Raw genomic sequence first — 64,364 nt, forward strand, 5'->3', positions numbered from 1 at the left:
TGCTCACAGTATTTTACTTTGGGGAATTGGTTTCCTAGGACACAGTGCACCATTGCAAATCTCTGCCTGTTGCATTTTGGGAGTTGTAGTCTCCTAAGGAATATAAGAATATGGGGACAGTTATATAAAAAGTAGCAATTTCAAAGAAATGGTATAGCCTCTCAGTTTCCTGGTTTGTAAAAACAAGACAAAACAAAATAAAACAAAAACTATTGCTTTAGCCAGGAGCCATGCAATTAAAGAAGAATTTAGTTTCTTTCCATCTTTCAAATGGGAAGAATTGCTTGATTTCCTGAGACAAAGCAATACAGTGTAAGTAAAGTACTGATAACTTTTCTCCGTTAATGGTAATTTCACCCTGGTTCTAATGAAAACTTTCTAACATTTTCAATGTTATGTGTTTTCACAATTTCACCATTTATTTTTTGGTTCTCACAGGTATGTTTTCTTAAAAATATGCTAAGCTATGTTATAAGTCATTACCCAGATGCTTTTCTAGCCCTAATGTTAGAAATTATAAAGTAGAGGCTAGTAAACATGTTAGAAATGCTAAAGAAAAAAAAATCCTGCATCCAGTTCCTAGATTGAATTAGGTAACATTTAATTTTTCTTCCAATTTTATATCCTGTTGGCAGTAAATACATCTGATATTGATTCAAAGAAAGCATATTTTACAAATATAAAAACTTTGTCTTACATTTATTTCTTGCTTAGAGTTCACAAATTGCCTGCACACTTGACAGAAACTGCTAATTGCTTACCCAAATATCAGAATTGTGATTTTGTTGGGAAATGCAATGTGCCCACCTTAAAAACTACATTACCCAGCCCCCCACACAGTTAGAGCTTTTGCCCTCCTATTGGATAGAGAAGCCATGCTGGTTATGGCTGGGCTGTCCCTTGTATAAGAAGAACATGAGGCCTCTGGAGACCTGCTTGCTCTTCTGCCATGTCTGAGCTGTCCTGGACAAATGAAAGCCATTGATTTCTCCTGCAATTCATAGATTGAGAAACGGCAGTTTTATGCCTTCCCTGATACACAAGTTTACCCTTGTGCCTCAGTAACATGAGGGATTGGCAATTTCTGGGTGACTGTATGAGACTGTCGGACTCATTTCTTTAGACCCATCTTATGCACACTTTTACAGCTCTTGGGTTGACTATTGAAATGCTGAAATTTTAATACCCCTCTCAGTTTTGCAGGTAAAGTCTGCTCCCAGATTGGCAACCCATGTGAGTTTTTATTAACCTGTAACCTCATAAGTGTCAGTCTAGGTGCAAGGGGTCAGAGCTCAGCCTCTTCATTGAGATCCACCAATAAATAAGCTCACTTTGCTCCATTTCTAATTTTTTTTCTTTCTCCAAGACCATAGAATCTTTCTCTGGGCTTGGTAGGAGTGCCAAGCAGGATAGAGAAGTCAGGGGAAATGAGACACTTTTTCTTACTCATTCTAAATTTCTTTTCTATACCAAGAACCTCCTTTTTGTTTCGCTGCAATATATTATATCTGTTCTCCAAATAAGTTAGGATATAATAGATTAGCTATTCTGAATAAAAGAATGGGTCATGAGATTATATAAACTACTGGAAATGAAAAAATGCACTAGAATATCAAAAGCCTATCTTATTCCAAGTGTATTAGTCAGAGTTCTTAGGTGCAAGCAACAGAGACCCTTCCTAGCTAATTTAAGCAGAAAGGAACTTATTTAAAAAGCTGCAAGCAGACTTGGGAAAGAAGAAAGATTTTGTATACAGAATCCCAGGCAAAATCATTCCAACTGAAATAGCTTTTGCTGTAAAATGAATCATTCCAAAATTTAGTGGCAACCATTTGTTTTGCTTACAATTTTGCGGTTTGACAATTTGAATTGGGTTCTCTCGTGGGTCTGTGATCAGATGCCAATGACCTGGGTGGCTCTGTGTCTGTTTGGCTAGGGACTGACTGACTGACACAAGAGGTCTATGTGATTCTCATCAACCAGTACATTAAGCCAGGCTCATCTACATAGCTGCTCAACATGGTTCCAGAGAATGAGAAGTGTACCATTCTTTCAACCTTACAAAAGACAGATAGAATTTTCACCCAACTTGACTCTTGTAATGTATCAGATCCCACGATACAATCTAGAATTTAATATGATGAATCTAAACAGTTGGCTTCGATTAGTTAGGATCATTTTAACTTCATGGGGTGATGTGCTGTTCAAATTCATAACTGTAAATGTAATCACTTTTAACCATTAAAAACTATTAATCCATTTGTGTGTAATAATTCTCATGTCCATTTCTCTGTTCATTTGTTTTATATTTTAAATACTCTGAGTGGCATTGAAAATTGATTTGGCACAAACATGTAAGTTTTTACTTGAAGTTAATGGGCAAACTCTAAAAATAAATAATTTCTAATTTTATAGAATTCCTTTTACTGTACTATATTATTTAAAATTCACTTGATAAGGACACCTGGGTGGCTCAGTTAGTTAAGCCTCTGACTCTTGATTTCGGCTCAGGTCATGATCTCAAGGTTTGTGAGCTCAAGCCCCGCATCATGTTCTGTGCTGACAGTGCAGAGCCTGCTTGGGATCCTCTCTCTACCTCTCTCTCTCTGCCCCTCCCCTGTTGTCTCACTCTCCCTCTCTCAAAATAAATAAACTTAAAAAAATTTTTTAAATAAAAAATAAAATTGTTTTGATAGACAAAGTGCTTCTAATTAAATGAATAAGGTATAGTTTGGTCATTTGCTATGTCTTGATGATTATATTTTGATAAACTCATAAGAAATTGAGAAAACAAATAACTCTAATGTCTAGTTAACAAATAATTTTCAAGATAGGCAAAATTCTTTTCATATAAATTGTAGAATCAAATTGTCAAGTTCCTTTAAGAAATATTTTGGAATTGTTATTGGGACTGCCTTAAGTTTATAAGCAGCTTCAGAGAGAAGTGACAATTTTGTAATATTGAGTGTCCTGCTCCATAAACATTGCATAGCTCTCCATTTATTTAGGACTTTAATTTCTCTCATTAAAGCATTTTAGCTTTTAATGTAGAGATCTTGAAAAACTCTAGTTTAATTCCTATAAAAACTTGATAACTTTTTATTCCATTGTAAATTAATACAGCTACGTCAGTTTCTTTGGGCAAGTTTTTATGTGGTGTTCTCTTTCTTGTCTTTACCTTTTCAAATTTTCAAAATCTTCTGTAAATAGGACATAATTAATTTTTAAATCCGATGTACCAGTCCTCATATTTAAAATAAATAACAGTCAACTTGAAGGCCTTCAATTATGTATAAGTAATTATGTAGTATATACATTATACATTGTATGTTATGTACTTTTATCTTCAATTTTCATATGTTGTTTTTATTTGTTCTACCTCGTATACTTTTCTTCACCTGATACATTGTTCTTTCCTCTTTTTACCCTCCTTCAATACAATGAAAGAACGTTAGAACATGAGAGACATATTTGATGCTTTCTTGACTTTCATGCTATTTTAATCATGTTTCTTTATCCATCCTTATACTTTCATAAGGGTCTAATCTGCTGTTAAACCTATCTGTATAATTTTTCAATTATATAACTTTCAGATAGTTCCTCTTCAAATCTGCACACTTAAATCCCTTGAAGAAAATTTAAGTTTGACTTTTATCTCCATAAGCAGAATAAGTGTCTTTACCCAAGGATGTGTCTGAGAAATCCAATATTTGGAGTTTTTTGGGGTCTATCTATTGCTTCTGCTGATTCCGGCTCATGCAAACTTATTATATGTATTGACATTTCAAATTATTTGATGGTCAATTTTATTGGAACAAAAACATCTTTTAGACAAAGTTTGCCACTTTGTGTGATATCATCTTCTTCAGAAAGGATTTTATCTCCTTGTTCAATTACCTATGGACACTTGAAATACAGGATCAATGTTTGAGGAATCTCTATGCTGTCTCTGGGGTCCCTAGAGCAATCTTTACATCCTGCTTCCAGAATTCAGCTCTCTGAGGTGTTTGCTCATAACAGGGATAGGTTATTGCCAACTTTGGCAGTTGCTGAGCTCAGGCTCAATTTCCCATCTTTGAAAATCTGCCCCAAATCACAGCTTGCCTCCCAGATGTGTTATTGGGTGTTCCCACCCAGTCACCCTAGTCCTCTTCACTGAAGGCTGAGTTGCCTCCTCTCCGTGAGCAAATGCCCCCAGTGTCAACAACTCTAGTTCACCTTTCTGTGGCGTTCACCCTCACTAGTCCAAGATTGGTCATTTTTCACTAACTTCTTGCATGTTCAATGCTATTAGGAGGATATTTTCTGTATTTTGTATAGCTCTTTTGCTTATTCTCAGCAAGTGTTAGTCAAGTCACCTAAGTAAACATTACCAAAACCATCTTTTTTTCACTTATATTATAAATGAATGACGGTAGATATCAAATCACAATGGCATTTAGATTCCACTGGACACATGTTCTAATAGATTTATCTAATACTATCAATATTTACAATATGCCAAAGTTTTATCATTTGTACTAATTTAAACATACCTTAAAATTTAAGATACTAATATAAAATGGACAACGAAAAGCTTTTTTTCATATTATTTTAAGAAGCATGTGAGAAAAAATTGTGTAGACTAGTGTCTGTTTTCTAAGTATTTGATTTCACATAACTTCCCTTAGTATAGTGTAAACTTGTTTAGGACAAAACTGTGCTCATTTATCTCTATGCCTTCAGTACCTGGTACAGTACCATATATAGAATAGCCCTTCAATAAGTATTTCTTGAATTGTTACATTTAAATTTTTTCCCAAATTTTAAAATTGAGTTGTGTATGATGTCAATGAGCAGCTGATCAGCAATAGAAAACAACATTATTTTCATTAAATCTAGTAAGTTTTCTTTCTAATCAATACAACAGTTGGTTTCAGTATTCAAATGGCATTAAGACCAAGGTTCCATCTGCTTTTTCTGAAATATTGGTTAATTTACTCTAATTTGCATGCTATTTTAAATAACCTTGAAAGAACCCAGCACAGATTGAACAAATTAAAGATATTTGTATAATGTGGCTTTTGCCATTTTATGACATTTGAAGGTTTAAAATTTCCTCTGAATAGTATTTACAAAGGCAAATGGATGTCTAAAATTTAAATATTACATTAAAATTCTCTCTACTGTATTTTATGGCATATTAAGGAATATTTTTATTTATTTTTTTTTATTTTTTTTTCAACGTTTATTTATTTTTGGGACAGAGAGAGACAGAGCATGAACGGGGGAGGGACAGGGAGAGAGGGAGACACAGAATCAGAAACGGGCTCCAGGCTCTGAGCCATCAGCCCAGAGCCTGACGCGGGGCTCGAACTCACGGACTGCAAGATCGTGACCTGGCTGAAGTCGGACGCTTAACCGACTGCGCCACCCAGGCGCCCCAAGGAATATTTTTAATTTCTGTCAAATCTTCTGTGAAAAATAAACTATACATCGTTCTGTCTGCATTATTCCTGTGTATATGAAGTCATGTCACAAATTCACTGTGCTCTGTGAATTCACATCCACAGATATGACATTAAAGAGTCAAGACTAGATATTTCAGTGGGATAGAGGGTTGTTTAAGAACTCTGCCATGAGAGCGATTGGTGAGAAATGGTATATGCCGGAAAATGTCACTGTTTATTCTGGAGACAGTAAGATCAACCACGTGGGTTCAGAGTAAATTCAAACTAAAATTTAGAATTAGTGAGAATTAGGATAGATGGCGTGAAGGGAAATTCTGAAAGCTGTTGAATATCAGGGGTCAGCACTGCATTCCATTAAGAACCCAAGAGAATATTTTACATTTTGTGAGCTACATAATCTTGTGTCACAGCTACTCGACTCTGCCACTGCAATATCAAAACAGGCATAGACAACACAGAAAGGCTGTGTGTGGTTGTGTTTCAGTAACACTATTTATATTATTTTTTTAAGTTTATTTATTTATTTATTTATTTGGAGACAGCATGAGTTGGGGAGGGGCAGAGAGACAAGGAGAGAGAATCCCAAGCAGGCTCCACACTGTCAGCACAGAGCCTGATACGGACCTCCAACCCACGAATCAAGTAACACTATTTACAAAACCAGGCTGGATTTGGCCTGTGAGATGGTGGCTCACCAATTCCTGCTGAAGAGGGTTCCAGGACCCCAGGAGCTAACTTGTTGTTTGAAGGAACAATGCTGGAAGACAGAGAACCAAAAGCCTTACCTTTCTCTGTGGCATCCTGGCTCCGTTTGCTGCCAGATCTTGGTTCTCCACAATCCCATGCAAGTTAGCCCCAGGCCTATGAGATTCTCATGGTGACTTGGAATCCTGCACAGTCTGCAGCATTGCCCACTTGGAGACTAAGCAAGAGTTTTCTCATTTCACAATCCTACACACATCCACTGTTCTCAAAGCACAGCACCATGCCAGGGCCAAGTCCAGAGGGACTTCCAAACTTAGTTACATATCCCTCCAGAACTAGCTCTTCCTTAACAATTCTTGGGTCATATCATTCTAGATTCGGGTCATGAAACCAGAAATACTTTTCCTTCTGGCGAGTTCCTCTTGAGAGTCTTTATGTCTCCTCCTGCCAGAAGATCTCTTGTTTAGGGACACCATAGGTCACCTTGAGAGTTGCCCTTAATTTTGATTTTTTTTTCACCCTTAATTGTTAAATTGGGGTCAGAGTCTGGGTCTTTTCTTCCACAAAGACCCTAGCTTTTTATAAAACTGATTCATCTGTCAACATATCAAAGAAAACAGAAAAGTAGTCCCCTGGCAACAAAAGTATGATACCCTTCCCTAAGGATAGTGAGTCCTATTCAATTTACATTTCCCTATGCCAACCCTTTTCAAAGCAGAGATCTGCTCCAAGGTGACTTCTTTCTTCTCCTATAGAATAAATATGCAGTTTTGCTTTACAAAAGGAAAATTTAGCTCTGTTTAAAAGAAGCTCTTATTCAGGTGTGAGATCATTTTCTTGGGATGCAAGAAGCTTTTCCTGGAAGAGCTAGACTTTCTAAATTGAATGGAAGCTAAGTTATCTAAAATGCAAATTAGACCAATACTGCATATCTCGATTCTTGTAAATTGTCAGTACCCCATACTTTATTCTATCATCATCTCACATGTGCTGGTCCATCACATGATCTGAAGTTCACGAATCAATATTTGTCAATCCCAGTTAACCCCAGTGAGTCGTGTACATAGACAAGATGTGCATAGTTGCAAGTAGTGAAGCTCCACAATCACTGTATATGAGGGGTTCATGGACACCTTTGTCATCACTTCTTCCTGAAAATTGTGGGTGGCAGCAAATTATGCAGTGGTAAACAACTTGTGTTGAGGTTTAATTTGTAGTATATTAGGATACATTTCAGGATGATGGCATGGTAGGATTATGGCTGGAAATCAGTTAGACACTGACTAGTAACACCTCATACTTTATTCCCAGAGAAATGCTCTTACAATATCATTAGTATCAATCTTACAGAGTGTGTATTACACAGAAACTTTGGGTTATAAGTGACAGGAACTCAAAGAAAAGCAACAGGCACAAGTGGCTTGGAAAGGAGGTGATTATCAACTCACATAGCTGAATCTCAGAGAAGCTTGTGTTGCAACTGTCTTTGTGGCCATTGAGTTCAAGAACTCAAAACTCTCAGGAATCTGTATCCTTTGTATCTTCTTCTCCCTTCATGTCAACTTTATTCTCTTCTACTACTAGGAGACTTTCTTCATTTGGCAGAAGGAACAGGACCATGGGCAGCTTGGGACTTACACTGTCACAGCCTTGCTACCAAAAAGGGGTGAAAGGGAACATTTCCCTCTGACTCTAGTTAGAAAGCCCCTGGGAGGGTACTCTGATAGGCTCCTGTTGGTTTTATGATCATCTCTGGGCAAATATCCACTGGCAGACCATAGGGTATCATACATGATAGGACTCACTTCAGTCATGTGCTTACTCCATAACCAATATGTGGTGAATTCTGTGACAGTAAATGCCTCCATGCCTCAGGACAACATATTGGCTTGTATTTGGAGAAGAGGTCCTACCTCAGAGGAAGGGATGGATGTAAACCAAAGAACCAGATGTTTCCAAAGCCTGAGATCTACAAAAGACAAACAATTGATGAAATAATAGTTTACTCAATTACAAATCAATAACTTATATAATTCAATCTAAAGGGTGAACCGGGGGCGCCTGGGTGGCGCAGTCGGTTAAGCGTCCGACTTCAGCCAGGTCACGATCTCGCGGTCCGAGAGTTTGAGCCCCGCGTCGGGCTCTGGGCTGATGGCTCAGAGCCTGGAGCCTGTTTCCGATTCTGTGTCTCCCTCTCTCTCTGCCCCTCCCCTGTTCATGCACTGTCTCTCTCTGTCCCAAAAATAAATAAACGTTGAAAAAAAAAATTAAAAAAATAAATAAATAAATAAAGGGTGAACCAATGAATCTAAGGATTCTAGAGTTTATGAGAACCATCTCCACATTTGCAAAGATCTGTCACTTGTGACTCCATACCTGTGTGAAATCAACTTTGCATTAATTTTGTACACCAGAACAAAGTCCAGAATTAATATACCTATTTTCCAATTACTAATGAACAAATTTTTATCAAAGATGTAATTAACTAAAGGGGTAAAAATTATTTTAAGTATATAATTTTCATGTAGTTTATATATTACTTTGAAATTAAACTGTAATTCTATTTGTTTTAGTTTAAAGTTATGCAACATCGGGGCGCCTGGGTGGCGCAGTCGGTTAAGCGTCCGACTTCAGCCAGGTCACGATCTCGCGGTCCGGGCTTTCGAGCCCCACGTCAGGCTCTGGGCTGACGGCTCAGAGCCTGGAGCCTGTTTCCGATTCTGTGTCTCCCTCTCTCTCTGCCCCTCGCCCATTCATGCTCTGTCTCTCTCTGTCCCAAAAATAAATAAACGTTGAGAAAAAAAAAATATTAAAAAATAAATAAATAAATAAATAAATAAATAAAGTTATGCAACATCTTAATTTTAAGAACTCTATTGCTTTAGCTCTTTTCATAAGTGTTCGAGAGCACACTGTAAGGATAAAAGGGGTGTGAGTGGCAGCAAAAGTTAAGAACCACTGCTTTACATCATCTTACATTGGTTCCCATGTCTTTTAATAATTTTTTCTAAAATCTTTTGAACTCCTGTCCTAATTTTTCTTATAATTGTTTATAAAACATAAGTGTGGTGACTGTAGTTAATAATACTGGATGGAATATTTGAAATATTGCATATTTGAAAGTTGCTAAGGAGTAGATTTTAAGATTCTTCATCAAGAAAAAAATTAATTATGTATAGGGATGGATGTTAATTAGAATTATTGCAGTGATTGCTTTGGAACGCATATGAATATCGAATCATTACATTGTATACCTGAAACTAATCTAATGTTATATGTCAATTACACCTCAATAAAAAAAAACCATAATGATTATATCATGACTTCAAATTAAGAGGGAACAGAGAAAACTTTTAGTTTCTTATGACAAATAAAATGAAATTCCCAGTCCACAGAGGAGTTGAATAGCCAAGGAAACCAAGATAGATGGAAAGATACATTCAAGAGGCACTTAAGTGCACAGGTGCTCAGAGAAAAAAAAAGACCACTAACATTTGGATTCTAGAAAATTTTTGGAGCTGCTAAAGCTTAGAGACAAGGCTAGAAAACTTCACAGGGAAAGTGAGTCTTCAGTAGAATTTAGGAGAATTTCAGATGCAGTATTTACAAGAGCACATGGTTGGCTACACACTGGGAAGAAATCAGAGGATGCAGATCTGCTTGATTGGAGCACATTTCTCCATAGCTCCAGAGGGAGGCTCAAAATTTTGATGTTGGACTAATTACTATAAAAATGTATGCAATCAAAGGGTAATTACAGAAGGATTGAGAAAACAGGAGTCATTCTGGACTAATTAAAATAGATTCTTATTTGTGTGTCAGACACTTTTCACACTTCTTGTGAAAATTGCCAATGTGCTGAAAGTGTTGAGAGAGAAGAGAAAGGAGAGAGAGAGTGTGTGTGCTTATCCCAGCAGGATCATAAATCATAAAAGCCTAAATTAATGAAAGCACTTACTCAGAATCTTTATTGTTCCAGGGTTATACCAATCACTGTAGGGGAGAATAAAAATTATGGAATTCACTTATTCAAAAAGTATTCACTGAAGTCTTGAAATGTACAAAACACTATACCAAGGATTGTATGTTGGGTCTACCCAGGGGACAGTGGAGGCTTAGACAGAAAGATTGGTGGAGGCCAGACCAAAGAAGCCCTTAAATGCCAGCCAAGAGACTGGAAGAACATTGGAGTGTTTTTAAGCAAATAAGTGACATGATCAAAATTGTACTTTGGGAGAAATAAAATTAAAATCAAAATTAAAGAGTTGATCATAGGGGCTCCTGGGTGGCTTAGCCAGTTAAGCATCCAACTCTTGGTTTCGGTTCAGATCATGATCTCATGGATCGTGGGTTCAAGTCTGGTATTGGGCTCAATGCTGACAGTGCAAAGCCTGCTTGGGATTCACCCTCTCCCTCTCCCTTGGCACCCTCCCTGTTTGCTCTCTATCTCTATCTCTCTCTCAAAATAAATAAATAAACGTTTTATTAATTTAAAAAAATGAATAGTTGATTATAAAATGAAGATACAAAGCCAGGGAAATTGACCCAGAAGCTATTATAACATCATAGAAATAATTCTTCATTAAGAATTGAACAAAATAGTGAGAGCAGAAATGTAATGGAGAGGATGGATAGAAGAAAAATGACATATGTCATTCCCCCAATATTAGATTAAATATTAATCTACAGGTGGGAATACAATATTAGATTAAAATATATCAAATAAAATAATCATGGTCATAATCAAGTGCTACATTGTGCAGTACAAAATAAGGTCCACTGTTGTTCAGACAGAGGTCTAGAAGAGCATGTGAGATGTATGTGTATTCCAGGAGATGGGAACAGCATGTGAGAGGGTTCAGAGGCAGAGTGAACATGGTCCAAGTATGGCTCAAACAAGTTCATCAGAAGAGAGGACACAGTCTGCAGAGGGGGAAATGAGGCTGTTCAACAAAGATAAAAAGTGTCTGGTAGATCATTTATTTAGAGGGGTGTTGTATGGCAAAAAGAGCTTGGGGGACACAGCAAACTTTTGCAGGAAACCAGGCATTAATTGATGCCAATGGAAATAGGGAAGACACAAATATGAAAGAACAAATTTTCACTGGAAATTCAAAAGGATTTGGAGACTAAATGTAAGGGATGAAAGGCATGAATAAATCCAAGATGATGGCAAGATTTTTATATTGAGTTGTTGGCTCTATCTTATACTTTAATTAGTTGTTGCTTGTTACTTACCAGTAAGATAGTAGAAAACCTTTTACCCAGTGTGACACTGAAAGAAAAGGAATAGTCAATTTATGTTCATGTATTTCTCAACCTTTTCATACATAAAATAATGTATTAATACAGCACAGTATGGTAAAGTAAAAGAAAATTAAGGGCAGCTATAGAAAACTTAGTGGGAAAAATTAATTATATTTTTACAGTGTGTAACCATGAAGACAAATCAAATTTTAGGGGAATACATTAAATATAAAACTTCCAAATAAAATCTATTCAATTTTTTTAATGAGAAACTTGAGCTTACTTCCAAAAATATGATTTTTGTAACAGGGAATGGATACATACATTTTCTGATCAAAATTTTTAATTTTGATCTAACTTTGTGATAGTTACCACTGAAGAAAATCTTTGCACAAGTAGCTGTTACAAATCTAAAATCATTGCTTTACAAGCATTGAAAATATAACAACCTTTGAAATTAGATTGGACAAATCCAACAACTCTGCTTTCATTGACCAAAGTAATGTCTAAACTATTTGTGGTCACTTTTTTAAAGCTTATTTATTTATTTTTGAGAGAGAGCGTGAACACAAGTGGGGAAGGGGCAGAGAAAGGGGGAGAGACAGAATCCTAAGCAGGCTCTGTGCTGTCAGCACTGACTCTGAAGAGGGGCTTGATCTCACGAACCATGAGATCACAACCTGAGCTGAAATCAAGGGTAGGATGCTTAACTAACTGAGCCACCCAGGCACCTTTCTTGTGATCACTTGGATATTTTAAATCCAATTAAAATGTTTATATCAAATATGTCAAAACAAAAATGGTGCTCTTATTTCCAAAATGTGTATGTGTGTGTTTAGGGCATTTTCACCCCATGAAAGTTACGTTGGGGTGAGAAAGTCTGTGGCTCACATGCTCTGCCACTGACTGTCTGGATGGCATGTCCAGTTGGTTTCCAGTTCTTGGCCATGTTCAGTGCATTGGGGTGGAACATCGATTTCTGATGGCTTGCAGCTCTCTGAGCATGCTGTTATATGATGCTCCACCCTAACCAGAATGCTTACAAACAGAAGCAACGTGCACTGAAGGACTTGCACAGACCCTGCCATACCCCTAAAATATAAGTATTTTGGGGGGTAGTTGTAACCCATTCTCAACACATCAGTATGTCAATGCACACCCATAGCAAAGCTCCACAATGCAACTTTTTGTTTGGTTCCTGCTGTCACCACTATGGGATATCTTGGGATTACCACTACTCTCAGAGCAAATGTATATTCCTGTGGAATGGGACTCACTAGAACTGGGTAAGTCACCTTTTATCATGCCCTCGTAGGGAACCACGAGGGACCATGGTGGGCAAAAGTCATTGATAGTAGAAAATGTAAAACCCAATTACAAATTATCTCCTGCCAGAGAATACTGTTAGGTGTTATTTTTTAAGTTCTTAAGTTAATCCTTAAGTTAATAAGTGTCTTGTGATCCCTTTGTCTTATTTAGGGGTTTTTCGTTGCAGCCACAGACGTAGACTCTGGCTAAATTTATGAAAGAAAGAGAGAGGGGATGAGGGAGAGAGACAGAGGCAAGACTTTATTTTAAAGGATATGGGAAATTTTCAAAGAAACAGAGGAAAGAAGAAAGTCATACTTCTCAAAGGAAAAGAACATGTCACTTCTGAGAATTGAAAGACCAAAAGAAATTGCTGTTCTCTCTGCAGCTGCCATGAATCAACATCAAGAGTTTTCCATCTTGCAATCACTCCCTTCAAAATTCCAATTATTAGGGAATTTATTCCATTTGTTTTCACTTGGCGCCCCATCCCCACTCCCCTAGTTGACCTGGAGAGGACTGAACACCTAAATTACAGCTTTGACTGCAGGAGTGGACAGTTCTTCATGAAAATTCAAGATACTATCACAAGAAGGAACAATGGGTCTTGGACAAATAAGATGTTTGTTAGATGTTCATTTTACCATTCTGACTCTCTCTTTAGGTGAGGAAACCAAGTCCCTGAGGTAAGATGTTCTCTTCAATCAATGATGAGGCCAGAATTAGAACATCACTTTCCCATCTGTCAGAACTTTCCTCATTTTGCTTCTTTTTCTCCTTCATACATTCAGTTCTTTTAACCTTCTCTCTTTTAGAAAAATGAAATAATATCTTACATTGTCTCCTGAAAATGCTATGAAGTGGGCTGGTGTCTGAGAAATACATTACTAAATAAAATATACTTTTTTTCAACCTTAAAGATAAATGTCAGACAAATATCCCAAGGATGAATACTCGCCAAAGAGCTGAAAAGGAGTTTGTATTTGGCTGTGAGCACCCAAAACCAACACACAGGAAAACTACTTCTTTCTTATCTCAGGAGTCTGACAGTTTTAATAATCATGTCAAATGCATTTTCAGGCATATTTTTTTCCAGGTTATTTGTGCCGTGAAGTACTCTGTCTTGTGAAATGTCAGAGCGCTGCATGTTCAATGGGTGCCGTTTTTCATCTGAATGCACTGAAATAGGATTTCCAATGAAAAATATTCAAGTTCTGTGAGGCATGTTAAATTGTTTTTAATGCCGCCATTATCATGAAGACTTACAACTAGCAACATTCAACACACAAGTTCTGCACTTGGCCCAAATATGGACGTACATGGTGAATGTGGAATAGAGCATTCTTTAGTTCAGGATTGTCCTCTAGTAGCTGGAGGTCCGACCACCTCTAGTAGCCTTAATACTGGAAGTGGCTCCAAGGTCCACTCTTCCCAAAGCGTTCCTTGGCCACCACACTTAAGAAGTTTCTCCATAGTAATTACAACCGCACCCTAATTGTTTCTTCAGTAGTGTACATCACAAGAGGTAATTATATGCTTGTTACCAGAGGCAGAGTGTGTGGCCCTTAAGATCACAGAGCTTGGGGCAATCTACTGGGTTCAAAAACTCAGCTAATTTCAGTCATTGCTCTTAAATATAATAGCTAACCTCTCTGAGTCTCAGGTCTTATAACCGAAAAATATGACACAATGGTATGCAGTTCTTAAAGATGTTGTAAGCTTTAAATGAGGTAAAAGGTGCAAAGCATTTTTAACAGTGACTTGTCTGTAGTGAGCATCATGTAAGTGCTTTCTATTGTTTTGGCGAATTTATTATCCTGTGTCTTCTCCCTTTTCACGTGCACTAGACTCTGGTTTCTGTGAGGGCAGGAACCGTATTCTATTTTTTTATCCAGTGGGTATCCAGGAAGAAAAGTGCCTCTTGCATAGTGGTGGGGAGAGGTCAATCAATATTTGTAGGTTGAATGGATGGACAGATGAATGGATGGACCAGTTTGATAACATCCCAAGTGCTCTCACATATATTGTCACATTTGAGCTCCCAAGTGCTGCTGTCAGGTGGCACCAACACATCTCTCATTTTATGTATTAGGAAACTGAAACTTGGAGTGACTTGCTTGAGAGCAGACTTCAACTATAAATCCTGGACTTGAGCTCAGGTCTCTGACTCCAAATCTCATTTTCTTCTGGTTCGACCTTTTACTACTTAATGTTTTCCATCTCTGAATCCTCTCTACAAGATTATTCTATAAAAGAATTTGCCTTGTTCATTGCATTGTTTTCAACATCAAAGTTAAAGTACGTAAAAGACATTTAAAAAAAATACATCACACTCTTACTTCAATGTAAAATTATTATTGTGTTTAGTATTTGAGGGATTGTATGAGGTAGCTGGATTGTTTTGTGAAATGATTTTAGAGGGGAAAGAAAATATTTTAAAAGAAGTGGGATAGAAGAAAAGAGCATCTGGTCAAGGGAGGGATAAAGGATTTACAATAGGAATTGGCTTTGAATTCTGAAGCATTTCCTGATCCTGTACCATGTGGTCAGATCAAGCTGGTCTGACCACCTAGAGGAGAAGGAAAGTGCCTTCCTAATGTTTCAATAATTTATTGAATTATTGAGGTGTGGTCAGCCTGCATCTCTGATATTTTCTCACACGCTTTCAGTTCTTGGCTAATAAAAATAGGGGGCTATTGTTTTAGCCTTCTGTTTTACCTCCTCTTTATATAGAAGAGCTGAGTTTCCAGGATGATAGATTAAAAAATCTTCCAACTTATTTATTTAAAAAAAAAATTTTTTTTAACGTTTTTATTTATTTTTGAGACAGAGAGAGACAGAGCATGAACAGAGAGAGAAGGAGACACAGAATCAGAAGCAGGCTCCAGGCTCTGAGCCATCAGCCCAGAGCCCGACGCGGGGCTCGAACTCATGGACCGTGAGATCGTGACCTGAGCTGAAGTCGGACGCTCAACCGACTGAGCCACCCAGGCGCCCCTTCCAACTTATTTTTTTACCGCCATCACAAATTGCAAATTCTGTTGAGGTACTAAGAAAGTTGAAAAGAGAAAACACACGCAGGAGAATTTTGGTAGTAATGAGAAGTATAGTCACTGATTAATAGCAAGATGACTGGTAAACAGGATCAACTAACAATTATTGAACATTTAGTATGTGGATGAAACCATGTTAGATGGTTTTATATGCATTGTTTATTTCTTTTCACCATACCCCCACTCACCTCCATCATTTAATTTAATTGGTTCATGCATTCCTTCAACAAATATTTACTGAACAGTTATTTGCCAGGCACAATTCCAGTTACCAGACAGGACATATTAACCTTTTAGAGCTTACACTCTAGTGGGAGATAAAGTCAATAAAAATTGACGAATAAATACTCGCTAAACTATCAGATAGTGGTAAGTCCTATGAAGAAAAACAACATAATGAGTAAGGATAAAGAGTAATGGAGGCCTGAGGTGATTAGTGCTCTATAGGTGGAGTGAGTAGTCCTAAGGAGTTTAAATTTGGGCAAAGGTATGAATTAAGTAAGAGGTTAAACCACACAGTGTTGACAGAAGAGCATTCCTGGATGAAGAAACAGGAAGTGCAAAGTCCCTGAGGGAGTACAAAGCTAGACTGGGACTGTCAGACCATTAAGGCATAAAGCAACATCAGTAAGGTCCATGAATCAGGCAGGGCCCCTGGATAGGGCTTTAAGAAAAATGTGAGGAATTTAGGTTTTTCTCCTGGGTGTGATGGAGAGTTCTTAGAGGGTTTGGGCGAAGAATGACACAATTGGATTTACTTTTCAAAAGATCATTCCAGCTCCTGTAAAGGAAATGATTTGTAGGACATAGGGCTAGCAAGAGTAGAAGCTGGTAGAACAGTTAAGAGGCTGTTGTGCCAGTCCAGGAAAAAGATGGTTGTAGTTGTGGAGGGTGAGGGATGGGGCAATTTATCAGCTTTGGAAGATAACACAGCTCTCTTCTGATTACTTCTGCTTTCTGAGTGAAATGAGTTAAGTCGTGAGCTGAGAATGACAGGATTTGAATAAACAGGAGAAGGTGTGCGTTGTTCCTCGGAGAGTAGAAAGTGAACAGACTATGGAAAAATACTAGGATTGTGGGATATTAGGGCCTGTTTGAAGTTTGTGGTCATCAGTCTAATGTGAGACAAGACCACATGGCTGTGTGTTCTTCCCTACCCACCCTCAGTTGTTCCGGTGAGGGCAGGTAATTGGGTTTAGTTTGGGCTGGGATTCTGCGAGTGAAGTGTGGTGCATAGGGAGGTGGAAATGGAGTTTTGTACAGTGGGGCTCTGGAACCCAAGCCCGACAGAAGAAAATGAAAAAAAGAAAAAGAAAATCAGACTGTCTCCACACTGTCAAAGATCTACTGGAGTGTGCTATAGACTGAATATCTGTGTCCCCTCGAAATTCCTATGCTGAAACCCTACCCCCCCCCCAATGTGATGGTATTTGGAGGGGACATTTGAGAAGTAACTGTTCAGATGAGGTCATGAGAGAATAGGAATTGGACTGAGAATGTTGGCATTGGTGGTCAGATGCTTCAAATAGAGACTTATAAGATACTGGAAATGACCAGAGGCACATCATCATGGAAGTGAGCTATCTTTCTTATTACATAATACAGTGTTTTTTATTTGCTGTGTGTTTCCCCCTCTGTATTATTGACCCTTCTAAGTTGTCAGAATCATCACAAAATTGAGACCAGCCAGGCACACTGCCAACAAGGTGAAGGACTTATTTTAGATTGTTGATGTCTGAAGAGGTGCCTCTGTGATGCTGGCTTTGCTGGGGAGGTGTGATGCTGAGGTCAGAACATGTCCTGGCCTCTGGGCTCAATGGGTATGCCCACACATCTGCCCCATCGTTGCAGGGAACCCTCACCATCCCCAGACAGGTGATGGTGTTCATCAGCAGGAAGAGTCGCTATTGCAGGGAGCCAGGGAATCTCCTAAGCAGAGAATCTTCAAAAGGGGTCGTGCCGTCCTTCCTTGATAGCAGCCAGCCTTCAATAAGTTTCCACCACGGCCTACTTTTCAGTATGGGATCCAAGTTTTAATTTCACGCAGGTAGAGGTCTGTGTTGATGCCGTGGGCCAGTGCGCAAGAGCTGGGCTTCTGCTCTCCAGCAATCCTTAAGTAAGCGTTCCTCGAGTGGCCCAGGGGGCTTTCCAGGCGGGTGTGGGTGTCTGAGCTCCTCAGCCTCTCTGCTGCAATATCCAGGGGTGCGTCCCCCCTTTTCCGATTCTTGACGTCAAGCTCTGACAGCGCGAAGCCTCGCAAGGGCGGTGGAGAGCAGAGGGAGGGTGGCAGGGAGGGGAAGCCATTGCAGCAACAGCTTGTGGGAGGGAGCTGGACGTCTCTAGGTGGAGAAAAACCGGGAGCGAGGGCCAGAGTAGGGGAGGAAGGAGACCTGCCGGTTTAGGGAGCCTCTTGCTGCAAAGAGGGGCGGGGAGAGGCGGGGGCGCTGCATGCAACGCGCTGGCTCCAGCGGTGCCCGCGGGGAATGTGACATCAGCGGCGCCGGGCGCTTGCGGCTGGAGAAGGCAGCTCGCCTCGGCTGCGCCGTGCACACCTCGCCCGGGGGAGGACGCGGACTCCGGCAGGCGGCCGGGATGTCGGCGAAGGAGAGGCCAAAGGGCAAAGTGATCAAGGACAGCGTGACCCTCTTGCCCTGCTTCTATTTCGTGGAGGTGAGTTGGTGCAGCGCCTTGGCGTAATGCAGATCTCGCTGGCAGCTCCGGAGCGAATTCGGGTCCTGGACGGTGCTGGAGGCGCGGACACTGTGCCGGGGTGCGCGCCGCTGCCCTAAAATGCCCGACCCTCCCCCTTCCCCTAGGTTTCTCCGGAGCTCCCCCGAGTGTCCCTGTGAGTGTCTGCCAGCCAGGGGTGATTATCACTAGCGGTGTCGCTGCTAGGTGGCCTGCAGGGAAGAGATACCTGTGTGAGTGAATGTGGGGCTAGTTCCCTGGCCCTCCTGTAGCGCCTGTGTGCATAGCGTCCGCGGCCCACAGGGGCCATGATGCCGATATTTTGGGATGTGTGTTTTGCGTCTGCCAAGTACGTATCTAGAACTCTGTGAGCTTTTGCTAAGAATGCAAATGCACACAGCCATGCTCAGAATGTATGAGGTCTGGGGATGTTTATAGAGCATTAGAATCACTGATTGCTTTATTAAAAAACAAACAAACAAACAAACGTTCCCCTGTTATGATTTCTATGGTGCTCACATCTGCTTCTAAAATTGGGTCTGCATCCCTAGGCATCAACCTATCGACCCTTTTCCATGGTTAACAAAAATTACACATATACGTGTATATATGTATTATGTATATACATACGTGTGTATATATATCTGTAGTATTTTTAAAATCATCATCTGATTTTGCATGATTTGTACATGTGCACTTTTTCTGTGCTGAGCAGTATTACAGATAAGCGATTGACATGGAGCTGTAGTGATAATGAACCTCTAACTTACCCAAATGCAGTATTTAAGAAAGGAACAATTTATGGGAGGGTTATAAAGATTGACAAGTACAGTGATTCCATGCACGATGGTCCATTGCATTAGGAAGACATTTTTTAAACAAGAGGTTTATTAAGTCATAGGTAAAAAAAGAGATGCATTGGGTAGGTTTAGGGAAATTAGATGGTTTTAGGCACAAATGTATGTTCTGTAATTGAAGCCTGATTGCATAGAGAATTATAAGACTGTTGCTGAATTAAAAAAATCCTTCATTGGCTGTCTTTTCAGCCAAATATGGAGGTTTAGCACTTCCAAGTACAGACAGTAGACTCTGTATTTGGTGATTGTGAGGCTTATCTATATTGAGGGACAGCCATAGCCTTGAAACTTGGGGGAAGGGACACTGTCAGATTGTTTCTTGTACAGAACAGTATATTTGCAAATTTGTCTTGGGTGTCCTAAATTTTAAAAACAGTTTCAGTTATCAGAAAGATGTATGTGACTTGCATAAGTCTCAGAAAAATGATGGGTGACTCCTTCATGATCCATAGGGGGAAAAAAAAGATATCTTGTTTATTTAAAGTAATTAGTTGAGTCATTTATTTTTGGCCTTTCTCTTTCACAAGGGATTTTGAGGCCATGGTTTAGACAATTTTGTTGAAATATAACAGAGAGTTTTCTCAAGAAAAATGTGGGCAGCAGAGGATTCCATGATGAAAAGGGAAAATAAATAGAAAATGGGATAACTGACTTTAAGCTAAATCATGTCAGGCCACTTGTCGCATTGCTAATCCACTGTGGTTTAAAGCACTTTCATTCACGTCTGGACCCCTTATGTGTTCTAGGAGAAATCAGTTCATTTCTGGGTTCTACCTCCAGGATGGAGCACACCTGAGGTCAGCTACAAGCTGACTACATACGGATTGCGGCTGTATGGCTTCAAGGAAAATACTTCTTTGAAAGAGGATGCAAACCAGAGAATTAAGAATATGCCTTTAAAGAGTCTGTGTGTGCACTAATACATTTGAAATGTGTTTATTGGGACAGCTGGCAATCAGCTGGTAGAGATCTCAGTTGGTAGAGATCACTCTTGATCTCAGGGTCCTGAGTTCAGGCCCCACATTAGGTGCGAAGCCTACTAAAAAACAAACAAACAAAAAACCAAAACCTGAAAATGAAGTTTGTCTCTAGGAACAAGCATCTCACAATTGTTACTTTTTTTCTATGAATGGAAATAGCTCCCAAATCATTACATTCCCTTTGACCTATTCAGATACCCTCTACAAATTCCTTAGCAAGGCAAGCTATAAAACAATTACGTGAAGACTACGCATGGAGTTGGACTGAGCATTAATGACATTACATCTTGGGGGTAACAGATTTCAAAGGGAGAGCCACAAAATTGGATTGCAAATTATCTCCCTGAAACTTCAATGCATGATGAACCACTAAAGAGCCTCTAGAAAATGGGAGAAGACATTAGTACACCAATTATTTAAGGGGTTGACAGGATGCCCTACCAGGCTTCTTTGGAATGACTCATTTTGAAACCAGTGAGAATGAGCTTTATATCTCCTTTGGAGGATGAATAAATAGCACAAATTAATATGTCAGTAAAATGCTCTAGAATAATGACACTTTGTTTTACAACATAGTTTCCCAGGACCTTAGTAATTAAAATAGAAAAGTGAAACATGAGTGAATCTTCCATCACAGATCAGCCCAAAGCACTTATTTCAAGCCTTTCTCTGTTACTTCAGACAAAAATTTAAGCCACCTCTTTGCCAATTTCCAGAGCTGGTTTGGATTCCAGAGCATTCCTGAAATTGACCTGTCTGAATGGAGAGAGTAACTAACTGAGTGCTATTTACAGTTTGTACAAGGATGATGGCAACCATTTACGAAGCACTTAATAGATACTAAGAATAAAGAAAGCTAAATGCTTTACGTGCACCATCTCATTCAATTTTTAAAGGTTCTTATTAAGAAAGATGCCATTATTATGTCTGTTTCAGAGAAGAAGAAACAGAAACTCAGGACATTCAACAACTTGCCAGGGTTTAAAAGCAAGGTCAAAGGTAGAGCTGAGTGTTGATTCAAAACACGTGCTCCTAACCACTGCACCACCTGTCTCTCTCAACATGTTGAAAGAATATTCACATAGGTAAAGTTACGGTCTTTGGTCTCCCACTAGTAAACATCAGAACATGTAGTTTAAAATAACGGCATGTTGATAAAGATGACAGTTTTTCCTGATAACAGACCAGCTTTCCCAGCTCAGGCTGCCTCTAGGTGCAAAGGGTTGATGGACAGTGTATACTCCCCACACTGACTCACTAATTAGTGGCTAGTGTCCCCACAACAGGGGAAAGAGTGGAGACCCTGGCAGACTATGTGCAGAGTGTCAGAGCATGGAGATTATATCCCGTGGGTGCTGGCTTGAGGTGTTCAACCTCTAACATCACCACCAAACTCAATGTTAAGCAAACATTAAATTACTGGAGAGCATTAATTTTTTGTACACCTTTGGTACTGCCAATTGTCTGCTGATAAAGGAGTTTATGGTTGACGGTAACTAAATACATGAATATTACATGATGACTTTAAAAACACATGATGATTTCCAGCAGGATACCTCACTTTATGAACAAGTTTGTTTATTCGGTTTGGCATTGTTCAACTTGAAAGGAACTCTCAAACAAGCACATCCAAAGCCTTATCAGGTTCAACAGAAAAGCAGGTTAAAAGAGAATGTTCCACTGAAGAAAAGGTTTCCTTTACCTTTAAAGTTCCAAAGCACTCTCCAACTGGTGGTTGTATCACTTACGATGACAATTGCAGCCACAGCATACCTAGAATTAATAAAAGGTCTTTCAGGCTTCATCACCCAGTAGTACATGTGATAAAGCTGAGTGTGTGCCTAATGCATTTTCTTTATGCAAGCCATCATAATGTCTGTACGTATGCTCAGACTCACCATTTTGTTCTCATTAGTCATCCTATTTAAAGAAATGGGTTCACATCCATTCAGCATGTAATGGCAACAAATGACAAATACTTCTAAGCCCACAAGGTATATTTCTTAATAAGTAAATGGGAAAGAGATCCTTTTCATTTAAATGTTCTGTTTTATGACATACATTTTTATTATTAATCTAATGTTTATTTTATGGAGATAGAAGAGCTATGTTTAACCAACATGCAAAGATATTTTTATAGGGCTACAGATACACATAGTTTCAAATTCTTGTTCTTTGTACACACACACACACACACACACACACACACACACACACCTACACACATAGTCATGCGCAAACATAGGTGGAATGAAAATATCATCTCTTTCCATTAAGCATAAAGTAATAGTATCTGAAGCCTTACATATTCGAATATTTTAAACATTGCACACTTGAAATTGTATGGATAGTTTTCACTAGTTTGAATGTTGTACTTAACAATGGGTATGTTTCAGGATTTTGTTAATGCAGGCTAATTACTATAGGGCTGGTAACCAGACAATGTGTTCAGGAGTAAAAGCCGTTGTTTCTCAGTGGCTGTCCTACCTGGAGAAGTTCCAAAAGCCTTTGTTTGAGCACAGATACCCTGTATCAGTCAGAACACCATGTGCAGATATTCTCGTGCCCTGACAAAACATTAATCTGATTTTTTTCCCTGCCCACTGGAGAGTGTCCACAGATTCTTAGTTGTAGCAAACCTTAATTCACAAGATTTCTGTTCTAGCTCATGATCTATGTGAAAATTATATAACTCATTTGATCCCCTTGCTGAGAAATATAGCCAGCTTATTTTCTTCTACGTAAACTTTGGCATCCGTAAGAAGTACAGAATCACATTTGTGCATTGCACATACCAAAATAGTAGCTGTAGGTTTCTCCCTTTTCTAGATGGCATGGAGAGAGAGTCTGCTCAAAAAAGTACTGCAAACATTGCCAACAGAGATGAGCTGACAAATCGTTCCTCCTCTTTTAGAGTCACAACGTGCAAAGTCTTTTGATGAGAAACAAGAAGGAAATGGAGAACATAATAGATTCCTAAGTTTTAGAGAGATTAAATGAGGACATTCCCACAAATACCAAGTATTTGGAAATAGGCAGAACCTGCTATTAGGAAAATCTGTGCTATTCCTAAGCACCAATGCCATCCTACTGTGTCTCCATGGCCAAGTCACTCATAATGTTCTTTGCCCTACTTTTCTCTAACAAGAAAAAAAATATTTGGCTTCTACAAACCTCAAAGGAGATTGAAATAATAATAAAACAGAATAATCAACTTCAAACCTCCTTTATGTGACAGACCCTGTCCATATGATACCTTTAATACTGAGAACTACCCTAGGGGTTCCTGGGTGGCTCAGTCGGTTAAGTGTTCGACTTTGGCTCAGGTCATGATCTCATGGTTCCTGGGTTCAGGCCCTGCGTCAGACTGTGTGCTGACAGCTCGGAGCCTAGAGCCTGTTTCTGATTCTGTGTCTCGCTCTCTCTCTGTCCCTCCCCCACTTGTGCTCTCTCTCTCTCTCTCTCTCTCTCTCTCTCTCAAAAATAAATAAACATTTAAAAAAATACTGAGAAGTACCCTAGAAGGTGGTATTAATATTGTATTAAGGTAATACCAAGAAAGTATTATTATCCCTATTTTTAATTTTTTTAAAGTTTATTTATTTTTATAGAGAAAGAAAGAGCGAGTTGGGGAGGGGCAGAGAGAGAGAGAGAGAGAGAGAGAGAGGAAGAGAGACAATCCCAAAAAGGCTGTGTTGTCAGCATAGAGCACAGCACGGGTCTCGAACTCATGAACAGTGAGATCATGACCTGAGCCAAAATCAAGAGTCAGACACCTAACCGACTGAGCCACCCAGGCACCCCTGTTATCCCTATTTTTCAAATCAGCAAACTATAGCTCAGAGAGCTAAATATTTCTGGAGACACACAGCAGTGAAGTGAAGCAGCCAGGATTTGAGTGCTGGTCCATCTCACTCTCACATTGCCATCACACCGCCCTCTCTCACGCCTGCTCTCATGATAAGGCTGAATGTGAAAATGCAATGGGATGGGGATACTGGGCTCTGTGATGCCTGGGCTAGCTTCATGGTGTCTGAAGGCAGGTACTTGGAAGATGTCTGGTTGGGGTTCCCTTTGAGTTGTAGAATAAAGTTGTTCTCTTTATTCATCTGCTACACTTGGCTCCGTTAGTGCTATCTCCTTCTCATAGTAAGTTATTTCATCCAGACATGGAGGTGTAGATGACACAGTGTCTGTCCACCTATAAAGGTGCTTCCTTTGGGAAGGCACAGAGGACATCCATGAGTCTCCTGTGGAGACCGTACAAGCAGCTGTGGATGGAGTGACAGGGAGGAGTTGGAACTGAAATAAAGCTTAGAAAAGGAGAGTATGCAGTTCTTTGAAAGAAGGGATCCCCAAAAGAGAACAGAAACAGAGAGAGGCCAGGCCAAGGGGAATTAGGAGAAAATATAGACGGTAGGAGTGAAGTGCACGTGAGGGTAATGGAGATCCAATCTGTGAGCAAATCATGGAGACAACCTTTAGGCATTTAGGTTGTCTAAACTGGCTTGTTAATAAAAACCATTTAAGGCACAGTTGTTACTACTTATGTTGGGAATGTATTACAAATATTATGCACAGCACAGGCTTTTTTTCAGGCAACCTCTCTTTAAAAAACAAAGTTAAAGCAATGTTGTATTACAGAATTAAGTCTAATAATCATGCACTCCAAGAACATCTGGTTTGATTCCTCTATGACAGAGGAGAAAATTGTGGCTTGAAAAGGTTAACTGAGTTACCTAAAGACACGCTTTGGTTAATGTAAGGTCAGGAATAGAACGTGAGTCTCCTGACTCCTGTTCTAGTGCTCAGTCCTAATTATTACTATTTCTAGAATTCCTCATATTAGAAAATTTCCCCCTGGATTATAACACTTAAAATACAGGTCATTCTAATTCTGCATGTGAGCAAATTGTGCTAGCTGTTTGAAAGTTGTACCTAAATACCTAGGGCACACATTTCATGATACTGCATTGCAATAATCAATATGTTAAAGCCATTATGGATGATGGATCTTCTGCTTTTTCAAATTGTTAGCCTCTTTGAGAAGCACGTTTATAGCTAGAGGCATCTAGGTGGCTCAGTTGGTTAAACATCCAACTCTTGGTTTTAGCTCAGGTGATGATCTCACAGTCCACGGGATCAAGCCCAGAATTGGGTTCAGTGCTGATGGTGTGAAGCCTGCTTGGGAGTCTCTCTCTTCCTCTTTCTCTCTTTCTGCCCCTCCTCCACTCATGCTGTCTGTCTCTCTCAAAACAAATAAAACTTAAAAGAAAAGAATACGGACATTTAAGAAAAATAAAAGCATGGTTACAGCTATAGATCATAAGATTGGAAGTGATATTTTTCCTTCTCATTGCCTAACTCCCCACTAATAATTTCACAATTACTTGCTTTACATGAGGTCTCTGACAGACAGAAAAGGAAAGAGGATACATTGAAGAGTAAGAACATAATCTATATCATCAATAAGAAAGTAACTTTGAATTTTCTATTATAGCGTAATGTAATTTTTCACATATATTGTCTCATTTGATCCTTTAAATCCAACTGAGGAGTAGATATTAACTCTGTTCTACAAATTAAGTAACTGAGACTCAAGAAGGTCCAAGAATGTGCCTGAAACCCAAGTAGTCCTATTCTCCTACGCTGGCCACAAGAAAAGAAAAGAAAGTTTGTATTTAAAGTGTGAAATGTCTGGGGTGCCTGGGTGGCTCAGTCGGTTAAGTGTCTGACTTCAGATCAGGTCACAATATCACGGTTCATGAGTTTGAGTCCTGCCTCGGACTGTGTGCTGACAACTCAGAGCCTGGAGCCTGCTTGAGATTCTGTGTCTCCCTCTCTCTGTCCCTTACCTGCTCATGCTGTCTCTCTCTTGCTCTCTCTCTCTCTCTCTCTCGCTCTGTCTCTCAAAAATAAACATTGGAAAAACATAAAGTGTGAAATGTCTAATTATGAGCATCTTAGCTTTCTATGGTTTCTTCTAGAATTAACTAGCCGAGAAATGTATTTCCAGGTAACCATGCAATGGAATAATCTCCTCATGGTCATGGGTTTTGGAATGTGGAAGCCAAGGATAAAGATGCTAATTTTGACATTAAGGTGGAGGTGGAGGTGTTTTTCCTGATCAGTAATTAGATACTGAATCAATTGCCCTATAGGTCCATTACTCTTTCGTTGTTTTTAAATCACAAAGCATTTATGTTAATTAACATAAAGGGGAATAATTGCTTTCTTATTTGCTGTAACAAGATGGCTTCTGTACATTTTTCTAGAACTGACATTAGACCCCTTAGGTATAGAATAAAGCGAAGAAGAAATCTAGGTAATTAAAATCAGTGTATTTTAAGGAAAAGGTAAATGAGGTATCAGTTCATTTAATAGAGTATTGTTTGGGAGTGGGAATAACAGAACTATGTGTGAATATGTTGTCTATGATATAATGTCCTCACCAAAAGCCTGGGCTGTTCAATTGCCTTAGCAGTAAAACTGCCATTTTATAAAGTCTTAATCATGCTTCAGAAACCAGGTCCACATACACAGAATCCAAAGAGACCGATCTTAGAACAACTACTCTCCAAAAAGGGGAGCTACAATGAAATACCAGGGTGTAATCTGTTTGTGCCTTCATGACATTTATTCATTTAATAAATATTTATTGATTGCTTGTTATGTGCCTTTTAGTTAAATTAGGGGAAATAATATGGAACCATTATTGGCATACTTCCTAGGCCATAGTAGAATTTCAATAAATTTTCACTTAATAGATGGAATAAAACAGCATTAATATGAACATAAATTCATCTTTAACTTTCTCTTTCCTGCTAGGGGAGACATTTTTATTTGTAAGTGCTTTTATTTATAAGTAAGTGCTGATGAATGTCGCATCAAATATGTTGCCCTGTCTCATGGATTATTGAACAGGGAAGGATTAAATCAGTCTCCAAGGTCTATGAGTCCTCATTTCTTAATTATACTCATTTTGTGATCTAAGGCATACCTATGGATTTTTTAAGATTTGAGACTTCAAGGAGAGGTGATATTTAAACAAAGAATTCATTGTTTTAATTTTCAGAGAAAACACTTTTAGTTACATAAGGTACCCATGCTAGCAAAGATTGGGCCAGTAATTCACTTCCTCCAAGCCTCAGTTTCCACCTTTGTAAAATGGTGAAAATACTGTGGACATGTTAGTTTTTGTGACTGTTTGGTTATGTACAAATTATATAATATGGCTAACAATTTCTAATGGAAATGCAATGCCTAGTAAATGAGCTTTCTCTTTCCCATTTGCCAACACCTATCAACTCATCATCTTATCTAAAGTAAACTTTCTATGTGGCTTCAGAGATTACTAGATTCCTTGGAAGGAGTTTATTTTTCTGATTTTTCATACCACATATTTTGGTATATTTTATAATGTGCATACAGTAATAATTTGTTTCAATGCATAAATACATAAAACATGTGCTTATTGGATTGCACACTCATTTTTATTGATAGAGGCACACACACACGCACGTAACACATACACACACAAAATGGAAAGCATTTGCTTTGATTACCCTTACTTAACCTTGTCAGTGGAAGAAAATTCACATTTACTGAACAACTTCTATATACTAGTTTAACACTCTATTGCAAGTCCTTTCTCTAAGGATGTTGGTCAGTCCACACTCTCTGAGACCCTGCCATTCTTGACTTTTCGGAATTCTATGGTACCATATGTGAACTCAGCAGCAGCAGCAGCTATCAGGTGCAAATTATACATCTTCCCATGTTTCAATTAGGCCATCTATGAAATTTAAAAAAATCATGTCCTACAAGAAAAGATGAATCAAAGGATAATCCAATCTTTGGAAATAAGTGACCTCATTTAGACTATTAGGGTGAAATTCACTGGAATTTTTATTGAGACAGTTGGGTATGCCTTAAAGTATTAATAAGTGTTTTTGTCTCCTGTACAATGATCCAGAGACACTTGCATTGTAGCAACTGAGATTTGCATGCTTCAAATATAAAGAGCTTCCAACTGTAAAGATTTGGGGTTCTCAGGAAAACATAGAAAGATAAGTAGTTACCTATTGGGTAATGTATACTAGAGAGACAAACACTTGAAGCTTTTCCACCCTAGGTTCTCATTAGGTATCTAGCCTCCAGTTGAAGTTCATACATGTAGGAAAAAAATTTATTCACTGATGCTAGATTCAATGATGTTTAAGTCTCATGGACAATATTGGTTCTAGTGACACTTTAGATAGTTAAACCAGGAGATAATTAAGATAATTTTTTTTCATTTTTTTTAACTCCACCATCTAGAGCAATAGAAATAGCAAGGAGCAGATAATAGGCTCTTAATAAATTTGTGCTGTATTAATGTTACATTCTCAAGAAGTCTGTCAACTTAATTAATGGAGATAGAGAAATAGAGACTGTATGGAGCCTCAGCTTTGATCTTAGCCTTGGCTTCAGGCTTCTCTGGCTGATTTGGAAGGCTAATGGTCCTTTTAGGCTAGTTCGAAACAGGGAAGAAATTGCTAAAACTTCATTGCTCAAATATGTGTTCCAACATGTCTAAGAAGGACCCAGGGCAGCACCTCCCAGAAGATGCCCACTCTGTGGGGCTATAAGACTACAGAATGCTCATTCCAAAACCCCCCAGCCCACCTGACTCAACAGGCTGTGTCCCTTCCTCCACCACCACCCTTTCACTTTAAGATTGCAGAGGTCAACACAGCAGAGGAGAGGAAAGATGGGTAATAGGAGATGACCCCAACAAGCACAAATACCTTAGTGAGCTGTGCTGCAGTCTCACATTCTTTTCTGTGTTGTTTCTTCATTTTCCGGGCCACATGAAAAATCATAGTAAGGACAGCAATTTCTAATCTAAGCAGAGGCTGTTAAGCATAACAGAGGGGCAGAGACTGAGTTTGGGCAGTGAGGCAACAGCATGATAGGGCTGCTTAGCTACACATCCCAGATGGCTGGGTTGCCATAATCAGAGGCTGCTCAAATCTTGGCATATGAGTAGGGTTAAACAAATCTCTAATGGATGGCTACTTCTCAAAATGGGTGGGGAGGTTGCTTAAAAATGTCATTAGCCACAACACTGCTTCAAGATCCCTCCAGCTCAGAGACATTTCCATCCTCCTGGGCCACCTTCAAAAGATCTGTGCATGGTTATCAGGTGAAACTCTATAAGTCTGCAAAAGGGCACACAAACATGTACATACACACACACACACACACACAAATGATCTCATTTGCTTTTTGACTTTTGGTGCAAACCACTTACCTTCCTAGGTTTTCGTGTTGGTCAAGCAATTCAGCAGTAATTAGATTAATTCATTTCCAAGTTTAGTAATAAAATGTGCCTCTTTGTCAGATGTACTTGTATCCCATGTTACAGTGTATTTGACTTTCGATGCATCTAAAAAGAAGCACATGATACAATTACATTTAATTTAATCACAGCCTTAGAATGTTGGAAGATAAAACTTATCAGTGTTCTGTCTCACATTAACAAAACACCTTCAGTATTTCTTTTAAATTCATTGGTGTCTTTCACAGGTACATTAAAGTAAATAAAATCTTTAGCAGCTTTGGAAAATCTTTAATCTTGAAGGTTGACTCATAATGTGCAACTAAGTATGCATCTAAGTATGTAAGAGACAAGCTTGAAGGAGAGAGAGTCTCATGAGACATTGTTAAGTTCGAATCTAAAAAAATAGATTGGAAATCCCTTTGCTGGATAATTGATACATCAAATAAAACATATCAAACACATAGTATACAGTCAATAAATGTTTGTTAAATACATCAAATAATTATTACATAATAGAAAATATAAACTTTTATAATGCTTAAAAAATGGTTTAATGATAAATTGATACCTCAATTTAGTAAGCAACTAAAAATTTTTTTCAAAATACTGATATCTCTAATTCAATAATGTCTATGTATATAACATAAAATTGTATGTCAGTAAAATTATATGTCAATTTAGATCTCAAAATCAGAATTTTGGTTTTATTATTCCATATCTCAAATGTGTCATTTTTAGTTACATTTCATTTCCCTGACATTATTGCATGACAATATTTATATATTTTTCTTTTACCCTGTGTTGTTTCATATTAGGAAGTATTTATTGGACCCTAAATGTACTATGTACTTCCTTTGTAAGACTGTTCAGGTGAAAATAGGTATGCTTTTCTACATGAATAAAATAAGTAATAGTAAAAATGTAATTTAATGTAAGTATATTAAGATTTTAATTTTTCAGGGAGACATCAAAAAAATACATGCACAATTCCCAGCAGAAATTGTAAGGTGGTATCCATAGTATATAAAGATAAGATGTACTTTATATTAATGTATTTTTTTTTTTGATTTCTAAACATCTTTGTGAAGGCAAAGGTCAGAGGTGGTAGTTTTAGCAAAAGGCAGTGGGTATAATTAGGTTGCAAACATGAACTAAAGTGCTATGTTTCTTGAGTTTATAATCTAGCTAAACAGCTGTATAATCTTGCACAAGTCTTGTAATCTGTGCCTCAGTTCTCTCATCTGTATGGTGGGCTCAGTAATAGTGCCTAACAGGTTTTGTGAAGATTGCATGAGTTCAGAAATTTAAACTACTTTAAATGGTACCTGGAAAATATTAGTAGCATTAAATTGCTACTTGTATCCATATTTCTAAAAGTCAGGTATATGTTCTAAGGGAAAAGAAATTACAACTGTAGAAAGATTTAAAAGCAATTACTTTTAACAATTGAAATACAGGTCTCCAGCCTCAGGTCTTAGTCTAATTTGGTTTAAAAGACAAAATGCTTTCCAAGACAATGCACATACTTCACTGTCTAATTATGTAAGGGGAACAAATCTTCAAAACCTAAGGTTAAAATCGGTGATTACAAAGCTTACTGCCCCAAGCCTAATGCTGAATCAATATTCAGGTAATGAAACAGACATGTATTATTATTTTAAACTTTACTACTTGATCACTGAATGATTGTAATTAGTACTTTTAGAGCTATAAAGATGTAATTTATATTTGGATATAAAGACATAAGACAGAGTTTTCCCATTAAACCTAACATATATATTGGGTCTCGTTGCTCTTCCCTATTAACTGCGGTTGCTAGTTGAAGGACTTAGTTTAATTTTCTTGTGCTCTTTAATATTTAAAAAAAAAATCATTAGAATGCTAGAAATTTGCAGTAGGAGCATGTTTGTGGTAGAGGTAGGCAAGGATCTTTTAACATGGGGATTTTTCTTTTATTGTATTAGCCGCATGACAAGATCTATGTAAACACTAACATCTCTTTCAAACCACCTATACATGTATGTATTTATTCTACATTGAGGCTACTGAATATGTCCTTTGCTATGCTAGGCCCTGGGGATAAAGAAGTGAGTAAGAACATTTCTCTGTTCTCAAGGGTCTTATCATTGAATAAAAGAGAAAAGTGAAGGAACAACTGCTATCCCATAAGATAATCACTGTGACAGAAGCAGTTAGCAAAAGCGATCCAAAGGAAACATTAAAGACAGGAAAGCATCTGGAGCTTTAAAGGTGCCCAATTCCTAGAATTTTATACTAGAAGTTACTTACAAGGGAAAACAAAAGTGAAGATAAAAGCACGCAACATCCAAGATACAGTTAAAGGTTCTTAAGATACTGCCAAAAAAAAATTAAAATTATATCAGAGAAACTGCACAGGGAAGAACATTTAAGACCCTGGAATATCATATGATTAAGAGCGTGATTTGAAAAGTGCCTCCCACCTTTCACTCTTGGTGCCATTTAAACCCCTTGTACACATGGCCATCTCTGGCCTCTGTCCTTAAGTGGCATTTCCACTGAAGCCTGGGGCTATTCTTTCCTGAAAAGCACTAGACTAATGCCAGATGGTGACATGTGCCAGGATGGCAGCAGGGTGTAGTGGGGTGTGTGCATCTAGGAATTTCACAGATTAGGTTCCCCACTCTGGCTTTGTACTTAGAAGCCAGGCATGCTGTTTAACTTATCCAGGGCGGGGTCTTTTCTTAAAACTTACCTTAAAATTCTCAAAGAGGTTATGAGTATTAAGTTAGATAATTTATGGGTAATTGCCTAAATAAAAACCCAAGAAATGTTCTTGTCTTCTTAGATATGTGTTGCTACTCCATAAATTCTATTTTTAGTGACTGAAAGCGAACTGAGTTCTAGAAAGGATGAGTAGTAGATTTGAGCCTAAGAGGCAATTTTCGTGTTTGAGTGGTAAAGAAACTGGTAGAGAAACTGTTTAAGAGGTAAGGGTTAAGAACTGGGTGACTTTTTTTTCAAAAGGCACCTATTTCCTGCAACACCCTCCTCCCGTTTGCCAATGGCAGCCATGGTAGCAATGTTGAGCGGGAAAGCAATTTGTGACGCATTAGCAAAGAAGTTGTATATATAGCATGTTTCCTGGACTTAGGCACCTGGGAAGGAATGTGGGTACTCCCATTACCAGCTTTGTGACCCCTGGACAGTTTATGTAACCTACTCTGTCTCAGTTTTCTCATCTGTAAATTAGGAATACCAATAGATATTTTACAAGGTGTGGACTGTATGGAAACTATCTATAAAAGAACTATAAGAGAACTTAGCACAATATCTGGCACCTACATCCTCAACATATATGCTATGTGATTGTTAATAAATTGGCCATGCTTCGTGTTTATTTAATACTAATGTCCTGATTTCTTTTGATTAAATTCAGCGAACATTTACTGGACACCTAAAACACTGAAAGCACCATGTGAATACAGAGATCTCACTTTTAAGTACCTAATCTTAAAATTAGGGCTGGTAATATACAAGCATTGTAATTCAAGGCAGACACACAGGTCCTAAAATGAACTAGATATGGAGTACATAAGTCAGAGTCTTCAGTTCTGAATGAAGAGCATGGAGACATTTATGAGGAAGGTCATCTCGACCTTTATGAGGAAAATTTTTATGGGACACAAACGTGAAATGTAAGATAAAGCAGAGACCGGAACATGTCCTTTGAGATAAAAGTGTAATGAAAAACAAAGGTTTTTCGTGGGCTGGGAGAGTGAAGAGTAGGTATGGAGCAAAATTAAACAAGAAAGCAGATTAGGCTATAAGATAAAAGGTCATAAGTGCCATTCTAAAAAAAATTTGCACTTTATTCTATTATTAGTGGGACACTCTTAAAGGCATGATCAGACATGAACTCTAGAAAATCAGCCTAGAAGCATTGTGCAGGATGAAATGAATCGTGCAGGATGAAATGAATCGTGCAGAGAACAGAGGCAGAAGACATAATACTTTATAGAGGGTAGTGACCATGTAAAAGAAATGGTTGGAATGTTTCTGAAATCATGCCAGGATGTAGAGAGTTCTAGAACGAGATGGCAATGTAAACAGACCCTCACTTCACTGAGAACAGAAGAGATCCAGAGAGGTTAAGTGACTTGCCCCAAATCCCAGAAGCTAGTGGAATAAATGCGGAGAGGCTGGCTTCTCCTGTGGTGAGACTGGCCTTGGTTTCCCTCTGTCACGCTGCCCTGTTTGAATTTGTACCTATGCATGCCATTTAAGCCACAGCCATTTTATCTGTGAAAACTAGCTTAGATACCTAGACCTTGAATGACACTGTAGACTCCTTCTTGACCTATTCCTTCCTTTAACAACACTATGTGTTAGTGTGTTTTTTCATAATTCATGTTTTGGAGATTCATTGTAGTTCATCTGAATATGCTACAATTAAGATAGTTTTATAAGCTATGAAGTCCTATACTATATTATAGTATATATTATTAGTTATTGTTGTCAGTATTTGAAGGAGACATTTATCTGTATTAACCTACAAGGCAAAAATTACTAAGGAATATCATTATACATATATATATATATATATATACACATATATATACATGTATATACATATATATATGTATACATATACTGTAGGAAGTGAAAAATTCCACTATCACCATGTTGACCTATGACAACCTCCTTTGTGGCACAAGCTTTAGTAAACTTCCTTTGATCTGCTAGTATTTCTTCAGTTTTAACTTGATTTCAATATATTTATTAATGTTTTAATTTTCACATTTTATATGATTTTGAGATACTTTACCAGAATTGGTTCCCAGCCTCCCACTTAAAATTTGTTATTCACACAAGAAAATGTTTCTTTTCTTGTGGATTATGTCCTGCATATGAGTGGTAGGAATATACACAATACATTCTTTCATATTAAAACCAAAGTAATTTAGCGCTGAAATTTCTTGTGCAAGTGTTCAAAAGTGAGTGTGATGTTTAAAGCATCATGTATCAATGACATGCACCTTTCTACCTGCAGCCTTGGTCTAGATTGGCATCTTATTCTTTTCTGACAGCTACATTTTGATAACTAAGAGGGATCTCAACTGTCATATTCCCCAAACAGAACTTTATCTTTCTCCTACTTAAGCTTCTTCCACCTTTCCCTCTTCTAGTAAATGATGCTACTGACCCAATTGCTCAAACCTTGAATCCTTGAAATCGGCCTTTATTGTTTTTTCTTCAGTGACCAGACCATCAACAACTCTTGTGTGTCTCCAGAATCATATCCGGATCTGGCAACTTCTGTGTATCTCCACCACTACACCTGAGTAAATGTGCCATCGTTTCTTGCCTGGGTTACTGCAAGTGCCACACGTCCACTAGCATAGGGAAGCTTCATGAGTGCAGGGAGTTTTCTGTTTTGTTGACTGCTATTTTCCTTACAGTCAGAGCAGTGTCTAGCAGGTACTAGGTATTCAGTAAGTATTTGCTGAGTTTTGGTGAGCCTTCTAAATTTCACCCTGCTTCTACTTTTGACCCACCTCAATCCATCCTCAACCCAATAGCCAGAGTGATGTTCGTAAAATAATATTTTAAGGCATATTACACCTTTGCTTAAATTCTCTAAAGCATTTCCAAATGTACTTTGGATAAAGTAAGTATTAACTCTACCCACAGCCTTCAATTCTCTGCAGAGTGTGGCCCCAAATGCACCTCTCTGACTTCTTATATCACTTTTCCCTGTTGACTCTGCTTTTACCTGGTTTTTATACGATTAGTTCTTTCTTGCCCCGTCAAGCCTCTGCTTAAATGGCACCTACATAGGTAGATCTTCTCTGATCTAAAATAGCAATCCAGGCACTGAGTTACCACAGCCTTCTCTTTCATCTTCTTTATAGTATATGTTCTTTCTCATATTGTAATTTTTAAATTCTTATCTTCCTTCCTCAGCTAGAATGAAATCTCCATCAGAACAAGGACTTTGGGGGTGCCTGGGTGGCTCTGTCGTTAAGTGTCAGATTTTGGCTCAGGTCATGATCTCGCAATTCGTGAGTTCAAACCCTGCATCCAGCTCTGTGCTGACAGCTCAGAGCCTGGAGTCTGCTACAGATTCTGTGTCTCCCTCTCTCTCTGCCCCTCCCTCACTCTCACTCTGTCTCTCTCTCTCTCTCAAAAATAAATAAACATTAAAAAAAAAAAAACATGGACTTTGTTTCATTCCATCCATATTCCAGGACACAGGACAAGGCCTAAGCGCTAGGAGGCTCTCAGTAGCTATTTGTTGACTAAATAAATAAATAAATAAATAATAAATAAACATATTTAAAATATAAATAAAATAAACATACAATAACATATTGTATGTTAATTGGCCCTTTGTGACTATAATTCCACTAGTTTAAGAGGATCTCTTGAGACTCTGCACTCACAATGGCCATGAAAAAAGGAAAAGAATGGAACTGACCTGTATTACTCTAGGCCAAGAGCAAAGTAAATTTTCCCAAATAAGAAGGAAAGTTGTTGGTTCTTATGATCAACATGCTAAAAGCAAGTAAGTTATCTGAACTAGATAAAATGTCATGATAGATTCCATAAAGTGTTTTGCTAAAATTGATAGACTGTCAATTTGTATTTTTTAAATTGACCCGAAAAAATCAATATTATCTAGCAACTGTAATCTTTTGAAACACAGTTCTTTTGTTTGCCTTGTCTTCTAAAACTGTTATAATTTACTCTTAAAAATTGCTTCTATTATTTTTACTGCAAGTTCCTTAGCAGATGGCAATTATAAGAATGATCTCTTATTTTTTAAAAACCATTTTGCTAATCGTCAGGTAATTTCCCTTCTCTGTATTACTGCATAAAAATAGCAAGTTCATGCTTTTTTTTTTCTTCGCTACACAATAACTAGTGAATAAAATTCCTAATGCCTGCTTATACAGATGTTTTAAAATATCTTTTTAAATCTCATTTTAAATGCAATCAGAAGATGCCTATGCTTTTATATATCAACTCTGCATCTATGCCCAAATTAGTACATACTATCTGCTAAAGTTCTTCCATTCAAAAAGAAGTTTTGTTGATGAGTATTTCAAGAGATAAAGGATACCTCTGAAGACAAGTATTTAAAAGTGAGCATTATAGGGGCGCCTGGGTGGCGCAGTCGGTTAAGCGTCCGGCTTCAGCCAGGTCACGATCTCGCGGTCCGTGAGTTCGAGCCCCGCGTCAGGCTCTGGGCTGATGGCTCAGAGCCTGGAGCCTGTTTCCGATTCTATGTCTCCCTCTCTCTGCCCCTCCCCTGTTCATGCTCTGTCTCTCTCTGTCCCAAAAATAAATAAACGTTGAAAAAAAAATTAAAAAAGAAATAATAAAATAAAAGTGAGCATTATAAAAAAAGAAGTAATGATTTTAATTTAATTCATTACATTGTCTGGCAGTAAAATACCATATGGGACAACAATGCATAAAATTACTATTTCCTCAAATACAAATATTTTGTTCAAATCACTCTTTCTTAAAAACAAATTTGAAGTAGAACACAAAGAATAAATAAAATACAAAGAATACAAAATTGAAGTAGAATACAAAGAGAAAGAAACACCAAAAAGAAGAAAAATATGACTATCAATATTTTGAAAACAGATGAGGGTCTTGAAACATGTTTCTATAGAACTGTAAACAATATTAATACATGGGGAGAAAAATGGTGTCACTGGAAAAATTGGTAGTTTCAAGAAGGCTAATGTCTGAAATGACTAAGGTACATAACATTACTGAAGGAAATTATTTTCACTCAAAAAATGAATTTATTATATTCATATATATACATATATATTTGGAACTCACTCTGATATATATTATTAGTGGAAATACAGAGGTGAGTAAGATTAGACCCTCACTTTAAGATTTTCATTTGGGGGGCACCTGGGTGGCTCGGTCAGTTAAGCGTCTGACTTCAGCTCAGGTCATGATCTTACAGTTCGTGGGCCCCCATGTCGGGCTCTGTGCTGACAGCTCAGAGCCTGGAGCCTGCGTCAGATTCTGTGTCTCCCTCTCTCTCTGCCCCTCCCCCACGCATGTTCTGTCTCTCTCTGTCTCTCAAAAATAAATAAATGTTAAAAAAATTTAAAAACAGAAAGCTTTTCACTGGGGAAGCAGAGCAAAGGCTCCAATTAACCTATAGCAGATAACTGTAATAAAGAAGAACACATACAAATTTCCTAAAAAGAAGTACTGGGGAATTAAGAATGAGGAAATTACTCTCAAAAATATTACCATGTAAGGCATTATGGAAAAGGTGACATTTGATAAGTATAACAACAACAACAATAATAATACTAACATTTATAAAATGTTCTTCATTCCATATATTATTGAAAATTACTTTCAATACTTCATTTAATTGTTACAACTTCCTGTGATGATGGCTACTATCAGTGTACCTATTTCATAGAAAAAAATACTGAGATTTAAGAAAAACATTTCCAAGGTCCTATTGGTAGTAATGAATGGAAGAATGGATATTAGAACCTCCTAGGTGCCTTGAAAACCATATGACCCCATTGGGTTTGACCACAGTATGTTGAATTCAGAGTGTCCACACTATTTACACACACACAGGTACACACACAGACACACACACTCTATAGGAATAGTACTTTCATTTCATGGTTATGTCTTCACTGGTACAGTTAAGCAGACTCTAAAGTAATCATCCACAAAATTCAATGGCAAATAATATCTGTAGTAGAGAAGATTTACTTAATTTTCAGATTGGACATGTTAAGTTTTGTTCACCTTTCTGCAGAAGACATCAAATTCACTTTACTGGGGCATTAGTATATTAAACTGAGAAGATCAAATGTTATTTAGGTAAGTGTCAAAGGTTTCAGACATGATTCCCATTTACAAAATATCTGTATGAGACCTAAAATTTCATTATCCTAAAACTTTATTACCATTTTTGGGAAAAAAAGCATAGAATAGTGGTTAAGAAATAAGACCGGAGTTATGATTCCTGGGCTCAGAATCAACCTCTGCCACTTACCAAAGGAGACTGGACTTCTTCACCTGAAAAACAAAGATAATAATAGCACCTATGTTATATCATAATAAAAAGTCTTAAGTTAAATGAGTTAAAATTAATTAATAAAATTACTTAAGATTTCTAAAACAAAAAAGTGACTGGCACATAGTAAGCACTATATGAAATACTGTTAAGTTAAAACTAAAATATATTTTAAGTGGATTTAAGTGGAAAATCTCAATCACACATATGCACATGAAGCACTGCTTTATTGGTCAAGACTGAAGCTACCATTCATGCATTATGGGAGAGGGGAGTGGTGAGGAGAAATGATCACATATTTGGAGTGATCAAATGATCATGTGTTCTAATGCAAGAAATAGAAGTGATTTGATGTACTTTTTGTTCTCTCTACTGAAAAGCATCAATCTGAAAAACAGGAGGACAATGCCAGATAAATCTCTATACATAATTAGTTGTTCCAATAAACCTAATTCTCACCTCATTACAAAAAGACCCTTGGGAAAAGAAGGCATAATGCTATTTTCTACACTTATATTTTTAACTGGACAACCAGAAATAATGGATGATCAATAATGTCTTTATCAAAAATCTGCCCTGTTTAGTCAAATAATTATTGTGTCTTCTACAAGTAACAAAGCCTTAAGCTAAACAGTTCTTTTTAAAAAATGTTTATTTATTTTTGAGAGAAAGAGTGCGGTGTGGGAGACAAAGGATCCAAAGCAGGGCTCAAATTCACGAACTGGGAGATGATGACCTGAGCTGAAGTGGATGCTTACCCGACTGAGCCACCCGTGTGCTCTAAACAGTTCTTAATAATAATGTGACATAAACTGAATTTTCAGATTCTGAAAGGCCTAGCATCAATATACATGCAGTATTTTCTCTTAATCTTTGATCCTTGCTGGCCAAGCCCATGTCCTGTTCACCATATTGTAGTTAGCATCGACATAGTACTTGGCATATTGTAGGTTGAGTGAATTAATAGTTGAATCCCTAACACAAAGTCTAGAAAGTAAATTGTGTGTAATTTAGGTTTACCAGACAAACTAAAGGGTATCCAGTGAAATTAGAATTTCAGGTAAACAACAATTTTTAGTATAAGTGTCTTCCAAATATTGCATGAGACATACTTATACTAAAAATCGCTCAATGATTATCTGAAATTATAATCTCACTGGGTGACCTGTAATTTCATTTGCTAAATCTGGTAACTCTAGTCTAGTTATTATAATAAATTAAGATTTATTAATTTATTCAATTAGTCATTCATCAACAAGTATTTATTGCTGTATTAAATTATTAAATGATGTACTACAGGCCCACCCTGTGCCAGGAACAATACTGTGCCCTGACTCAGCAATAAATAAATAATACTGGCAGACTCTCACTTCATGGAGCGTGTATTTCAGCACAAATGGAGGGAGGGATGATGAAAAATACATAAGTGAAGTATTAAATTGACAAGGTAATTTCAGTTAATGATTGGTGCCATGAAGAAAATCAAGCAAGATGATAAGGGTCAAGAGAGAAGGATGGATCAAGGGCTACCTTAGTAAGAAAGTACAGGAAGTCATCATTAAATGATAAGAGGCCAGTTGTACAAAGAGCCAGAGGAAGAGCAAATGTAAAGGACCCTAAGTAGAAATGAATTGGACTGTTTCAGGAAATGTGTGAAAACCAATTAGAATGTGGTGGGCAGGGGCTTGGGGAGTTGTATAAACATTGTACAAGAAGAGGTAAGAAACTGAAGCAAGAGCCAGTTCATGCAGAAACTTATATTCCATGATGTGACATTCAGATGGCATTTGAGTAGAATGGAAAGCACCAGAGTGGTTGAAATAGGGAGTGATATGATCAAAAGTATTTTCAAAAGACCTGTTGGTTTGCTGGGGGGAAAATGGATAGATGGGGTGTGGAGGGGAAGAGTGAGAGTACAAGACCAGGAGGCAGTCCAAGAGCAAAAGTGAGGGACAACACAGGCTCATAGGCTGGTGACAGAGGTAGGTGAATTGGAGATATGTTTTGAAGGAGGAAGCGAGAACATTCATGAAGGGCTTTGACTCTGAGACCGGAAAAGAGTGGTGAGAGAAGATAGCCATTTGTTTCCACTTAAAGATGCACTGATCCTATGTATGACCCATGCACAATAATAAACTACTCTTCTATATCCTTCTTTCTCAGTTGCCTATATTGGCATCATCGGTGGTTAGCCTGTATTTCCTTGAACTCACAGATGTCTTCAAACCTGTGCACTCTGGATTTAGCTGCTATGATCGGAGTCTTAGCATGCCATATATTGAACCAACCCAAGAAGCAATTCCATTCCTCATGTTGCTTAGCTTGGCTTTTGCCGGACCTGCAATTACGGTAAGAATTGCCCCCAAATTATGTTTGTCAGTCCCCAAAACTAAGAATGGCCACATTTGTGTAATAACTGTGTTAAAAATAAACAAAAGGTGAACTCTAAATCTTGGAACAGAGAGATCATGTCTTTGAGATATTTTGAAAATATCATGGGACTTAATAGTTGAAAATTACTGGCATTCAAAGTTATAGAAGATTATATGATTGCAAAATTGATGGGTCTCTAATGTTTAATTTTATAAATGATTCTAAAAATGTTAATAACTGTATAATTCCTCTTGAATGGCTAATATGATGTTTCTGATATACTTCCTAATTAATGTGTTCTTTTGGTATCTGAAGTCTGGAAAACTGGAGGGGAAAACCAAATAATTATACAGCCAAGAGACTTTCTTCTCAAAATACATGTAGACATCGCTTACAGTTCCATGTTTACTGGGTTAGCACTTTCTATTGATTAGGAGCACTGAGCACTAGCAATTGTAAAGTAAAAAGGTCACAACTCACACTTCTGGCATACTGGCTCATGCACACATGCACACACACACATGCATACACAGAGACAAATAAAATACTTTAGATTCAAAACAGGCATTTGCATTTTTAAACATGTAATATAAAATAATGCCCTAACCTACTGGAATTGAATTAAAAACATAGTTATGTTTAGTTTGCTAACTTACACATTATGAATAAACACACTTTTTCTTTTTTAAAAAACCTTTTTTTTTTAAGTTTATTTATTTTTGAGAGAGAGAAAGAAAGAAAGAGCGTGAGCAGGAGAGGGCAGAGAGAGAGGGAGACACAGAATCCAAAGCAGGATCCAGGCTCTGAGCTATCAACACAGAGTCCGACACAGGGCCTGAACCCATGAGCTGTGAGATCATGACCTGAGCTGAAGTCGGAGGCTTAACCGACTGAGCCACCCAGGTGCCCCAACACACTTTTTCTTAATTCATTAATACATAAGACTAGACAGAGAAAGACATATATATGATTTCACCCACATGAGGAATTTAAGGTACAAAACAAATGAACATAAGGGAAGGGAAGCAAAATAACATAAAAACAGGGAGGGAGACAAAACAGAAGAGACTCTTAAATATAGAGAACAGAGGGTTGCTGGAGGGGTTTTGGGAGGGGGGGATAGGTTAAATGGGTAAGGAGCATTAAGGAGGACACTTGTTGAGGTGAGCACTGGGTATTATACATAGGGGATGAATCGCTGGAATCTATTCCTGAAATTATTGTTGCACTATATGCTAACTAACTTGGATGTAAATTAAAAAATTAATTAATTTATAAATAAATAAATAAATAAATAAATAAATAAATAAGACTAGGCAAGCTTTTCCAGAAGGCTTCTTCTGGAAGAAGATTCTGCCCCTAGAATCCTACATAAAGAGCAAAAAACAGGTTTCAAGGTTAATAATATTTATTTCTACCAGTAGGAACTTTTAATTTGCCTTTATTATGCCCATGAATATCAGAGGAAGTGGTTTTTGAATGACAAGCTGTATTTGAATGGAGTTTTTATAGGATTCCCTAATGAACTGACCTATTCTGGTTCAGCACATCAGCAATTTTAGAAAAAGAATCTATGCATAAACCTTCCAAAGTCTATACTTTTATGTAGCCGTGAATTTGCTTTAAAAATTTTCCCCTATATTAAAAATCATAGCATATGTTTACAATCTAAATAAATTATACAAAATATTCTCAGAAGGTAAGGTAGAATGCGAAATTAATACTCCATAGAACTTTGTCATACTCAAAATACTTTGTAAGTTAATGAATTATTTGAACTCTAGTAACGCCAGGGTAATTGGAACTATTCATGATGTGCTTAGAAATAGCTGAGACTCAAACTAATAAAACATATTTAAAGTGCAGTATTACTCAGAATAATAGCATTTTCCTGTCATTTCTCTAACGACTTATTAAAAAATTCATATCATCAGTCATTTGATAAGAGCAAAATGGATATATGCTTTACACTATTACACCAGGAAGCATTTCTCCTAGTTAGGGTATAATCCCCAAGTTTATTATAATAGAATATTTGAAATTAAATTCTGTACAAATGTTCAGGACTCTGCTGAAAAGATTGTGTTGATATTCAGTCATTGAAATAATTTGTTTTTTTATATATCCAGAAGCCTTCCTTCTCCAGGATATTTTATTAAGTTGCTAAGAGAGCAAGTCTAACTGTGGCACTTGCTGCTGGCACCGTTTAGCCCACATTGATCCCTTTGTTGACACTGTTACATGTCCTAAGGACAATGACCTTGGCCTCATCACGGTGTCCCTGCATCTGTGACTCCTTCACTTCCCATAATAAATTCTCTATATGCAATTTGGAGATGCTTTCTGGGGATTCTAAGCCAAAGCTTGCTTTCTTGAGCCCTGAGAAATGACAGGGCAAATCTGTCATGGCTGCCTCCCACCAAAGTTGACCTGGGGAACCCAGTGCCAGTTCCTCCCACAAAGAACCCACTGGATCTGGGGGTCTTCACAGGGCCTCTCTAGTGGCTGCATGCCTCTTAATGGAACAAGAGGCAAACTAGGGCAATATTTATACCCTGGGGTCCCTAAATACTCCCATATCACTTGGAGTTCCATGATATTCCAGGGTGTCAGTGATTCTTACACATGGTTTCATAGCTTTGTGTAAACACTCAAAGGTAAAACAAATCTTGACTTTGCTGACATCAAATATTGTTTTCACACCTTTCTTTTCAAATATCATGCTTCTTCTAGATTTCTTTCCAAGTTCATTTTCCCTTCTCTATTTTTAGGGCCTTCTCCCAAAACATTCATTTTCTCAACATTGGTCTTATGTCTATAGTCATCTTGTTCTAGACTCATAATTCTGCCTCTAATCTTCCTACATAGTTACAATTGTAACCTCCTTCCCCTCTTTTCCTGAAGGTGAAAAATAACAAGTAGACTCTAACCGCCAACTCCCAAGGATGCTGTTCTCCTTTTACCTCTATGGTAGCATAAACCTGTTGCAAATGCGGTGGTGAGCACAGGAGGGGAGGCAAGAGCAATCTTTCATTTGAAAATGGCTTTTAGAGCCCACTTCTGTGAAGAGAAGCACTTCTTGTTTTCACCCATTCACCTGGAGAGAAGATCAAGAAAAACAAAGACCTCATGTCCTTGATATTCTTCAAAAGAATCTTTATATGAACAAAAGAAGATCAACTGATTTTTTTATACAGGGGCGCCTTGGGTGGCTCAGTCAGTTAAGCGTCTGACTTTTGATTTCAGCTCAGGTCATGATCTCGGGGGTCGTGGGATCAAGACACAAGTAGGGCTGCCCTGATAGCACAGATCCTGCTTGGGATTCTCTTTCTCCCTCTCTCTCTGCCCTCTCCTGCTCTTGCACACGCACATTCTCTCTCTCTTTAAAAAAACAAAAAACAAACAAAAACAAAAAAAAACAAAAACAAAAAACAAACCCAAAACTCATGTCCACAATATTCTTTTTTTTTAATTTTTTAATCTTTATTTATTTTTGACAGAGAGAGAGAGAGAGAGTGCAAGTGGGGGAGTAACAGAAAGAGAGGGAGACACAGAATCCAAAGCAATCTCCAGGCTCTGAGGTGTCAGCACAGAGCACGACACGGGGCTCAAACTCACCAATTGCAAGTTCATGACCTGAGCTGAAGTCGGACCTTCAACCGACTGAGCCACTCCAGGCACCCCCACAATATTCTTTAAAAGAATCTTTATATAAACAAAAGAAGATCGACAGATGTTCTTATATAGGCATTCAACTATAAATCTTTTAGTGTTTGCTTTTCAGATTTTTTAAAATTTTTTTTTTCAACATTTATTTATTTTTGGGACAGAGAGAGACAGAGCATGAACAGGGGAGGGGCAGAGAGAGAGGGAGACACAGAATGGGAAACAGGCTCCAGGCTCTGAGCCATCAGCCCAGAGCCCGACGCGGGGCTCGAACTCACGGAGCGCGAGATCGTGACCTGGCCGAAGTCGGTCGCTCAACCGACTGCGCCACCCAGGCGCCCCATCAGATTTTTTAAAATGCTTTGAGAGGTTTTAAAAATAACTTGGCTTTGTGATGTTGAATGAGAAACTGTAAAAGTTGCTTTCATGTCTGTGAAATACATTTTATGTCTCTGAAATTGCCCTTAAATTGGAAAATTTCATCCTTAATCTTCACTTTTCGTTTACTTTAAAGTGATAATGAAACCAGCATTTTGTTCAGTCCTTTGGAGACTGTGTCCCAGGGAAAACAACAGAGAGTACCATAAATCTTCATGAAATCTATATGAAAAGAAAAGGATGTATATTTTCACTTCCCTGGAAGTAAAATTTTATTACATACTCTTAAAGGATAAGTATATCTAACTTTATAGAAGAATTCTATTGGAATTGGATTATGTTCCTAGAGGGTAACCTTAGCTTTGGGAGACTATACAATCAAAAGGTAGAATATTAAATGTATTAGGGTTTCCAAAAGACATTCACTGCAAATTTAAACACTGAAGATACTATGATAAATATTATATTTTTGTCATTGTGCTTTGTTTTTTTCACAAGGAAGACTTCTTTGATTGGAGTGCTTCCTCTGGTGACTATTCTTAGGGCACTGCCCATATGATTAATAAAAAGCAATATATTTCTCACTATGCCTTTTCTGAAGTAGAGTCACTTCAGAATCTTTTCCAAAAACCTGCCTTGATATTGGACAAGCCAAAAAAATTGTCATTTCTTTTTTGGCTTGTGTACAGGCTAAACAGAATATTGCGAAAAGATGCTTGTCACAAATTGTTTTCTATTTACAAATGACAAAAGCAACAAATAATTTTACTGTCAAAGGCTAAACTCTGAAACCATATTTTAGCACAACAGCATGCCATTCAGAATGAGGAAACAAGTAGGTGCATTTAGAAATAAATCAAGAAGCATCTCCCCTCCCCCTGAGGAGAATTCCATCTTTAAACAGAATTGAACCACTTTGAAAATTCATGCAATGACATACAGCTCAAGGTTAAATGAATAGAAGTATGAGGAGAAAATTGATGTGTTTCTTAGAGAGGACCAGTGGGTGATGTCAAAATAATGACAAGAAACCTCTATCCATAATCAAGCCAAAGAGTATTAAAGTACTCTCTTGACATACGAGTTTTGAGCATATTACACAACTAAAATAAAACCCCTGAAATCTCAAGGTCATTTGAGATAATGACTATTGTGTTGTATGATAAGATACATTTCCCTAATAGCACTATACAAATAAATGTGTATATAATTTAGCTTTCATGGGCAAAATGTGAATCATTACATATAATTGAAAATAGGGGAAAATTATTCACAGAATTATTGTTGAGAAAGTGAAGATGAAATCAGTATTTTTTAACCATACAATAATGCACTTCAGGAATGAGTGGTTAATGTTCTTGAAATGATGAATTTGAGATACCCATTATCTTATGCTTTGTGTGTGGAATATCATGCCACATCTATCTGTGCAGAATATAGAACTTATTGTGTTTCTGTGTCTAACTTACGGTGATAATGTAGGATGACATTTTTCAAGAAGTACAATTAACTCACTGTTCAATTATTTGAGAAAAAAAACCCTCCTTTTGATGATTTCTGTAAGATTGATTTTAAAGATGTTTATCATGTATGCCACATGATCTTCACACATGTGTGATTATTGGTAGAGTTCCATTAAGAAAATTATTTTTATACAAATTAAGATTCTTTGTAATTGTACACATACCATAATACCTAAAGAATTAAATATAGCAGATTGAACATTCAAAGCAGAAGGTCGTAGGCTTACTGTCATTAGTTTTAAAAAAACTATAGTTTTAAAAACTTCATAAAATAAATGTTACACTAGTAATGAAAACTGAGAAGTTTCCCTTGGGAAATCTGTTTGAGCCCCTAATCATGACCATGACTTTTAAAGTGACACCATCACTTGTATCTAAGAGACTTCTGGTGTCTCATGTAACTCAACTTTCCTCAGCTCCACACATATCTACAAATCAATGTTGCATTTCATAATAATCTCTTAGGCACAATAATCTTAAATATTTGAAAATTTTTTTCATAAATAAAACTCATAATTTCAAGTCTTACTTCTCTTTTTTTTTTAATTTATTTAATGCTTTTATTTATTTTTGAGAGAGACAGAGACAGAATGCAAGTGGGTTAAGGGCAGAGAGAGACACACACACAGAATCCAAAGCAGGCTCCAGGCTCCAAGCTGTCAGCACAGGGCCCGATGCAGGGCTTGAACTCACGAGCTGTGAGATCATGACCTGAGCTGAAGTCGGATGCTCAACTGACTGAGCCACCCAGGCGCCCCTCAAACCTTACTTCTCTTGTATAGAATAACCAATGACCTGAATGCCCAGGGTAATTAGCCAACAAGAATCCCACAATGAGGGTAACAAATGCAAATCCCACAATGCCAGGCATTGTGCTAGACAATGAGAATTAAAGGTAAGTAAGAAATGTCTCATCCCTCAGAGACTTGTAGTCAGGTAAAAGACAAAAAAATGAACTGTTCAAGTGCATTTTAACCAAGCTTTGCTAAGAGGGAAGGATGAGGTGCTGAGGAAGCCACAAAGAAGGGGACCTAATTCAGTTTAGGATGCTGTGGGGTATTTCAAGGAAAGCTTCTTAAAGGAAATGATGCCTAAATGCATTGGGTACCTTCCCTGATGTCCTATGTCTTGGAATCCTACAGCAAGTATACTTTTCTTTATCTTAACCTAATCCTTCTGATACTACAGCATGGCTCACTGTCCATTGTAAACACATTTTGCAATCTTATACCTAGGGAATAACACCTTGCTCACCTAAATTCTCTTGGAATCTGCATTCTCCAATAAAGTAGCTACCAGCCACATCTGGCTATTTTATGTTAAATCTAAATCCATTTAAATTTTAAATACTGAATTAAATACAGGGTAATGAAACTAAAAATTTGGTTCCTCAGTTGTGGTAGCTAAATTTCAAGGCCCAGTAGCCACATGTGGGTAGTGGCTACCCTACTGGACAGGATGGAAAATATTTCCATCATCACAGACATTTTTATTACGCTGCTCGGCTTTAGATAGCACCTTTCTAACCCTGTGCATACTTTCCAGGGATTGAACCTTCTGCTCAATCCCAAATTGGTTTATTGAAATAATATGCCAGTAAAATTTCCTAATCCTAACTTTGGTACTTATTTTGTTCCTCATCATCCCCACCAGTCATCTTGTTTTTGTGCTTTTAGCAATGAAATGCCAAGACTCAAAGGGTTAGGGCAGGATCAGTCATCATGCAATTAATCAATTAGGTATCGTCCCTGGGTGTCATTGAGCAAAAAGGCCAAAGACTGAGTGCTCCAAATGCCTGAAAATGCCAGGATGCTACCACAGCCTTGACTGGTACATAGGCACCCAGAAGATCCAACCAGAGCTCTTTACAGTGCCCTGATTGCTTCTTCTCACTGCTCCCTCAACTACTCAGGAGAACTTGCTCACATCTCTAAAGCTTTTAAGAAAACTACATCTTTACCTTGTTGAACTGATGATGTGTTAAGAGATAAGGTAGAATTCCTTTGTACCCACTGAGTCCATTCCGAACACTGCCCTGTCTTTACAGATTATGGTAGGGGAAGGAATTCTCTACTGTTGCCTGTCCAAAAGAAGAAATGGGGTTGGACTGGAGCCCAACATTAATGCCGGAGGCTGCAACTTCAACTCCTTCCTTAGAAGAGCCGTCAGATTTGTTGGTGAGTGTGGGGAACCACAAAGAAAGGAATTTTTTTCAAATAGAAATGTTATATTTAATTACAGATATTAAGTCTTTAAAGCTATAATTTAGATGTATAATTTCGGGTCCATGATGAGTTTTACATTATACGAAAAAACTGTTAAAACACTAAGATTTGGGCTTTGTATCTGTAATGGGTTATTTACAGTTATAGTGCTTGTTCTGAGAGCTAACATGCCATACATTTCAGTATATTTTTGTCTTAGCTGTGGCTGAAGCATAAATTTACCTTAAAATGGTTTTTCTGGATCTGTGTTCATTTTTTAAGGTGGAGAATAAATGTCAGCAGGCCATTATGAATAGATAACTCTTCAGAAATTAGTTTAGCCACATCAGTGATTCCATTTCAATTCTCCTGGAGTGTTTTCATCCAGAAGTTACTGCACATGGAAATGTCACCATAGAGAGAGCTGAATCATGGCTATTTATCCTTGGTTATATCCTCTAACTTTGCCTCTTATTTTTTATAAGCCCTATAGAAAATCAACATCTGAATCTAACCAGTATCTAAGCCTTCATCTCTTCTGATTAGCATGAGACTATCCTAATGTTTGAGTCACAGGCCTTTTTGTTCTCCAATAGGTCAGTAAAAAATTTACCTGTAACCTCTCAGCTCAAAGGAATAGGTCATTTCATTTAATAGCTAGAAGATAATGAAGTACAACCTTCTTCCCCACTAGAAGAAAAGTCCAGTCTAAGTCATGCCCTAGACTTGCTCCACTAAGCAAGGCACTTGGAGATGGTAAGACAAAAAAAAGGCCCTTTAGCAGGGTCACAAACTGAGGCAAGGACAGAAATCTTAAGGACACATAGCTGATCTGAGAAAAATAAATTTTTGTAATGTAACAAAATTCTGTGGACAAGGGGGCATATGACCTCTGTGAAAAGCCTCATGCCTTTGAGGATGGTCCATCCTTCCCTAGAGAACAGTGCTCAGAGTCAGCAACCTCATCCTCCATGGGTCAGGAGATTCTTATTCTCCTAAGGCAGACATGGATGGGCTTCCCCACTGAAGCGAACTCCTCTCTAAGACCTTGCATACTTCTGGGAATTAGAATGCAGAAATTAAGGTTGTGTCATGAACCCTAGTCGAGAGGGTGGAGAAGGAATTGGGAGAGTTGTTGCTAGATGGGGATAAGCAGAAAAGGAAAGTGGAAAACAAGGTAACGTGCAGGCCAGTGACCGTGGTCTGGAGGAGTCTACTGATGAATTGCCCAGCTGCCTCTTGCAATGATTTCTATGAGAAAATCACGAATAAGAATCCAGGATGTCAATTCAGAGTGAATCCAGGGTGTCAAGACCATGTAGAGGAAGCAGGTGAGTGAGCAGAGCTAGACTCCCAGGCAAGGGACCTGCATCAGAATTTGTGAGTTTATGGTTTGAGACTGGCCACAGGACACAAAAGAAAGATAGGATTTGGGTGGGGAGATACAAGAACATCATTTCTGAATTCCAAACACGCAGGAAGGCTCCCACAGCCCCGGACCCAAGATATGACTGTTTCTGCGACAGGACCCACCTGCCCTCTTCTCTGTTTTAATTAGCATTCCTGATATGACTACAGCTTGTAGGGAGTTGGAACCAGTTCTATAGGGTTTAGGAACTACTGGAGAGAGCGAGCCCTGAAAGCTCAAACATGTGAAGCAATTTTAAACCATTTTGAATTCTGCTTCATCCCCTGTATTTAATCCTTCTCAAATCACACAGTTGGCCACCTTAATATGTCCTGGGGGTCTTACAAGACACCAATGGCAATGATATTGAGAATAGGTCCTGCTTAACCCAAATGACAAAAATACCTCAGATGACTAACTTGGAGATCCTAATTGCCCTTATTTTAGCAGCAAGTATCTGGTTTAAAGGTTTAGGAATTTTCTATACTGTTTTCTCCAAATTAACTCAGAGAAAATAATCACAACAGATTTGAAGGTTGCCACACTAATGTGTGATAAACATGGCTGATGATGGCACAATATCAGCATTAGGCGCTAACTTGGTAACAATTTCTTTCCCTCTGCTTGTAGGCGTTCATGTGTTTGGACTGTGCTCTACAGCTCTCATTACAGATATCATACAGCTCTCTACAGGCTATCAGGCGCCATACTTTCTAACCGTGTGCAAGCCAAACTACACCTCCCTGAATGTGTCTTGCAAAGAAAATTCCTACATTGTGGAAGATATTTGCTCAGGATCTGACCTTACAGTGATCAACAGTGGCAGGTTAGAAATTGAGACTTAAAAACTTTCCATGTCAGTGTTTTCATTGTTCATTAATAGTGTGGGGTATCATTTTAGGCCCACATTTTTCAGTCATAATGACTTTGGTTTTATTTATTTTTTTCAATTCAGTGATTTCTTTAGTGGTTATACCATAGAAAACCCACTGGTGGCTCTTTCCAAATCCTCCGTCTGTCTCCAAATTTCAGCCTCACATTGCTGCCACTAATATTCATATCACCAAATTCTACTCACATTTTGTGATCTACCCTTTACTCATTATGGCTTTAGGTTATCACAGTTGGTTTATTTGAGGATATTATAGTTAGTCATGATTTACAGTTAATACGTGTCCTGTATTGACTTATGTGGTAGGCTAAATATCTATATTTACATCTCCCTTATATGTTTTAGTTTTTAAAAACTATGTGAATTTTCTGTTTGGTAGAGTTTTATACATACATCTTCTTTGAATAAACCCAAAAGATCACTATAGCTCCTAACCTTGCATTTTAGAAAATAAAAGACAGGAAACCTCAAGAAAATACCAATGCATTAAGGTTTTTTTTTTTTTTCAGTGAATAAAGTAAAAATTAAGCTTTTTGGCAAGAGATAATGTTTCGGAAGTTCAAAAGAAATAAATTGCAGAAGGACAAAGGGCAATGAACGATTTTGCTCTAAGAATTTCATGTCATTTAGTGAGTTCCTAAGATCAATTTAAGAGTCAAAAATAAGCTAGTAAGTACTCTTGAAGAACACAGCCTGATATTATGTAATTATATACATTCAAGTTCTCATGGCCCATTCAATAATTTTGAAGCTGCTTTTAAGACCTGTGTCTTCTTCTATTCTTTCTCAATCCTTTTTTACATATCTTGTCTGTATTAAATGGTAATCCTTTTTATTGGGTACCAAATAATTAGGAGGATTTTAATATAACTGAATTTTATCTTTAATTTTTTTTATCCATTAAAATAAATCTCTATTTTTTTCTTCACCTGTCCTTTTCAGTGTCTCTCATATCTTGTGTTCCTCCTCTCTCACCTTGCTTCTTAAATTTAACTAGATTCTCAGCAATTCTTGAGATGATAATTATTTTAAAGGCAAAATGCAGGGAAACGTTTTGTTAAGATTGGACTTCTTGTGTTTTCTAGAGTATAAAAAAATACACTTAGATTCACTGCTGTGAGAAAATAATTTTGCCTTTTAAAGTTTTATGTAAATTAAACCATATATTTAGGAGCATAGAAAAAGTTTAAAAGCTTTAAAGTCCTAGGTTTTATGGACCTTTACTTTAAACTGACATAATTCTAATACCAAAGAACAAATATAATGTTTTCCAATCCATTTCAACTCTCGACCATCATTCCAGTGGTGTAACAAAGTGATCATCTCCAAAGCTGGCACTTGATATTGAAAAGTGTATTACTACTATTCTTTCATTCTAATGGTGATTAGCAGTGTTTATCACTCAGATCTTTCTCCAGAAAACTAAACAGAAATTAAAGTTATCACTTATTGCCTTGAGGCTTTTAAGTTGAATGTTTTAACCACCCAGTGTTCTCAAGATGATTGTTAGCAATGGATCTGAGATAGAAGACATAATTTGACTGTCTTCCTTTGGCAGAAAATCATTCCCTTCTCAACATGCGACCCTCGCTGCCTTTGCTGCTGTGTACGTTTCGGTAAGTCACTGGCTCTTTTTCATCAATCTGTGTCCTAGAGAAAATTAGAGAAATGAGTGCGGTGTCCAAGTGACTAATTAGATTATATAGCCATGTAATAAAAGAACAATAAACTTTAGTACAGCAGTCCTGCAACACAATTGCATCGAGAGCAGAAACTGGGTGATACTGGAAACAATATTATAGTAAAAGAACTTTTCTACACAGTCATAATATTTATTCATCCCAGTACTCCTTCAATGTAATATTGTACCTCATGGCAGGGTACCGTGAGCTACATGAATGTTATAATCTGAAACTGAAAGAACTGTGTTAAGCACAACACACACACACACACACACACACACACACACACACACTTTACTTTCAGCATTTATGTAACAGTTCAAAGTCAGTGTAAATTTGATAAATGATATGCAATGAATCATCATCATATCTGATTAATACAATAATCCATCAGGTCTTATGTGAGAAAAGTAGACTGAAATTATGTGACAAGTAACGTGGAAACTAAACAATTATCTGGCTAATTTTATGGCTTCAATTTATTTTTCAAAGTTTCATGTAAGTCTGTTTTTTACTAGATGAATTTGCTATGTATTTCCTTTTTTTCAGATATAGAACATAACCATTACAGGGCAAATGGAACAGTAAAATTGATGTTAAGTGTACCAGTTAGGCTTTGAGTTTAAGTTTTTATTTGATTACAATTTAATAGTAAAATGACCTTTCTAACATACTTAACACATCTCTTTCATTTTTTAAGATGTACTTCAATTCCACATTAACGGATTCCTCTAAGCTTCTGAAACCTCTCTTGGTCTTCACGTTTATCATCTGTGGGATCATCTGTGGGCTAACACGGATAACTCAGTATAAGAACCACCCAGTTGATGTCTATTGTGGCTTTTTAATAGGAGGAGGAATTGCTCTGTACTTGGTAAATAATTTATTATTCTTACTTGATTAACCACAGTTTAAATGGAAAACTTGCACTGAACATTTTGTACTGTAATAATTTACTTGCAGTATAGTTTATATTCGTGAGAAAATGTTTGGGTGCCTCTCCATTCTAAGCCAAAACACACATCCTACTTTCAGCAAAATAATTTTTTTAACTTTTCCCATGGACTAGAAACTCCACTTTTAGGATTATTGCATTTTATCCTCATCCACACACACCCCGAAAAGAATCAAGGATTACTTTTGCTAGTATAATTTTATAGATGAGGAAAGTAAATATTAGTGAAAGTAAGGTTCATGACAGTGAAGGTTTAGTAGAAGTTTATATAATTTGCCCAACAACACAAATGTAGCATCTGGATATATAGGCACCAACTAATACTGAATTTTTTAGCAGTATTCTATTTTCAAGCCTAATCTTCTTTCAAAGGAAATATTCTCAGCATAAGGAAACTGAGATTGTCCATTTCATGCATTAATTCTTTCACTCATTCATTTTACATTTATTCAGTATATGATCTGTGCTAGGTACTATACTGAGCATCAGAACAGTGAGAATATATAGTCTTAAGAAGTCTTAAGTGTAAAGCCTAATAAAAATACAGATGGTTACAATATGTTAAATGATATAATAGGGTGTGAACAAAATGCTTTGGAATAGCAGACTGAAGAAGGAAGTTAGGGAAGCCTTCAGAGACATGATGTGGTTTTTTAGAAATAAGAAATTTTTTTCTTAGGGTAAGAAAAGGAGGAAGGACTTTCAAGCAGAAGAAACTACACAGGCAAAAAGATGGCCGCATGAAAAAGCAAGTATAAATGGAAGGTGAGGGAACAGGAAGTATGAGAGATAATGGCCAGTTTCCAGCTTGGAAGACTGGGCAGATGGTGACTTCTGGTCTAGCAGACCAGGTAAACAATGGAGGGAGCAGGTTGGTCAAAGCAGCTCAATTTAAGGATCCACAGGCAGTTGAAGAGTTGGGTCTGGAGCTCAAAAGAGCAATTGATAGTGGAGAAATAGACTTGGAAGTCATGGATATTATCGGAGGAAGCACCATTATAGTTATAGGGGTATATAAAATTGTTAGGTAATAAGAATAAAAGCCAAGAGACACCAACATGCAAGCAGCACAGAGAGGAAGAGGCAATAACCAAGGAAACTGAGAGAGGCTGGTAGAGAAATGAAAATCATCTATAGCAGCAGTTCAATCACATGATCTTGGTGCACTGTGGAAGGTGTTACAAGAAAATGATTACAAAAAAATAGTAAAAGTGCTGAGGCAAGCAGTGATTAATTTTCATTTTTATAAACTAGCATGGTCAGGATTGTTACTTCAAATCTCATGCTTACTCACATGCTTTCTTCTGTGGCAGAGAATATGATCCAGGTAAAGACAGTATTCCAGGAATTGGGCATAAGCTTGGGTTTCTCATGCGAATGTTGATTGGTGATGTGTGTTACAGAATAAGAAGACTGAGAACTGCATCCCCGTGGTTCAAGAATTGCCTTCACACATGTGTGATTTCATGGTGTCCTGGAATTAGCATGGGCTCCATAGTCTGAAGAATTTGGGCTTGAATCTCAAATATCCTTGACATTTGGCCAAGTTACATAGTCTCTAAGAAGCTTGTTTCTTCACCTATGAAATGAGAATAATAGCTACTTACTTCATGGTATAACAAGGATGAAGCAACTATATTCATTAAGCACAATGCTAGGCACTGAATGTTGAACAATATGGGCAGAGGTTATTTGCAGTCTAGTGGATGATCTTCCTAAACTGACAACAATTATTACAATTATTAATACAACATTAGGTAGGCCTGCTCATCCTGGGAAATCTGGCAGCAAGAGCATAGATCGATATTATTTAGAAGAAAATTTCAACCGGGAATTAAAGTGGCTGCATAGGCAGAAGCTTGACTTTATTTAATTTCTGTTTGCATTCTACGCCCTGAGGTTGCATATTCATCAATGCTGTTTTAAATTGTTAAGCATTCTATAAAATGTTGATTCCATGGGATTCTTTTGGCTTGATTTGAAATGGTAGACAGGGACTACCATTCATGGAAATTAATACCCAAATAGGTATCTGTTCCTTGCTCATATCTCCAAACTAAGCATCTTAGAAATTGAAAATCCATCAGGGATTTGGTCTTCTACGTGTAAAAAGTAAAAATTCTGAATCTGAATTTTTACTTTATCCAAATTTGTATCCCCCAAATCTAAAATAACAAAAAATTGGTAGGTTAAGTATGAAAGCAAGATTAAATAAAATTTAGCTCAAATTTAGTGTCCTAGCACTAAATTGACCAAATATACACTTCCAAACTTGAGACCAAGTTAAAAAAAAGAATGTGGGTGCCCCAAACTAGTGACAATTTCTGCCCTGTCTTCTGAGAATTCTGCACAATACTGAACACACAGGGCTGTGCTCGATCTGAGTCATAACAACATTTGTATCTGACCTCACTGCAAAACCTGATGACATGTTTTATGAATGATTTGGTGTTTCATATTTTTCACACCTCTCCTGCTTTCCATCATAAGGTGTGATTAAAAAGGAAGGTAAAATAAATCAGTTAAGCTATTCAAGGTGTCGCTCAACAAGAGGTTCCTAAATCCAGAAAAATGAAATGCTTTGAAAAGCAGAAGAATGTCTTATTTCTCTCATTGTCTGTCTTTTTGTTTTCTCTCAAAACATACAGAGGATAGATAAGATTCACAAAAACATCCAGTGGGATGGAGAAAGGAGAGGAAATCCAGCTAATAAAAAATAACGGGCTCCTTATTTCTGAACAGTTAGTTCAGCGATTTATGATATAACTTACAAACTACTTCCTGAGTAATTGTACTTTTGGTTTTTTGTTATTTGTATTAGTCAGCGGTGTATAGACAGCATATACCTTATTTATATGCGTCAGTGGGTCCTCTAAGACAAACTCTTAGTAACCATGTCTTCTAGTGCATGATGTTCTTGTTTCTTTCCAATACCAGGGCCTGTATGCTGTGGGAAATTTTCTGCCTAGTGAAGAGAGTATGTTTCAGCACAGAGAAGCCCTCAGGTCTCTGACAGACCTCAACCAAGACCCCAGCAGAGTATTATCTGCTAAAAATGGCAGCAGCAGTGATGGAATTGCTCACACAGAAGGCATCCTCAACCGAAATCACAGAGATGCCAGCTCACTGACAAACCTCAAAAGGGCAAACGCTGATGTAGAAATCATCACTCCACGGAGTCCCATGGGGAAGGAGAACATGGTTACCTTTAGCAATACCCTACCTAGAGCCAACACCCCATCCGTAGAAGACCCTGTCAGACGAAATGCCACCATTCATGCCTCTATGGATTCTGCTCGATCAAAGCAGCTTCTCACCCAGTGGAAGAATAAGAATGAAAGCCGCAAGTTGTCCCTGCAAGTTATAGAGACTGAGCCTGGACAGTCACCACCCAGATCCATAGAAATGAGGTCAAGCTCAGAGCCCTCCAGAGTAGGGGTGAATGGAGACCACCATCCTCCCAGCAATCAGTACCTCAAGATCCAGCCTGGCACTGTCCCCGGATGTAACAATAGCATGCCTGGAGGACCAAGAGTGTCCATCCAGTCCCGCCCTGGGTCCTCGCAGTTAGTGCACATCCCCGAGGAGACGCAGGAAAACATAAGCACCTCTCCCAAAAGCAGCTCGGCTCGGGCCAAGTGGTTGAAAGCTGCAGAGAAGACCGTGGCCTGTAATAGAAGCAACAGCCAGCCCCGAATAATGCAAGTAATAGCAATGTCCAAGCAGCAGGGTGTCCTGCAAAGCAGCCCCAAGAACACCGAAGGCAGCACTGTCTCCTGCACTGGCTCCATCCGCTACAAAACCTTGACAGACCACGAACCCAGTGGGATCGTAAGAGTTGAGGCTCACCCGGAGAACAACAGGCCCATCATACAGATCCCATCTACCGAAGGCGAAGGTAGCGGCTCCTGGAAATGGAAAGCCCCTGAAAAGGGCAGCCTTCGCCAAACTTACGAGCTCAACGATCTCAACAGGGACTCAGAAAGCTGTGAGTCCCTGAAAGACAGTTTTGGCTCTGGAGATCGCAAGAGAAGCAACATAGATAACAATGAGCATCACCACCATGGAATCACCACTATCCGTGTCACCCCAGTAGAGGGCAGCGAAATTGGTTCAGAGACGCTGTCTGTTTCTTCTTCCCGCGACTCTACCCTGCGGAGAAAGGGCAACATCATCTTGATCCCTGAAAGAAGTAACAGCCCGGAAAACACTAGAAATATCTTCTACAAGGGAACCTCCCCAACACGGGCTTATAAGGATTGAGTGATGGGATTCAATCCCTTGAGCGAACCCCCCAGAAGACCATGTCTTGATTCTCCCTCTGTGCTCTGTTTTCAGTGGATTGGGAAGCCTTCTCATCAAACTGGGTCATCTTACCATCAGCCCGGAGCTCAATGACTCTTGAGAACTACTACATGCAAAGCTTGTAGATTTCACATCAAGGGGAGGGAAAAGCACAATGCAAGAACCTAATTAATATGATAAGGTGAAGAATCTTAAGACCTATCTTCAAACTCAAAAGGTTTGCAGAAGGCAGTATCAGAAGAAAGTGGTTTCCTTCAGTGTATACTATTTTACTTCCTGAATGTGCCAACTTTAGGGATTTTTCTTTATAATTAGCTGTGGGAATCCAGAACACGGTTCCCTACAGCAGAGGCCATGCAGTATTATATATTTATTTTGCAGAATCTGCGCCTACAGCCCAGTAAGGGTGGTGCTGATTATTATAGTACACATACCATGTAAACTCTCAAATTCTATTTAGCTGTGAAATAGTGGCGTGCAATTCCTTGTCAAAGAAATGCTACTGTATTAAGAAGATGCTGGCTGCTTTGTGTTAGAATAGGACACCCCGCAGCTTCTCTGTAGTGGCTCTGTCACAGTCAAAAAATGAAAAAGTTTTGTGCATTTCCTCAAAATTATGCTTTCTTCAACAACAAAAAATGTGTAGGAATATTTTCAGTGAAAGGGAATAACTAGTACTTTTCTACATAGTTTTTTTTTTCTTGCTGCTTACTTTTTATTTAAGTGTAGGTACTACTAATGATTCTGTTTTTTAGTGAGTAAATTTGCATAACTTAAAAAATACATTGTTTTAGAGTTTTTCAAAATTGTTGTGATCATATTTTGCATTTTATGGCTCCTCCTTTATTTATTAATTATTTTTTGATGTCATAGATATGTTTTTCTATTTTTAAAGCAAGAATAACAGTTGACATTCCTTGAGCAAAATACACTGCTGTGAATTTATAAACAAGAAATCTGAACCAACACTTGACATTGTGGGTTACATTGCCAGCAATGTTGGTTGAGTCTACCCTTGGACATCTCCAACCAGCTGGCTTAGGTTGCTATCTTAATCAGTAATCCAAAAACTCTGTTTTGTTCCAGATTAGTAATTTTTTGTATTCTAATAACCAGTAAATCAGAGCAACAGTAGTTAGGTTTTACCTTCTTCCCTAAGATATTTTTGTCAATTGGACATCAACAGGAAGAATCTGGGGAAAAAAATGCAAATTGATAAGTGAAAGTATCTCACAATATAAATTAAGAATGTATTTCTTCAAAATATCTAAATAGACACAGTTTTTGTGCTTAATATGCAAACAACAATTTTGCTACCTATCCTGAATAAAGCCTTCAGCCTAAATCAAAGGAAACAAATATTATCAATAAGAAGAAGATAAAACCAAAACATTTGGAGGTGTTTTCCAACTTAAAAATTTAACTGTGGAGAAATATTTGGTTCTTGGAATTTAGTATCAAACCTTTTTTACACCATTTCTTAAGAATTCTAATATACACTTGATGATTGCCAAGGGGATAAAAGGTAACAACAAAGCTGGTTGATCTGATCTGTTTTCAGTGAGAACAGAAGGAAGGGGTTGTTAAGAGATAAAGACTATCACATCATTATCAACTTCTACAGGAAAAGGGCAAAGCTTTCTAGAGTTAACCAACCTCCTAAGAGCATTAGGGATTTAGCTGAAACCAGCAGAATTGAAAACTCTGGCAATAAAATATGATTCAACTATATCCCTTCTGGCAATTTCCTTCTCAGAGAGGGGAGTGGGAGTAAAATGTTGCCTTCCCCACTTCTCACCACCGCCACCATCACGGCACTCCTACTGGCTTTTGCCATTTCATAGAGAGGAAGGTGGACTGGTTTTAGTACTCTGAAGAAAAAATAATAAAGCTGCAGCATTTCAGGTGCAGTATGATATTTCCTAATCTTTCCTATTTCTTAACAAAAGATTTTAAAGTACTTCTCTAGTCATTGAAGGTTTTTTTTTCTTTACATAAATATTGATATATTCTTTTTCTACTCAAAGTGCCAAAGGCTACAGTTTTTAATGACTGAACAAATTGTACCACATTGTTAAGGAAATATAATGATAGTCGCTAGAACTCAGACCTCTGCATGTATATTTGATAATACATCTTTTGTAAAAAAAAATTACAAAAATATTTGTTTACATTCCACTGGTACCTTAATTTAAAATAAATGAGACTAACAGGTGGTATCTCTTCTTAGTGTTCTATTTATCTGATTTGCTAATGAGAGCACTTCTTCCTTTGTTAGGCTGTGCTTTACTGATAAAACCAAGTATTGAATAAAGAGAGTAATTATCTTTTTAAAGTAAATAAAATTATGAAAATATATATAATATATATAAAGTATTGTGTTTAATAAAATGTTATGCAATGTTTTCCAAACTGATAAAGTTTGTAAAGTGCTATAATGTATTTTGTTAAGTACAGATTAAAGCTATTGTGTGAGTATATTGTGCTAACATCATAGAAATAAAGATTAGATTTCTTCATCAAAATTGGAACATTTTGATTTTTTACTTCAGAGTATGAATGGATAATAACTTGGCTTATAGGAAAACATCTGAAGAAATAAGAATGAATCAGAACTGATTATATTCATAACTGTTTAGAAGAAAGAGAGTTGACTAACAAAAGTTGGTCAAACTATGCCATAATTTTCCCTCATCATTTAGAATTTTTATTTTATGCTTATTAAAGGAGCTCTTTTAGATTTACTTAGGCATAGATATTTTACATATCAATGTTATAAAGCATGAAAACAAAAATACGTCAGGGCCAATTGCTCTGAATCAATTTTTGACTAAGAGTAGTTGATGTGCCTCTTTTCTTCCATATTATTACCTCCCGTGCCAGATTTTCTCTAAAAGAATGCTCTACTATTAATTCCAGGATTGTTTTTCCAAGCTATTAGCATCTGTTTTATGAGTTTTACTGCTGATATTTTATATGTTTCACTAGAAGGTATTAACAAAAGTTTTTAGGCCACAATAGGACTCATGCTTTAGTCAAATGATCTTGAAGTGGCCCACTTACTGAAGTGAAGTTACAGTTGTTCAGTAATGCCTACAAGTTCATGCATAAACAAGCAACTACATCATGATTTCCACCTGGCAAACAACCATGGTAAGACACTATTCATTATAGAAAACACATTGATTTTAGAGATGATCATATGAATTACAATGTGCATCTTATAATAGTTGAAATGCAATGTTAATATTCTCTAGGTCTTGATTTTTTACCTCTAATATGGGGATGTTCAGCTCTATTATCCCTTCTAAAAGATATCCTAAAGTCTTTTCTAAATTTCTATGGATTATTATTAAGTATTTTATCTAGAGCAAAAACTAATGACAAGAGAATAGGAAATAACTTGCTGGTTTAACATGACTAACTAATGAGAATTGTCATCTTTAATCATAAAGCTAAAATAAGCAATACAATGGGGTTGCTAAGAGTCTACATCAACATTTCATACTATGTTAACAATATATAATATGTCAAAATAGGTGATTTGTACCCCTGATCCTAGTACCTTTCTCATCAGGTATCAGGTGAGTGCATTCTGGATTATATACATAAGAAGCTATCAATAGGGGGTATATCATTTCTGTCTTTTACAGATACTTACTTGATATCTATGGGTCATTCCATGCTACAGTTCAAAGGAAATATAAAAAATACATGCATGGTTCAGATAGTAATTTAAATATAAGGAAATCAAAAGGAATTAAAATGGTTTACTCTAAAAGGAAAATATAACCTGGAAAATGGATAATAGTCTATTTCTGACTGTACATTTCATTTCCTCTGTTTATTAAATGTGTCTCCTGACTTTAATCTGTAAAAAGCTTCTAAAATGTTCTCAGATCAAATGCTCCAGTTGGAAGAAAATATAGTTTTCAGTAACAGTATGATATTTCAGATAAGATCCAGTTACAGGAAATCCCCAGTGACCATGCTTTCTAATTGCAAAAGAATATCTAAATAAGTCCCTTGATCTAGAAATGACTTTTATTTCACTGTCCATACAGTTGTTAGTCAATGAAAGCTCTTAATTGTGTGTGATTGTGTGCTGTAGTCCATGATAATGAGGGAGAACTGAGTAAAATTCCATTTAACGAATTTGTTGAATGCCCATTTTATCTCCTTCACTCCCCCTACCTTAAGATTCTCAGCCATTGACTTTGAGAAAACCCTATCTAAACTTTAATGTTAGCTTTACAAAATAGTACAATTGACAAGTGGGAAATGAATTTGAAAAAGACAAAGTATGAGAATTGTATTCCCATAAAATCTCCTTTTTCCCTTAATCACTTCAGGACATTTTGCACCCAGGTACTGCCTTTTAGGAAGAAAGCTAGATATTTATTTTCTGTACTAGGAACTCTCTCTCCCCCCTTCCCTCCATGTTGTGGTTTATACCTTCTAGTTTGAGATGCCCCTCTGAGAAAAGATGCTCCATCTTTGAGTAGTAGGAAAATCTAATTCACTCCACTCTCAGCTCAATCTTTCCCAATCTGCATCTAAAGTTAATAATGGCAGATATTTCCACAGATACTTCTGGAAGTATAAAAAGTCTTTTAAAAAATTAACTCAAAATGGGTCAAAGACTTAAGTGTAAATGTAAAACTGTAAAACTTTTAGCAAAAAATATAGGAGAAAATCTTCAGGACCTAGGACTAGGACCAGGCTACCAGTCCTTGGTTAGGTATGTGGCTTGCAAATATCTCTTTCAGCCTATAGTTTATCTTTTCATCCTCTTAATAGGATCTTTCAAGGACCAAATGTTTCACATTTTAATGAGGTCCAATGTATCCTCTCCCTTTATGGGCCATGTTTTTAGAGTCAAATCTAGGATATATAATAAATCCTCAGAACTCAACAAATAATAATAAACACAGTAAAAATTAAACAACAGTAAAATAACAACAGTAAATATTAAAGACCAAAAGAGTAAAACCATAAGATAAAAAAAAATGAACAAAGGTACGAAGAGAGGGGCTCCTGAGTGGCTGTCGGTTAAGCGTCAAACTCTTGATTTAGGCTCAGGTCATGATCTCACAGTTCGTGAATTTGAGCCCCATGTGAGGCTTTGTGCTTACAGCATGCAGCCTGCTTAGGATTCTCTCTCTCCCTCTCTCTTTGCCCCTCCACCACTCTCTCATTCTCTCTCAAAGATAAATAAATAAACTTTAACAAAAAAGATATGAAGAGACATTTTACCACAGTGGATATAGAGATAACAAATAAGTAATGAATAGGTGATCAACATCATTAGTCATTTAGGAAATAGAAATTAAAACTGCAATGAGATATTACTATACACATATAAGAACGACTAAAATAAAAAATGGTAAGAATACCAAATGCTGGCGAGAATGTGGAAGAATTGGATCACTTATCCATTGGTAGTGCAAATGTAAAATGGTATAACCACTCTGGAAACAATTTGTCAATTTCTTTAAAAAAAAAACCAAAACTTTTTTTGTATACATTTATACGACCCAGGAACTACACTCTTGGGCATTTTCCCACAGAAATGAAAACTTATGTCCACATGCACACACAAAATGGTACCTACATATTCATCTTCATTTTATTACTAATAGCCCAAAACTGGAAACAACTCTGATGTTTTACCATGGGTAAATGGTTAAACAAATCATGGACTACTACTCAGCAATAAAACTAAACGAACTATTGACAGCACACTACTTGAATAAATCTTCAGGGAATTATGCTGAGTGAAAAAGCCACTACCAAAAGCTTGCACACTGTACCATTCCACCTCACAAGACAATACAGAGTTGAGTAGCCCATATATGGAGACATGGTTTTGCCATCTGTAACACACAACTTCCATAGTGTCTCCATTTGCCATAATTCCCAGCAGGGGTGGGGTGGGATGGAGGAATTAAAAGATAAGCAGCTTTAAGAAGAAGACATAGAAGTTTCATATGTCATGTGTAATCTAACCAAATGGTGCAAATTAGATCTCCTTGGCGGGAGGAGAGGCGGGGGATATAGTCTCTAGCTGAGAGGCCCCGGCCCAGCTAAAAATTTGTGACTTCTCTAATTAGATGAAAAAGGATGAGAATGGCTCCTGGGGGCTAAGGATCAATTCTGTCATACCAGCTTCAAGACCCTTCACAATAGGACCTATAGAGCCTTATATATCACTGCTTCTCCATACAAACCTATCTGCTGCATGAGGCCTGGCTTCCTCATTTGTGTGTGTGTGTGGGGGGGGGGGGGTGGGGGTGGAGGG

The 64,364-nt window shown here is 37.5% G+C and overlaps 1 protein-coding gene across 2 annotated transcripts; it reads left to right on the forward strand.

Annotated features, from left to right (window-relative positions):
• The first annotated feature begins 18,115 nt into the window (after positions 1–18,115).
• On the forward strand, positions 18,116–60,588 carry PLPPR4 (phospholipid phosphatase related 4). Of its 2 annotated transcripts, XM_040471071.1 has the most exons (7): positions 18,116–18,433; positions 40,841–41,026; positions 48,665–48,794; positions 50,860–51,055; positions 52,680–52,737; positions 53,504–53,677; positions 56,696–60,588. In XM_040471071.1, the coding sequence occupies exons 1-7, from the start codon at positions 18,212–18,214 to the stop codon at positions 58,019–58,021; spliced, it is 2,292 nt and encodes a 763-aa protein (XP_040327005.1). In that variant the 5' UTR covers positions 18,116–18,211; the 3' UTR covers positions 58,022–60,588. The 2 variants fall into 2 exon arrangements, with proteins under 2 accessions (XP_040327005.1, XP_040327006.1); XM_040471072.1 differs by lacking the exons at positions 18,116–18,433; positions 40,841–41,026; positions 48,665–48,794 and adding an exon at positions 49,195–50,152.
• Positions 60,589–64,364: the final 3,776 nt, after the last annotated feature.

Source organism: Herpailurus yagouaroundi, unplaced genomic scaffold (assembly GCF_014898765.1).
Source record: "Herpailurus yagouaroundi ecotype Mexico unplaced genomic scaffold, PumYag 77, whole genome shotgun sequence".
NCBI lineage: Eukaryota > Metazoa > Chordata > Mammalia > Carnivora > Felidae > Herpailurus > Herpailurus yagouaroundi.

Coding starts and splice junctions, on each gene's coding strand:
- PLPPR4 (XM_040471071.1), top strand. CDS start 18,212: ATGCAACGCGCTGGCTCCAGCGGTGCCCGCGGGGAATGTGACATCAGC. Junction 48,795..50,859: donor AAGAGCCGTCAGATTTGTTG/GTGAGTGTGGGG, acceptor CTCTGCTTGTAG/GCGTTCATGTGTTTGGACTG. Junction 53,678..56,695: donor GAGGAATTGCTCTGTACTTG/GTAAATAATTTA, acceptor TTCCAATACCAG/GGCCTGTATGCTGTGGGAAA.